The sequence below is a fragment of the Cupressus sempervirens genome, chromosome 8 (assembly GCF_028749045.1).
Source record: "Cupressus sempervirens isolate cs-2001-9-10 chromosome 8, ASM2874904v1, whole genome shotgun sequence".
In the NCBI taxonomy this organism is placed as follows: Eukaryota; Viridiplantae; Streptophyta; class Pinopsida; order Cupressales; family Cupressaceae; genus Cupressus; species Cupressus sempervirens.
Genome location: NC_143125.1, coordinates 665,438,264 through 665,510,352, shown reverse-complemented (window position 1 = coordinate 665,510,352; position 72,089 = coordinate 665,438,264).

Here is a 72,089-nt window from a genome sequence, read left to right as displayed (position 1 = left end):
CCATACTTGTATGCCAAGGAAATATTGTAGAAAACCAAGATTCATCATCTCAAATGTATCCGACAAGTTTAACTTAATATTATTGATTTGATCTATGCTATTCCTTGTAATGATGAGATCATCAACATAAAGCACAATAACCTTGATACCACCACCATCAAACTCCTTCACATACAAATTTGGACCATGAGGACTATTATGGAAGCCTTGGGTTTGGAAATATTCATCAATTTTAGCATACCAAGCCCTTGCTCTTGTTTTAAACCATGTAGCCAAATGTTCTTGTCCTAGAATTTCAAATCGTTGTGGCTGAGTAATATAAACCTCTTCATCAATTTCATCATTCAAAAATGCATATTTAACATCCATTTGGTGAATAGACCATTTGAAATTAGCTGCCAATGCGATAATAGTCTTAACAATACTAATTTTTTCCACTGGAGAAAAAGTTTCTATGTAGTCAATTCACTCTTTTTGTTAATATCCTTTGGTTGCTAGTCCTGCCTTCTATTTTTCAATGCTCCCATCTGATTGAAACTTAATCTTATAAACCCACTTATTGTTAATCACATTTTACCTTTTGGAAACTCTACTAATTCCCATGTTCTATTCTCTATCAAGGAATTGTACTCATTTTTCATAGCTTGTTCTTATTCATGTTTTCCTTTAGCCTCTTCATATGTTTTAGGATTATTGGTCTTCATTATGGTGGTCATTAAAGCCTAGTTATTTTTATGAGTCCTTTGATAAATATCTTGAATAATTTTCGTCTTTGCAGGAGGACTAGATTCTTCAATTATATCATAGGTTTCCTTATAACTTTCACCAATTTCAGAATCATTATTATCTATGGCCACCTATGGAATTGGAGAGGGTATTGGGACATCATCAAACCCCTCATTGCAGTTGACATCCCTACTTGAAAACACATCTTCCACACTTGGATCATACAAACTATATCCTTTCCTTTGGCCATCATACAACACAAAGATACACTTAATAGTTTTCTTGCCAAATTTATATTCTCTAATTTCATTTGGTACATGAACATATGCTTCACATCTAAACACTCTAAAATACTTAACATTTGGTTTTCTCTTGCACTCCAAGCTTCTTTAGGAGTAATGTTTTGGAAAATTCTTGTGGGGGATCTATTCAAAACATGAGATGTAGTATTAATAGCTTCAGCTCATAGAAACAAAGGAAGATTTTTTTGATTGCATCATACATCGTACCATTTAAATACTAAAGTCCTATTCTTCATTTCAGAAATGCCATTATGTTGAGGAGTATATCTAATAGTTATCTCTCTCTTGATTCTAGGTTACTCACAAAATTATTTGAACTTATTGTTTACATATTCTCCTCCATTATTAGTTCTTATTCATTTGATCTTATTCCTACTTCAATTTTCCACAAGAGCTTTAAACATTTCAAATTTTTTAAACATGTCTTCCTTTTGCTTCAAGAAGTAAACCTAGAATTTCCTTGAAAAGTCATCAATAAATGTTAAGATATATCTAGCTCCTCCCTTTGATGTTGGATTCATAGGACCACAAAAATCACCATGGACATGTTCAAGACTCTTTCTTGCTCTCCATGTAGACCTCTCAAAAATATCTCTATGTTGTTTACCAACTATGCATCCTTTGTACACATTTTTGTTTAATTTTATTTAAGGTAACCCATCAACCATATTCATCTTTAAAAGCATAACCAAACTTTGATAAGTTAAATGACCATATATTTGATGCCACAACTTTCTTAAGATGTTCTTGTAGTGATATAAGACTTCTTATCAACACATGCTAGAAATTTGTATATTCCATCATTCTTAGCTCCTCTAGCCACTATTTTGTATCCATCATTAATATTCTTGAATAAACACTTATTTGAATAAAACTCCACCGTATAACCATGTTGAGTTATTTGAGGGTAAAAGCACAAACCTGTGTCACCTTTTATAAAGAAATGTGATATCAGAATGTGGCAATTCAACATCAATGACAAAAAAAATGGTATTTGTGTTTAAAATATGAAGATGATGTAAACTGATGAAATGTGTAGAATTGGATGAATTTTATGCCTATAATTTTTATAATTTTTTTGAGTAAGAATGTATTCATTTTATTTTATTTTGAATTCCCTTTTTTAACTATAAAAAATATAGGGTGTAGTTCCTGTCAAAAAAGTATATGCAAATCATTTTTTTTTTGTTCTGATTTGAAAATATTTTATAGATGACATGTATAGATAGTGCACAAAAAAAGAAATAATTATTTTTGATGTATATTTTCTTTGTTATAAGTACTCAAGTGCGACCTTATCAGAATTTGACAATTTTTTCCTCCCGTTAAAACTTTCCCATCAAATCTACACCTTCTTGAAAAAAAATTACATATTCGTGAAGAGGATTCTCTCCTCTAGTGATTAATATAATTTTTAAATTTTTTTGATATGATTTACTATTTTTTTTCCTTTTTTGAGGGAGCATCTTCTGAAATGTTGAAATATCGACTTATAATACTTTGAGATTATAACATATTATAACCAATCAAAACTCTCAAAAATTTATATAATGATGATATTGAATATAAGATCTATAAAAGGGTATTTTTAGTTTTTGAAAAAAAATGAGTTTTGATAGAGAAATGAGATTTGACCAAAACAGGTTTTTGTATCACAAACGGTGACACATGTATGTGCTTTTACCCTTGACTAACTGACATAAGATTCTTGGTTAACATTGGTACTTGAAAATCACATTAGTTATTTCCAAATTTTTACCATCATATCCTTTCATTGAAATTGTACCTATTCCTTCTATGTCATGTGAACTATCATCACCAAGAAATATTATTGCACCTTTTGTTTCTTCTAAAGAGTTAAAGATGTTTTTTTTGTGAGTTATATGTTGGCTAGCTCTTGAATAAATATACCATACTGTTGGTGTAAATAAGTATTTACTATTTACACTTACTTATGTTTACTTAGGTTAATGCATATTTTTATTATTTATTTATTACTTACCTAGGAGTATGCATACTCTTGTGAGTTGTCATGTTGACAATACAGGAGTTCACACCTCTTTTATGCACATGGTGTCTACAACACAGGAGTTAGCACACTAATTAAGCACATGGTGTCTACAACATCTCTACTTGAGATACACCTTGTCATTCTTATCGTCTCATCTAGAATGATGGATAAGATGTATGCTTAGTTCTCATACTTATGTTATCTCTTGGCTCTATCTAGAGACATTCTAGGTGCTTCCTAAGAGGCCTTTATATACAGGCACTCCTACTGTGTTTAAACATACAATATAGAGCAATGTATGAGGAGATACTCTGATATATTGATCATATTCCTTTTTGTCTACAATTGTGCTTATGTTGAGTTCTATGATCTTGGGTGAATTTTGGCCCTAAGGAAAATCATTACATGGTATCATAGCTATACCAAATTCTTACATGGTATCAGAACTCTTAGATAATCTCTCTTCACAAAGCCATTCGAGACCATCTTCTTTCTTCAGCACGACAACCCAAATCTAGAGTATCGTAGTTATTGGGAGTGTCTAGAGCTAGATCTGACCTTGCCATTGCATTCAAAATGCTGATTTGGTGAAAATCAGCTATAAATTTTCCTACCCTAGGCCAAAGTTGATCATGAGGCAGATTTTTTTTTGCAAACCGACACTTGAAGGACCAATTTGCAAAATTGTTATGATCATTTCAGATATGTACATTTAATTTTTAGATCTACATTTTTTTCATCTACATCTCTGCTATTTTTTCGGATCCACATTATTTTCTAGAATTTTTTAAGCCATTAGGCCATAGGAGAGATTTTTTGTAAGTGAAGATTAAAGCTTGCTGGTGCAAATTAGATATTTGCATCACATTTATAAGGTCAAAAAACCCCCAAATTGACTTTTGTTTCACCAAAATCAGACATCCGAGGTGAAATCTAGAGTCATTTGATTTTTGGAGGTGCAACAACAATTCATTAAAAATAACTACAATGGTGATTTTCAAATAGTGATATCTCCCTCATATGAACTCCTTTTTATGAGCATTTTTTGTTGTTTTAGGGTAGAATTTCATGATCTACATGTCTTTGTTCCTAAATTTTTTTGCAACTTAAAATCTCATTTTTTGCCACATCAAATGCTTTAGTACGGGCTCATCTGGACACAAAATCAGGTTCCATTTTTTTTTAAAGTTTATATTTTTTTGTCTAGTTTCTAGATCTATAATCAGATTATAAGTTTTGTGGACAGAAATACTACTTTTAGAAATAGACCCTAAATTGGCAAGTGGCTATAAATTACCTAAATCATACATTGAGGGGGTTGATTGATCTCTTTTGCATTTTGGGGGGTTCATTGATTGATCTCATGGAGTCTTGTCACACATGTTAGTTTGGTGTTAGACCACAATTGACAACACAAAATAGTCACTAATGGAGTGCTTTGATACTTGATCATCTAAGAGACCATCAAGAATTTCTCCCTTATCTCTATTCATTGCCACCACATTTTAATTGGACATATCTTTTGCCACTTCATCGCTTGTTGTATCAAAGTATGGGTAAGGAATCTTTTGCTCCTCTTCGAATGGCAAGAATGACAAGTTTTCCTCATGATCTTTGGATGGCTCTTTGGGAAGCATATGGAGATCCATGTGTTCCTCCATTTCCAGAGGACATTCTACATCCAATCACTCTAGTTGTGGTACCTTCAACTCCAAATGAGATCACACCTCTAGTTGCTCCTATTGCTCCTACTAATCTTGTTCTAGCTACAAATACTTTAGATTCAGTGTAGTAGGACCCTTTATGTCTTCCTACTTTACCTTCATGCAATGACTTCCTTCCTGCCATTGTAGGCCTATTCATGGAGTCTCACATTGTAGATGTGGGAGACATCCTAGATGATATTCATCATCTCTTTGAGGTGAATAATTCATCCATTGCCATAGTGATAGGTTCATGTACTTCAACATAGCAAGGTACACTATGTCTTCCAATTCCAGCATCAGGTGATGACTTCTTGACTAACATTTAGGTTTGTTCGTGGAGTCACACATAGCAAAATTGGGAGACTTTTTTGATGATCTACCACTTCTCTTTGATGAGGCAGATCCTTCTACAGTTGTTCCAAGGGCTCACTCTAACCCTCATGTCCATTCTCTACATGATTAGTCTTACCAAGCTAATGTGATTGTGGATCCTTATGTAAAAAAGTTGTCGGAGGTCTCTTTATCATTTGAGGAGACAATTTTTTCTTTGGAACATGTTCTAAATACATCCTTGCTAGATTTGCACTTCTTCTTAGTAGTATTGGAAGGAGCAACCATCAATATCAACATAGGGATGCTTGAATAGATTTTAGATACACCATTCATCATAGATATTCTTTCTACATATAGTTGAAGCATCTCATTTGCACCTTTTCCCTTGTTTCTTCCAAATGGGAGGAACACCATTCAACGGTCATGGATCAGCTTCTATATTGGAGCATTTCTCACTGGTCGGCACATGACCTTTAGAAGGGGGACTTGATTACTGGATGTATGTCGTAATGGGGGGTCTTGATTACTCTATCCATCCATGCATCCCTTTTCATCTCTCTTTTTGGGGGAGGGTTTTTCACATGAGGTTTTCATGCTTTCTCCACTTTATGAGAGCTTGCATTTCATTATGTACATGGGTACGTAACATGGCCTAGTAGCTAAGACCCATCATGCATTTCATCCTACTTTTCATAAGCTTCAGGACATTCCCCTAAGTTGCACTTAAGGGGGGGTGTTGGTGTAAATAAGTACTTTATATTTACACTTACTTAAGTTTATGTAGGTTAATGTATATTTTTATTATTTATTTATTAGTCACCTAGGAGTATGCCTACTCTTGTGAATTTTCATGTTTACAACATAGGAGTTTGCACCTCTTTTTATGCACATGGTATCTATCTAATTGAGATACACCTTTTCATTCTGATCCTCTCATCTAGAATGATGGATAAGATGTGTGCTTAGTTGTCATGCTTATCTTATCTCCTAGCTCTTTCTAGAGACATTCTAGGTGCTTCTTGAGAGGCCTTTATATACAGACACTCCTAGTGTGTCTGAACATACAATATAGAGCAATGTATGAGGACATACTCTGATATATTGATCATATCCCTTTTTGGTCTACAATTGTTCTTATGTTGAGTTCTATGATCTTGGGTGAATCTTTCCCTAAGGAAAATTATTACATGGTACCAGAGCTATACCAAATTCTTACACATACATTACTAGAATCACCTTGAGTAGCTAAATAAGCTAGCATTATATGATGACCACCCTCCTCTTCAACAAAGTTTGATTGTCTTATTTGATTAAATCTCCTTTGTGATTTATTAAAACATTGATCACTTTTATGTCTTTCTTTTCCACACTTATAACATTTGATAACATTTTCTCCCTTGAAATTATTATTGTAATTTCACCATTCATTTTGTGGCCTTTGATAACTTTGCCTATTTTGGTCTTCCCTATGTTAACTCCACTTCCTTTGATTTCTATATTGATTCCCTTGACTGATTCCTTGATTTTGATATAATCTTCCTTGATTATAATACTTTTATTTTTATCTAGCTATAAATGTTTGACTTTTGCTAGACTCACTTGTAAACTTTCTAAGTCTTTCTTCTTCATTCAACAAAGCACCATATGCTTCTTCCATTTTTATATTCTCAAATTTGTTAGTTATTTCCAAAGTACAAATGAAATTATTATACTCCTCTAAAAGACTTTCAATTAAAAATTCTATGGTTTCATCATCTTCATACCAAACCTTCATCATTACAAGTTGATTTCTTAAATTCTTCAATTTAGCAATATGATCATTCATGCTATCTCCTACTTTCATTTTCAAATAAGTTAATTTCCTCTTAATATCTATCACTTTTAACTTACTTTTTATTTCATATATTGTTTACAAATTTTCCAAATTTTTTTTTTTTTTTCAAACTTTGGACATGAGACCTAATTCCTTCACTAATTTTCCATAAAAGTGTAACACACACATTATCCCTTCCATCATTTTGACTTTGATCTATAAGTTTTTCTTGTGTGGCTACATCTCATAAAACCTTCATTTATAAAATTAAATCCAAATTATATATCGAATTAGCATAGTTAGTTGTTACAAGTTAGGGTTGTTGTTGCACCAAAAGATCAACCAATTAATGCCTGATACAACCACTAGACTTATAGAACATAGAAGGTGGTTAAGCTATGTCATGAATCTTGAAGGGGAACATTTGTGGTTAGTCCAACATTAGTATTATTCATTTTTTCACTAACCATGAGATTAGAATTCTCATTGGTAGCCATAATTAAATCCAAAATTCACAAGCAAAAAATCACACATGGAACAAGTCTCTAGAAAATACCATGTCTTAATGTTAGCCTTATTATGAACCAAACAAACAAGGACTTCAAAAAACTCATGACATGCAAATTAGATTAAGAGAGCTTTATCAAACTCTTCCCTTCAAAGTAACAAATTTTCACTTTCCACTTTTCTTAACCACTTCACACTATAAGAACAAAAATGAAACCTTTAACAACACTTCTCAATCATATCAAATTTGAAATCTCACTTTCATCATCAACCATATAAGCATTCCATTTTATCTAACACTTTTCAACTTCAAATTTTTCAGCTACATGATTATAAATTAGAAAAGCATTAAGAAACTTGTAGTTTAAGCAACCTTTAACTTGCTTCTCCTTCATATCAAATTCTAAAATAGAAAAATCTTCACAGATTCCACACCAGCATCTACAATCTCTAAGAACTCCAATTATCCTTTAATTGCTGCAATAGTTAAGCTTTTCACAAATAAAACAAAACTCACTTCTATTCTTCAACACCTTTTGCCTCTTTGAACCACACAATGACTAGATTACTCTCTCCAGCATGGACTACGTACTATTAGCAATCTCCCTAGAACTTTTATTTACCCTTAGCTTCAATCTTCAAATTAGCACTCACCCTTCCTTACCAAAGGCTTTGATACCATGAAAAAATAAAAAAGAATATAGATATGGATCATAACATAACATTTTGTTAGAAAATGAGTGTTGAAAGCTCATGTATTGTATGCTAGTCTTAGAATGGTTTTGACATTTGAGTGGCAACACACTTAACTAATTTTTACATTGGAGTCGAGCACACTATGTATGCCGAGTCAGGAAATCCAATAGGTGCCAAGTGATCTTCAGGTGCCAAGTAGCCTTCAAGTGCCAAGTGAAGATTTGGTGTCGAGTAAAGAACAAGTGTTGAGTGACTTCAGGTGTTAAGCATGATACAAGTGCCGAGTGATATTTGAGTGTTGAGTCACAGGTGATGCCGAGAAAAATAGAAACACAACAGGAGCCGAGTAAGCTAGTTTATTATATGTGCTAAGCATCAGGAATCAGTAAGTGCCAAGTAACACAGAATGCACATATGAGTTTGTAACTTCACTAATTCAGATGTAAACTATTTTTATGGCTGACATATGATGAATCTTGAAAGATTAAAATGATAAGATTGAATCTTTTCTATTTCATATGCAATCTACATGCAGCCAATAAGAAAAATGGAGAAGGCATGCAACCAATAAGAAAAGTGCAAGGAATAAGTGGGAAACAAAGATTCAATATGGATTATAGATCCATATCTAACCCTAAGTCTTTGAATATCTTTATAAGGAAGATGAAATCTCATTGAATGAGATAGTGGATAAAAGAGTGTATGAAGAAGATATACTGGAGTTCAGAATGGAAGAGTAAAAAGACTTAGAGGAATAGAGCAGTAGTGAAATATTCAGTTGATCAAGAACAAAGCAAGGGATATAAATGAGTATCATATCTAAGAGGATCAAGATCAGAGTAAGCAGATCAAGTGCCTGTATTCAGCAATTAAAGGATTGTAAGCTATCAGGTTTATTATGTCTAATACTCTCTATCAATTGTATTAGGAAGGAAATCCTATGTTGATAGGTTAGCTTAACAACTATTTTGTAGATCATTTAAATAGGTGATTAAATCCTTTATTAGGGTAACACTTCATGTAAAGTTCTTGTAAATCCTTTAACTAGGTCATTATTGACATAGTGTAAAACCTTTAACAGGGTAGATCATCAGAAGTGGTCAAACATTATTGTTGTAGTAATTTTGTGGGTATCATCCCCACCCCATTTTTACCTTCTTATTCCTGGAGAGTTTTTGGGGTACCAAAATCTCAAGTGTTATGTGGTGGTACATGTTTTTTCTTCATGGTTGTTTGATATGTTTATATGCATGCAATCTATTTTCAGTTAAAAAGTTTTAATGGTCAAAGTACAATACTTCTGATTCAACCCCCCCCCCCCCCCCCCCCCCCCCCCCCTCTCTCAAAAGCATTCTTTCTATTTAAATATTCCAACAATTGGTATTAGAGCTAAGTCCTCTGAAAAAGAAGCCTAACAACTTTGAGAAAAAGATCTAAAGATGGAAGTTTTCAAAATTGGAAAGATCATTGAGAACCAAGTGATAGATGTGCATCTCGCTCTACACAAGGTAGAAGAAGCTAGAGTGGAATTAAGAAAATCATTGAAAAGAAGGAAAGAGATAGCCATAGCTGAAAATGATATAAACTATAGGGAGATTGATACCACACAAGTGTTTGCCAATGGAGACACTAAAGAGTTTGATGCAACAATAGTAGAACTGATGGAGAAAAACAAAGTTCAAGAACAAGAGATAAGATCTCTTAAGATGGAATATGAATCACATGCCATAATGTTATGTGAAATCACTAAACAAAAGAAAAGAGCAATTGAGGATAGATTTATGATGGAAGATGACAAAAGGAATCTTGGAAACAGACTTGAAGAAAAATGTACTGAATTAACAAGGATCTCAAACATGCAGATGGATACACTTGCCCAAATGATGAACCTTCACCATGAACTTAATATGAAAGATATTGAGATCTCTACTTTGAAGATGCAGAATGAACAACTGTAGAATGAATTGAATAGAGAAAAAGAGATAGTAGAGAATCTCAACAAGTCAAGTGAAGCCATCAAGTACTTTGAACAGTTGATGAAATTCCCAAGATTAGCACATGATACATCAGGACTTGGATACAACAACACTAAAGTTGGAGAATCATCAAAGAGTGGTGAGTAAAGAAGTGACAAAGGTAAGGATTCTAAACCCACTTTTCATTACTATAATAAAAAGGGGCATATTGCTAATGTTTGTAGAAGTAGAAGAATCAATCAGCCAAACACACCCAAAAGCAAGGGCTACTATCACAAGTGCAACATGCAAGGACATATGACACAAGATTGCAGGTCCAAAGTCACAAGGACACAAAGATATGATGGACATTTTCATAATTGTAAGAGGTATGGACATAGAGCCTGTGAATGTAGATCAAAGCCTATGTGGACATCAAACCAGCATGTAAGAAGGGACAACTATGAACACCATTACAATTGGGACTATAACACCAGGTATAGCTATCATTATTGTCAGGAATATGGACATATACCCCAGAACTACATAAGAACACATTTCAAAGGGAACTATAAAAGATGGTTGAACCAAACCACATGTTTCAGTTGCCTGAAAACTAGTCATATCAATAGAAACTATCTTACAAGGTCAGAGGCACCCAAGACTGAAGTAAATAAGGGCAAAAAAAAATTGACGTGGAACACATCAGAATAGACATGAAAAAAACATGGCAGAAAAAGAATGAATCAAGTTCATCCAATGGAAGAGTCACTTCACCCACACGGTCAAGTGATCATTTCTCATCCAATTAATCACAAGATGAGCCTACAGGGCTGATACATATAAGGAAATATCATACATCAGCCGTAAACCCTGAAGAAGCAATGCAAAGTATAAATTTGGATGAGACAAGATGCCAATTTTTTAAATGATGATGTCGAGTTGTCTTTGGATGCCAAGTGAAACTCTAGTGGATGTTGAGTTACTAACAATGACCGAGTTGACAACTGATGTTGAGTTAAATAAACTCTAATGGAAGCTAAGTGAAGTGGAAATGTAGTGTAAGCCAAGAAATGTTAAAATCCTTTAGAAGCCAAGTGGGTAGTTGAGCATCTAATGCGATGAAAATAGAGTATATTATCACGATTTCAATTATTCTTCTTCATCGTGATCAAGAAGCAAAGAAGAGAAAGAGAGTAGAGTGACTTCATAGAAGATAATCTAGCATTCCAAGCAGATTCCAATCTCTTAGAATGCATTTTCATCGATCTTGAGGTATTTTCATTTGTGCTGAGCTACACAATTTTATATTTCTGTGTAAAAGAAACCCTAGTTTGTACAAATGGCTTCAAGTTCTAAGAAAACCCAAGACAAAGAGTTGTTTGAAGTCTAGCTAGTATCTAATGAAGTTAAGCAACCTAATTTTTGTCCCATTCCTAAATTTGCATACAAGAACATCCTAGTCAGAGCTCTTTCTCACATATCCCTGAAAGTTGTAATGGTTCAGGACATAAGAAGATGCTATAATTGCAAGATAGGAGCCATAGGAGACATGGAAATAAGGGAAACCTACGTGAAGTTTTGTGTAGATGGAGTTTTGAAAGATGAATACAAAATTTTTGAAAGGAAGGGTTTAACACAAGTTTTGAGCTTTTCCATCATATTTAAGACAGAATGGATCAGACTTGTGTTAAGCAGAATTCATGATGGTAGTTTGTGGCTAGAAGATGTTCCTACCAAGATCACAAAAATAATCATTCATAGGGTAACTATATATCCTACCCTGAATCGGCCCAAGACCTTGAGAAGTGAATCCAAGGAGGTTATTGAGAAACACACAGGTGCCCAATGGAATAAAAGAGGAATGACAATCCACGCCATTCAAGATCCTCTCGTTGAATTTGTTGTTAGAGTTATTGCCCATAAATTCTATCAATCCAGTAGACTCAATAGTGTGCCATGTATTGCAGTAGATGTAGGTTACAAATTAGTGAAAAAGGATCATACTTATGATCTTGCAGAACTGCAATTACAGTAGATTAATGAAAACCTAGCTGCTATAAGAAGGACAAAGGGTGCCCAATGCAAATTTGGAGAAATTTTGGTTTGTGTATTCTTCTATGTTTTGAATGAATTTCCCTCTTTTGGAAAAGTTACATGGAGAAATGATAGAACTATCATAGCCTAAATTAATGAATATATAGAACAAATGGGAGACAATTTTGATACACTAATGATAAGCTATTTTGAGGATTTCAAGAAATCCATGAAGCAAAGGGTAAGAATACCAGTTTCCTTAGTGGAAAAACATACTAATGATATATGCTTCTTAGTTGATATTGATTTCACCTATATCTAAGCAATAATTCCAAGGGTGATATGGTTAAGGCCATTTGGTTATGAGATCAACATAGATGAAGCATCTGCAACAATAAATGCATTATTGGCAGAAGAGATAGACAAGAGTGCCCCACACTTTGGCACTTATGATGTGGTAAGGTCAAAGGTGAATATGGACTTAAAGACTACCTCCAAAAGGAAAAATAAAGATAAATGGGTAAAGAAAATTAAGAAGAAATTTGGTGAAGGAATTGAGGCTAAAGTAGAAGAAGAAGATGATGATGAAGATGAGGATGATGAGGATGAACAAGAGCAAGGCCAAATGGAATTAACTCAAGGCCTAGGTGAAGACAAGGAGGAAGGTGCCAAGGAAAAAGAAGTTGAGGAAGCATCAACCCAAGTCAAGCCAAAGGAAAGAAAGGCAATAGTATAGCCCCCAGCCTAGCCTAAAACAAAGAAGGGTGCCAAGCCAACTCAAGCCAAGCCACAAATACCAGTCACAAGGGCATCTTCACAAAAGGCCAAAGAACAAATCAAAGAAAAGAAGAATCTATTGAACAGACCGGTGAAGGGCCAAGAAAAAGAAGAAAATATGTAGCACAACCAGATTCTGATGAGGAGGAAAGAACAGAGTCAGAAGATATCAACCAATTCAGAGTGGAAGTCATCCTCCAAAATCAGCCTTAGATAAAATCTGTGAAAATATTAAGAATGCAAATTTTACTGATTTAAAAAGTATTGACTTCAACAAGCTCAGTAAAGAAGAGAAAAACAAAATAGAGGAATTAGTATATGCCATGATGGCTAAATTCAAGTCTACACCTCTAGAGCTAGACAATACCATGCCTAGAGAATTATATGAGATAATTGAAAATAAATGGCATCATTGTTTGAAAATTGAAAAGGAGATAAGAGAATCTACCTTAGCTCAGGTGATGCCTGACCTACCAAGAGGTCAAATAATAAAGGCTAATAAGAAATATAGTGGCAATTTTACACCAAAGAATAGAGCCTTTGATATCTTACAAAACAAGATTGAAAATGTTGTCAGTAAGTCAACAAAAATGTGGAAATTAATATATGGCTTGACTACTATCAAAGATGGAGAAGAAGATCCCCTTGAGGGACAAAACATAGAACATGAAGAGCCTAGTGAGAAAGAGGAGGTAGAAGTAAAGGATACAAGAAAAAGAGAAAAAGAGAAGAAGGAAGAAGAAAAGAAAGAAGAAGAAGAGAAGAAGGAAGAAGAAAAGAAAGATGAAGAGGAGAAAGAAATAGAGGAGGAGAAAACACAAAAACAAGATGAAATGGCAACAATTGAGCAAGAGTAGCAACATGACCAGAGTGTGCAAGACACACGATTGCCACCTTCTAGCCCTCCTCATGTACCCATCACACCTACATAATCTACAACTGTACAAGATGTTCCTGACACTTCTGCTCAGAATCCTTGACCAATCCAAAAAACAAGAAAAATTATGTATAGATCCAGTATTGGTCAGTGTAGATGAATTATAAAAATTAGTTGAAAACATAATTAGATATAAGGTGAATCTACACAAATGACCTTCCATTATCTCTATAGCTACTAGTGGTCAACTTCAAATACAAATAGTTGTTTCATCAGGAATAGTTGAGACGACAGTACATAAGCTAAGTGAAGTAGGAGACAAAGAAGTAAAACAAATAGGATAGATTGTTACATCTAATCCTATAGCACAAACACAAGGTGCACTTCATAAAATTACTATAATTTATAAAGGTAGTAGACAGCAAGAGGAGAAAACAAAGGAAACCCCTAAAGAGCAAGAGACAATATAGACATTAATAAATTTTCCTACCTCAGGAACTCCTTCACAATAGCCAAGTAATGATGCAATGCCACTGCAAATATCAGCACTAGGATCAAATACTACAAAAGTTGCAAGGGTACTTCACTATGGGGACCTTGAATTAGATGAGGAGATAGTCATACCAAGTTATGACTCAAAAACAATAAGCATTAATCAAATCAATGAGGTGCAAGAAGCATTGAATAGAAGAAAGAGGCAAGAGATACTCAGGAAAGAGTATAAACAAAAGAAAAAATTGCATGAGATTAAGGACATCTTTATGGATGCCTTCAGTTTGCAGACACTAGATAAGTCAAAGCATATAATGGAGCAATTATTAGATATTGTTGACCAAGTGACAAATGAAGACCAAGAAACAAATGTAAAACTTTTGGAATGGTCTGAAAGGAAATTTCAAGGGAAAGTAAATAAGAAAATATCTAGTGAAATTGCACTTTCCCAGGTTGAATTGGCAAAAATGCTTGACAAAGTGAAAAAGGTACTTGAGAATATATTCTCATTGTACAACAAGCTATGTGACTTTTCATACTTCACACAGGAGACAAGCCAAAGAATAATGAGCCTAGAAAGAAATCTGAAGATTTCAAGAACGCAACTACCCCAAGGTCTAGCTCAAAGTGAGAAGCACTTTAATAAAACACTTCACACTAAAAAAGAAGTAGCTATGCTAATAGCAGAAGAGGCCACCATCAAGCCAAAACTGATACAACTCCAATCCTCCATTATCCCACATTTGGAAGTACTCCATAAAGAACAGGTCTATGTTGAAACTATTCTCAAGAAAGATCATAATCTTTCTACTTTAGATGGACTTGTTCACCTTGCTGCAAAGACTACCATCCAACACAAGTCATTGGAAACCACTTGGCATAATTGAGATGCAGCTCTCAGGATGATTATGGAGGTAAATAGCACATTTTTGGCAAAATATGGCCTTAATCCTTAAAACCCTTTGACATAAGTGTCAAAAAGGAGGAGATATTATAGATGAATGGGGGAGACAAGTTAACAGGGGGAGACAAGATAAATGGGGAGCATGATATACAACACCAGCACAAAATTTTGGTTACCAAGATAGCATAGATAATGGCACAATCAAATCAAGGGGAGTTACAATAATTTTGAGGTATATATATTGTAAATTACAAAATTTTGATCAATTTTTCTTTAAGCTCTATATATACCGAGCATATTAGTGAATGTACTCATAAGGTCAGATAAATAATGCTTAGTTAAGTATTTTTTTCACTCATGTCAAAGGGGGAGTTTTTTAGTCTCAGAATGGTTTTGACATTTGAGTGCCAACACACTTAACCACTTTTTATATTGGAGCTGAGCACACTATGTATGCCGAGTCAGGAAATCCAATAGGTGCCTAGCGATGTCCAGGTGTTGAGCAGCCTTCAGGTGCCGAGTAAAGAACAAGTGTCAAGTGACTTTAGGTGTTGAGCATGATACAAGTGCCGAGTGATATTTGAGTGTCGAGTCACAGATAATGCCAAGCAAAATAGAAATGCAACAGGAGCTGAGTAAGCCAGTTTATTATATGTGTTGAGCATCAAGAATCAATAAGTGTCGAGTAACACAGAATGCACATATGAGTTGTTAACTTCACTAATTCAGATGTAAACTATTTTTATGGCCGACATATGATGAATCTCTAAAGATTAAAATGATAAGATTGAATCTTTTCTATTTCCTATGCAATCTACATGCAGCCAATAAGAAAAATGGAGAAGGCATGCAACCAATAAGAAAAGTGCAAGAAATGAGTGGGAAATAGAGATTCAATATGGATTGTAGATCCATATCTAACCCTATTTCTTCGAATATCTTTATAAGGAAGATGAAATCTCATTGAATGAGATAGCAGATAGAGTGTATGAAGAAGATATACTAGAGTCCAGAATGGAAGAGTAAAATGACTTAGAGGAACAAGGCAATGGTGAAATATTTAGTTGATCAAGAATAAAGAAAGGGATACAAATGAGTATCAGATCTCAGAGGATCAAGATCAAAGTAAGTAGATCAAGTACCTGTATTTAGCAATCAAAGGATTGTAAGCTATTAGATTTATTATGTCTAATACTCTCTAGCAATTGTATTAGAAAGGAAATCCTATGTTGATAGGTTAGCTTAAAAACTATTTTGTAGATCCTTTAAATAGGTGATTAAATCCTTTAATATGGTAACACTTCATGTAAAATGTTTGTAAATCCTTTAACCAGGTCACTATTGACATAGTGTAAAGCCTTTAATAGGGCAGGCCTTTAACAGGGCAGATCATCAGAAGTGGTCAAACATTATTGTTGTAGTAATTTTGTGGGTATCATCCCCACCCCATTTTTACCTTCTTATTCTTGGAGAGTTTTTGGGGTACCAAAATCTCAAGTGTTATGTGGTGGTACATGTTTTTTCTTCATGGTTGTTTGATATGTTTATATGCATGCAATCTATTTTCAGTTAAAAAGTTTTAATGGTCAAAGTACAATAATTCTGATTCACACCCCCCCCCCTCTCAAAGGCATTCTTTCTATTTGAATATTCGAACATTGTATTTATAACTAAATCTATAAATTCTTGTTTCCAACACTTATTTAATTTCTTTTTCTTTTTTGTACTTGTCAAGCTTGTATATTTATTGGTTATAGGAGGTTGTACATTTCATCAACACTATTCCTACCAATGAAAAGTGAATCCATATTGCAGGATTCTATGGGATAGCTAGGCATGGGAAAACAACACTTGGCAAGGCTGCTTGCAACTTCCATTTCAAGAATTTTGGAGGAAAAGTGTGTCATCCGAAATTTTTTGATGGTGTTTCATTTAAAAGATTAAAACTTGCTCTGCAGTATCTCACTGATTGCCCTCAATCACATCTCCAAAGACTAACAAGTGAAGATTAGGTGACAATAACATATATTTTAAGTTTTTTGACATGATTTTCTTCTTTTCAAGTGGGTTGTAATGTAAATGAATAAATTTCTCCATTTTCCAATATATCTTGCAGGCACAGGGCAAGTTTTATGAAAGAGTCAAGGGCCAAAAGGGTATTTCTGGTTCTGGACAATATCATAGAAAAAAAACATAGAGGAGGTGAGATATTATGTTCAGGCAGACTTGGAGGAAAAAAGTTGCATCCTTTTGATGCCATGATGCAGGGTGTAAGAAACTATCCAAAATTGTTTTGTGGGAATGTGATGCCATGAATACATTTCTAGAAACAAATGTGTCAAGTGAATTAAAGGAATTAGAATTACTCATTTTATCAAATGTTGTTTTTCCAACAGAAAATCTTGAGTGTTATCACGCATTGGAAAGTCTTCAACTATGGAATATGTAGAAACTATACCAACTTCCCTATTTTAGAAGTCTATCAAATTTTATTGTGCTCACACTGAGAAAATGTGGAATAAGGAAGCCATCAAATCTTTCATGTTGCGTCATGTTGGAGATAGTTTTCCTTTTCTCATTAAAACATTTAGAAAGGTTTCCCAACTTCTCATTGCTAAGGCAATTAAAGAGTTTAAGTTTATATAAATTCCTTAATTTTGATTGGTTAATCTAAATCATCTCAAGGATAAAATTAATTAATTTATTAAAAAATTAGCAAAAATTAAAATCTAGAAACTTAATGTAGAAACTTCCTCCTTCAATTTTTCCTAAAACTTGTACTTTAGATTTCTTTGTGAGAAGCCATGGCACAGTAAACTTCAGACACCTCTATCAATGAAGACCCTACCTTTTCATTTCCTAGGCCTTGTGCCCTAGCTCATAGCAAGCCCATTGATAATTCATTGGCCCTAATTTCGTCTTTGGCAAAACCCTTGTTTTGGAGAGCCTCAGATTTGATGCCATCCAGTAGCTTCTCTATAAAAAGTTTTGGGTTTGAAGAGGATTCAGAGACAGATGTTGGGATTTTTGTCATTTGTTGCTTGATCCAAGAACGTATATTTCTCATAAAATAGGAAAAAATAGTCAAAGATCATGTGTGCCCCTATCTCAAAGGTACGGTATTTCACAATCTGTTGTGTTGTAATTGTGTAGCATTGAGTACAATTCATTATTGATAGGTCTCACTTCTACATTTGTGTCATTCCCTGATGTCTTCCACAAGCAATGAGAAATCATTTTTATGATTTTTAGTCAAAGTGGTGGGATTTGACGTCTTAACCAGACTATAGCCATGAATGACCTTGACAATTTGGGGTATGGCTGAATTATGAGTACATATAAGAAAAGCTATGAGAGTTGGGGTTTATATTTGGGATTTCCATGATGAAAGCCTATTGCTAAACAATCATTCAAGTTGCCTTTAAATATGGGAAAATGAAGATTGTAAGCTCTTCAAAATTTAAAATCCTTTCACCTTCTTGCACATTGTCTGAACTTCTGTTGGGCTTCTTCTAGGGTTTGAACTTTCCATTGTAATGCAACAATATTATTATCCACCTCCGTGTATCCACCATAACTGTGTTGAAATATCTCATGCGTAATGGTTGCCCCTTGACCCAAACACTCACCTACCACCTTGATGACCTACAACAATCAAAAACATTTAATGTGATAGGTGAGTACAAATTTGAAAAGAGGGGAATTTTTTTTTGGCAAGGAGACAAAAGGAATGAATCTAATTCATTTAGTTAGTTGAAGAGTTGTAGAGCAAAGCATAGAGTAGAAAAGGAAGTTGATCAACAAATCAAATTAGAGTTCAGAAGAGAGAAGGAAGTTTCAATTTTTGTGTTTGCAATTGCAGGTGTTAGATACTTCTATCATTTTGTAAGCTCTTATTATTTTGACCTATGAAGTAGTGATTGCTCCAAAAAATTTTGTATGCAACCATTAGAGCTATAAGTTTAAATTTTTATCAGTTTGAAGTTTTTAGGGTTTTTTGGTTGAAGCTGAATGCTCCTAGATTTTGTAATAGTTTTATCTTATTTTGAATAGAAAGAAAGCAATGAAGTAGGCATACAAATCCTTGGTGTTCCCTTATTCTATTCTTCATTGCATGATATTTTTACAATTGATAAGTTCATATTTGAAAGCTTCATCATTTGGCTCTCTACATTTTAATGATGGAAAAAGTTCAGACTAGAGGTCTATGAAAAAGGTCACTCTGTTTGTACAAGAGGTGTTTTCTTTACTGAGTCCACCAAGTCTCCCTCTCTGCCCTCATTGAGTTTACTCAATTTCCTTTTTTTTACTGAGCTCACTCAACATCTTCTTTTTTCGAGCATCACCTTGTAGTGGTGACCAACCTCACTCGACATCCACACTACTAATCTCACTCAACATACACTATTGCTAAGTTTCCATTTGTGTGTCAAGTTCACTTAGCTTCTTTTTGTGTCAAGTTCACTTGGCACCCACTATCTATCACTCAACATCCATTGGTGCCAAACAAAACTAACACTCAACACCTTCTTGTGCCAAACAAATTTATTTAGGATTGTGATTTATTTTTCACATGGTATCAGAGCTTTGAGGCCCCACATCCATAGTGAGTTAGGACATTTTTTTTTGGAATATTTGACATGGTAGGAGATGTAGGAAAGATATGGCAACAACCACCATCTTTTAATGGACAAAAATATGATACATGGGCAAAGAAGATGAAAACTATAATGGTGGAAAATGATTTGTGGGAGTTTTTGATTAATGGGTTCAATGATGTGATAGACCTAGCTTAGTATGCTACCCTCACCAACAATCAAAAGACTCATTTGAAAGAGTCAAGGAGAAAGGATGCTAAGACATTAAGTTTGATTAAGGCAACAATGATAGAGATAATTTTTCCCAAGATTGCAGCAACAAATTATGCAAAGGAAGCATGAGATATTCTCAAGATGAACTTCAAGGGGACTAATGTGGTTATAGTATTGAATCAATAGATGATCAAAAGAGAGTTTGAGAACCTTCAGATGAAGGAAAATGAACCTATTACAGAGTTTAGCTCACAAATCTCCACTTCGATAAACCAACTCAAACCAAATGGAGAAGACTATGATGAGTAGAAGATTGTGGAAAAGATATTGAGGAGTTTGCCTCAGAAATATGATAATCTTTTCATGACCATAGAGGAAGCAAAGGACCTCACCACATTGACTATGGATGAGTTGTTGGAAACTCTTCAAACCCATGAGCACTGGATCAAAAAATCAATAACAACTTCCCAAGAGCAGTCTTTCAAGGCTCAAGAGAATTAAGGAGGCAGGGGGAGAGGAAGAAATGGCCTTGATAGAGGCTCAAGAAGTAGAGGTCGTGGAAGGAATGGTCAAAGGAATGGTGGTACAAAAAGCTCAGGAAGAGCAAGCAACCAAGAGGGAGCAAGCACCTCTGAAAAAAAATTCTAGAGGAGGTAAGAAGAATTAAAACTCAAATAAGAGTAAAGTTGAATGCCACTACTGTCATAAGTATTGGTATTATGCAAGTGAATGTTGGAAGAAATAGGGTGATCTGTAATGCCCCACCAAGGGATCCAAAAGAATTAATCTAAATTTTTACTAAGTTTGCCAAACATTTAAAAAAAAAAAAAAAGAATAACATACACATCAATCATAAAGTAGCGGAAGCAATAACATACAATCATACATAAGAAAACATAATAGATTACATTCCTTAAGGATCCCAAGACATTGAGCCACATTTAAATTTAATTAATACTAAGTCTAAAAAATACCACATCCACATGAAAGAATAATTAGAAGCCCAAAGTCCATTTAAATAATATACATTTGTTCTGAATGTCACTTGGCAATAAAATTCAGAATGCTCAATCACCCACTACACCTGTCACAGGGTATGGAAGGATAAAAGAATATACATTAATAAAAATAGATTACATCATCCTTTTTGCACCCATGAAACAAATTACAATGCAATAAATGAAACCATCCATCATAAAGATATAACTATCCATCATAAGATACAACCACCCATCATAATTCTCAGAGATAGAAAGAATGAAATACAAACAAGGAAACTCTAGCCACGATATCTACGGATGGATATCAATGGTAAGAGTAAAAAGCACTATAATCTAAAGTTTTACTAAGTTTTCCAAATATATATATTTTTAAAAAAGAATAACATACACATCAATCATAAAGTAGAGGAATTAATAACATACAATCATACATAAGAAAACACAATAGATTACATTCCTTAAGGATCCCAAGATGTTAAATCACATTTAAATTTAATTAATACTAAGTCTAACACATACCACATCCACGTGAAAGAATAATTAAAATTCCAAAGTCCATTTAAATAATATACATTTGTTTTGAATGCCATTTGGCAATAGAATTTAGAATGCTCAATCATCCGCTATACATGTCACAGGGTATGAAAACCAAAAAGAATATACATTTGTAAAGATAGATTACATCACCCATTTTGCATCCATGAAACAAAGTACAATGCAATAAATGAAACCATCCATCATTAAGATATAACTATCCATCATAAGGTACAACCATCCATCATAATACACAGACATAGAAAGAAAGGAAATGCAAACAAGGAAACTCTAGCCATGGTATCTACAGATGAATGTCAATGGTAAGAGTAAAAAGCACTACCACCCAATCATGTGGAACCTAAATGGCCCACTCCCACCGCATTGAAGAGATAGTCTCAAGTCCCAAACATGATATCAGTCCAAATATCAAAATTACTCTCTAAGTCTAGGAAATCCTAAAAGTAATCTAACTCAAAGGTTCCAAAATAGATCGACATCTAGACCTAGAGGCACACAAGACACATAGGAAATCTACTATGTGAGTGACAAGTGTCATCACACGAATCATGCTAGAGTTACTCTGGCAGTCTCTTAGGACCTCGGCCCCCTAGTGATCCTTATGCGGTACTAATATCCTCTCATATTGACAAGGCATACTAAAGATGCATGGTCACAACCAAGTGTTCTCTCTAGTCCCATCCTAGTCTATACTAGCACTCGAGACATGAGCAAAAACATACAAAGACTCTTATTAGGATCATTTTATTCCCATTAAGTGTAGTAATTTCACTTATTAAACAACTTATAATGGGTTGCCCTAGAAACCACTTCCCAACATTACATATAGATAATCTACCCTTGGCTCATAAAAGCACAAATCAAATAATCATATAAAATCACCTCAGTTCTATACAAGTGAGTGGAAAATATCAAAAGATAAATCACAATAACACATCAGTTCTCTATAAGAAACTAGAAAACATCCTCAAAAATACTGATTGAAGACTCCAAAAATGGTTAAGTCAAATATGTCATAACATGACATCACTAAGAACAAATCATACCAAACACCTTAGTCCTATAAAAGTGACTAGAAAGCAATCCAAATATAACTGATTGAGGACTCCAAAAAGGTTGAGACAAATATGTTATACATCCATCTCAGCTTCACACAAGAACAAAGGAAAGCAATAAAAAACAAAAGATCAACACATATCAAACACATTACCATGGTTGAGTATAAAAGATCAAAATCAAATCATCATAATATCACAATCGCAAAACTCCCAAGCCTCTTGTAGATGTCCTAAATTGGTCAACACTCTAGTCTACCCAAACCCAAAGCATAGACAACGTACAAAAAATAGAGTAGTCTCATAGTTTGGTTTGATTTGAAAACACGCAGTTGATTTAAACAGTAAGGTAAATTTTTCATTCAATGTAAGTTTTCGAATACCTACAATTTACCATGTAACCCTTTCAATTTACCCCATTCTTATATTTGAATAAAATGTACAATTACCCCTATTTTGCTTTTAAGTCAAATTTCCAAATATTCCAAAGGTAATTATTTATTTAAATTATTATAATTAACACTTGTTAATTTTCAAATAAAATAATCTATGATTTTATTAAAATAAGTATTATAATAATTAAATAAATTCAAAACTTAATTAAACATCTTTTATTATTAATTAATCTTAATTAAATTATATTTAATTAAATTAATTAATAATTATACAAACTAATCATATTAATCTTTCATTAATTATTAAATTAATTAATACATTTTAAATAAACTATGTTAATATTAATATATATTAATTAAAAACTTATTAATAAAATTCTTAATTAACATATACTAACAATTTTATATTACAGTTTTAAATTTATAAATTTACAATTAATATAAAAAAACTAAACTTAAACAAAATTTAAATTTTAAAATAAAACCCACCTTACCAAAAGTTGCCACAACAACAGTAGAGTACTGTCGTGGTAGTCCTCTGCGACCATGACAACAGGTCTGTTGTGCAGCCCTTAAAAGCTGCCAGCAACCCTTTGGCCACTAGCCATGGGGAAATGGGAGGTGGGGGTGTGTTGGCCTCACCTCCTCCCCATATATATATATAGAATATTTAAAAAAAATAAAAATTGGTATATATAAAAATCATTTTTATAAGAAGCCTCCCTTGTCTATTTTTTTTTATCTACAATTTTTTTAAACAAATTTCCTATCCATATTTTGATAGAGAGAATATAGCCAACCATACGAATTTTCACATTAAATTTTCCATTTTCAATTCCAAAACCCTCCTCGATTTAATATCTAATTTGCAAATTACTGAATAGGGAATTTAAGATATTTAAATCTTTATGTATGCAGAAGATATTGACATGCATATTAGTAATTTTAAATCAAAATACTCATCACAAAGAGTTATCCAGATAGCCATATCACAGTCATGATGAAGATAGGAAAAGTAGAAAATGTAATTGTATTGCATAAAAATGTAATAAGAGAATAAACACTAAGCAACTAACATTTATTCCTACATGATTATGCAAACCTCAAAATATGCAAGAGAACATGGAAATAAACATAATATGAAATCAAAAGAGTATTAAACTATTGAAAATAACACCAATGCAAACCTCATGAAATCATCAAGTGTAGACGATTTCATTGTTGTGCGATGTGGTTGCTCAAAAATTCAACAACATAACAATGAGGTAGATAGTGCTTGTGGAAATGAGGAGAGAGCTCTCTTTTTATAGGAAAAGAGAGGAAATGGATGGCTGAGATTGAATGCAAGATGAAGGGCTATGATCTCTCAAGATCGATCAGGTGTCAATGAGGTGGAGGCTAAGTAGACTCCCTGTGGATTAGGGTTTTGATCATTCAAAGGGGGCAATATGCTCACACATGTGTGAGCAACCTTTGATGGTGACATGATCAATGAGGTGTGAGAAGCATGGCTTCTCACACATGTGTGAGACACATTGATTCTCATGCAAGAGGACAAGTGTGCAAGAGGCATGAAAGACATGAGGGATGAGGAAAGTGTGAACCTCCCTCACACATCTGTGAGGATTCCTAACACATGTGTGAGCACATACTTAGGATTAAAAGGAGATTAGCAAGGATGATTAGGAAAAGTAAGAATGATTAAGGAAGTGGGTAGGTTTAGCATGATGGGTTAGGTGAGGGTTAAAGGTAGGAGCCATGTGCTCAAATAGGATTAAATTTAATATTTAATTCCAAGTGTGATTAGGAAAGGGATTAATTAAGTAAACAAAGTACTTAATTAAAGTGAATGGGTTAGGATTTAAATAAATCTTAGTTTATTTAAATCAAGGAATGGCTAGATTTAAATAAACCTTAGTTTATTTAAATCAAGGTAAGGTAAATGTAATTAAATAAATGCAAATTTATTTAATTAAAGGTAGGGGAATTAAATAAATAATAAATATTTATTTAATTGGTTACGAAATGGGTTTTGGACAATTTTAGGTGTCTACAGTAATATACTGTGCAAATTAAAAACACAAGAATCTACTTGGATTTTGATGCTAAATCACAAACACCCAAAAAGATTTGTGAGAGAAATTTCTTCTCTCAAAACCTTCTCTCTTCAGAAAATTCCCCTTCCAAAATTCACCATCTCTTGAAAATGAACTCTCAAATTGTGATATGGAATTCTTTCCTAAAATCGGGGAACTAATTGTGTGATCACTCGAGAGAACTCTTTGCTCACTTGACTTTAACTCTTTATTAAATTTTCTTTATCTTTTCTTTATCTTTTCAATGCACGTTTATTGAATTATAAAATAACTTTATTTAATTTTTACTTGACTTCTCTTTTTAATTAATTTGTTAAATTTTGATCTCATGCACACATTATGCAATCTTAATTTTTTTAATAAATTAATAACTTTTTTACTTTTTAATTTATTTTTGAAATGTTCATTGATAAAATATTTATTAATTTAAATAATAATAGTATTTAACATTTATTTAAAAATGAACTCTAAATAGATTATTATTAAATTAAATAAATACTATCACATTCTAAAATTAAACTTATAACTCTTATCTTTAAATTTAATTCTTTTTACTTAATTAATTTTCCAATTAATTAGATATAATTAAATATTAAAAATACCATAATAAATTTCCATTAAATTAAATCATTAATTTAATCTTTTAATTAGAATTCATCAATAGAAAAATCATCAAAGACTTATAAAATAAAATACAAAAACCCATCATAGAAAAATACATACAAGATCAAACTAAAGGGTTATAATCACAAATTAATGTCATATGAAATATTGGGAAGGTAATCAACTTAGATACTTGTCCTAATTTTTCTAAGACAAATGGCTTAAAAGTTTAGGATTTGGACTTAACAATTTATCTCCCCTCTCTTACCATTGAGATAATGCAATAAGGTATGCTCATCTTGGCAATTTAGGAAAGTCAATACTTCATACCTGCAATCTGCATAAAATCCATGCATGTACAAACACATATACACTAAGCTAAAAAAGCAATGGCAAGGAGTTGTGCATCGTGTAGATACCAACTAGCATGTAACTATGACTCCCTTCCTTAACCACACCAACAATGTCATACATAAAGAAAACACACACACACACACACACACACATGCAATATGGGATAAGTATCCATAAGAAAATTGATATGATAATCCATATAACTAATCATTGTCAATAACTAAAAATACTGTAATAATCATCATGAATTCATAAAGTATAGAGTACTAGTAATCTCATCATATAATCAATTGAATGTGAAACAATATTTGATAATCTCAAAACAATGCTACTAATCATAAGCATAAAACTGGCCTAAAAGAGTTTAGCAATAATAGCAAAAATGCAAACTAGGGGTAGACACTACATGATTAGTCAAAGTAGAATGCTAATGTGACTGATGTGAACATGGGAAATGTAAACAATCTCACAACCTTCATCATGTGTAACATTGGTGAAGAAAGAAGCCCTGAGGTATGGCACCTAGAGAGTGGTAATAACAACCACATGAGTGGTAATGAAAGTTTATTCTCTTTCATTGATAAAAATTTTAAATTTGAAATTAAGATGGGAAATAATGGAACCATTCCCATAGTGGGCAAAAGATCTATCATGGTTTGCATCAAGGAAGGTGAGAAGAAGGAGATATAGAATGTATAATTTTCCCCCAGTATGAAGCACAACTTGATGAGTATTGGACAACTCATTCAAAATGGATACAAAGTGCTGATGAAAAATGATAAATGCTTTATTCATGAGAAGGACGAGAGTAATAGATTACTTGTAGCAGTCCAAATGACAAAGAACTAGATGTTCCCATTGAGGATAGAGACATGTTTCTCTTCTCAAGTCAGTGTTGTACCTCCCAAGCATGCATGAACAATAGTACATCAGCAATAAGCTCTTAGGAGCATGATTGAAGACCCCTCCAAACTTTGGCATCTTAGGTATGGACATCTTGGGTTTTCTGGTCTAAATTTGTTGTCTAAAAAAAGAATGGTTGATGGTTTGTAAAACATAGTAGATTCATATGACAAGTGTGAGGCTTGTATTTTTTGTAAGCAACATAGGCTTCTCTTTAATTTTGGAAATTCTAGAAGGGCTAGAGCACCATTAGAATTGGTGCATTTTGATTTAGTAGGCCCTATGCAAACTACTTCTATTAGAGGGAGTACTTATTTTATGACATTCATAGATGATTTCAATCATAGGACATGGGTGTATTTTTTGAATAAAAAATATGAGGCTTTTGAAAAATTTGTTGAATTTAAAGCCCTAGACAAAAAAGAATGTGGACGCTATTTAAAGGTCCTTAGATCAGATAGAGGAGGGGAGTATACCTCCAATATGTTTGTAAATTTTTGTAGGTAGAATGGCATCAAGAAAGAGCTTACAACTAGTTATACTCCATAGCAAAATGGAGTGGCTGAGAGGAAGAACAGGACCATTATTGAAATGGTAAGAAGCATGAAGAAAGAAAAAGGACTCCTAACTGAATATTGGGGAGAGGCTATAGCAACAACAATATATTTGATCAGCGCGCGTCCTACAAAATCAGCTTGTGACAAGATTCCTCTTGAGGCTTGGTCAAGGAAAAGATGGACAATTGAGCACTTAAGAGTGTTCGAATGTGTAGCATATGCACATGTGCCTAAAGAAAAAAGCAAAAAGCTAGATGAAAAAGGTGTGAAGTGCATCTTCATAGGGTATAGCTTAGAATCAAAGGCTTATAGGCTATATGATCCAATTGACAAGAAGATCATCAATTCAAGAGATGTGGAGTTTCTTGAAAATCATTCATGGGATGGCTCGGTAGATGAATCCTCAAGCAATTCAAGTAAAGTTCCTACTATTGAGGGGGAAGAAGATGACATTGATGATCAACAAGATGATGGAATAGAAAACATGGATTACAAACAAAGGTAAAAAGGAAAGCAACTCTTAACATGTCGAGTAACAACTCCAAGCACATCAAGACAACCTCGAGCTAGTATGCAAACTAGTAGCAATAGCAATACTGAAAATTCAAACCCCACTCTTGCCTCCCTATTGCAAAGAAAGACTAAAAGTCTAAGGGAGATATACCAAGAAGAAAGGTATGGTGAAGATTATGATGAGAGTGTAAATTTTGCATTATTTTCTCATAGTGATCTAATTTACTTTGAGGAAGCTATGAATGAAGAAAAATGTTGTAATGCCATGGATGGGGAAATAGATGCTATTGAAAGGAATGAGACATGGGAGTTAACTACTTTACCTCCCAAGAAACAAGTAATTGGAGTGAAATGGGTTTACAAGACCATGTGCAATGCTAAAGGAAAAATAGATAGGCATAATGCACATTTAGTGGTCAAGGGTTACAAGAAATAGTATAAAAAAGCTTATGATGAGACATATGCCCCAGTTGAAAGAATGGAAATTATGTGTGTTGTCATAGAAATTGCAGCCCAACACAAATGGAAAGTACATCAAATGGATGTGAAGTTTACATTCCTAAATGGAGTATTGAAGGAAGAAGTATATGTGGAGTAGCCACCTAGTTATGAAGTTGCAGGTGAAGAACACAAAGTGTATAGATTGAAGAGAGCTCTTTATGGGCTCAAGCAAGCTCCAAGGGCATCATACAATAGGATTGACTCATATTTGATGAGAAATAGCTTTAGCAAAAGTGAAGGTGAGCCCACACTTTACATCAATACAATAAATGGTAATGTGTTGATTGTTTTCTTGTATATAGATGACTTAATCTTTACTAGAAATGATAATTTTCTAATTGGTGAGTTCAAAGAGGCCATGAAAAATGAATTTGAAATGATAGACCTAAGTCTCTTGAAGTACTTTCTAGGCATACAAATAAAACAAATTCATGATGGCATATTCATCTCTTAAGAAAAATATGCAAGGCAAATCTTGGAGAGATTCAAAATGTAGAACAGTAAGGCAACCCTAACACCAACAATAGTACATCTAAAGTTGAACAAGGAAGATTGTGGAAAAAGTGTAAATCCAACACTATACAAGAGTATGGTTGGAAGTTTGATGTATTTGACTACAACTTGGCCAGACATAATGCACACAATAAGTTTGATTTCTAGATTTATGGAAATACCAAAGGATTTCCATTGGCAAGAGGGAAAGAGGATCCTAAGGTATGTGAATGGTACCAAGGGATTTGGGATTTTGTATACTACAACAAATGATTTCAGTTTGGCTGGTTACATGGATAGTGATTGGGGTAGAAGTTTAGATGATAGGAAGAGCACTTTCAGATACATATTCCATATGGGAATGGCTGCAATTTCATGGGTATACAAGAAATAAGCTATTTTTGCTTAATCTACAATAGAGGCTAAATACATAGCAAAAAATGCAACCACATGTCAAGCTATTTGGTTAAGGAGGATCTTGATAGATTTGAATGAAATGCAAGATGATAGAGCCACTATTTATTGTACAACATCTCCTTAATTTCATTGTCCAAGAATCCAATCTTCCATGGGAGAAGCAAACATATAGATATAAGATATCACTTCATTAGAGAGTTGGTAGAGAATGGAGATATCAAAATTGAATTTTGTAAGTCTGAGCAGTAGCTAGTAGACATATTTGCTAAACCTTTAGGCATTGGAAATTTTGTACACCTAAGAAAGTGTCTTGGTGTAGTTGATTTGGATCAGGAATGGTCCTTGTTTGTTTGGCTCAAGACAAAGGGGGAGTGTTGAAATATCTCACATGTAATGGTTACCCCTTGATCCAAATGCCCACCTACCACCCTAATAGCCTATAATAGTTAGAAACATTGAATGCGGTAGATGAATTCAAATTCGAAAAGAGGGGGAAAACATTTTTGGCAAGGAGACAAAAGGAATGAATCTGATTCATTCAGTCAGTTAAAGAGTTGTAGAGCAGAGCACATAGTAGAGAAGGAAGTTGATCAGCAGATCAAATTAGAGTTTAGAAGATAGAAGGAAGTTTCAATTTTTGTGTTTGTACTTACACATGTTGGATACTTCTATCATTTGGTAAGTTCTTATTGTTTCAACCTTTGAAGTAGTGATTGCTCCAAGCATTGTTGTATGCAACCATTAGAGCTGTAAGTTTAAAGTTTAAAGTTTTATTAGTTTGAAGTATTTTAGAGTTTTCTGGTTGAAGTTGAATGGTCCCATATTTTGTAATAGTTTTATCTTATTTTGAATAGAAAGTAAGCAAGCAAGTAGGCATACAAATCCTTGGTGTTCTCTTCTTCTATTCTTCATTGCATGATATTTTTGCATTTGATAAGTTCATATTTGAAAGCTTCATCCTTTGGCTCTCTGTATTTTAATGGTGGAAAAAGTTTAGATTGGAGGTCTGTGAAAAAGGTCACTCAATTTGTACAAGACATGTTGTCTTTATAGAGTCCACCAAGTCTCCCTCTTTGCCCTCATTGAGTTCAATTGGTTTCCTTTTTGTTTATTGAGCTCACTTGATAACCTCTTTTGCCAAACATCACCTTGCAATGGTGACCAAGATCACTAAACATCCACACTATTGAGCTCACTCAACATGCACTATTGCTGAGTTGTCATTTCTGTAATGAGTTCACTCAGCTTCTTCTTGTTCCAACTTCACTTGACACTCATTACCTATCACTCAACATCCATTGGTGCCAAGCAAAACTGACACTTGGCACCTTCTTGTGTCAAGAAATTTTTTTTAGGGTTCTGATTTATTTTTCACAAATCATCCATTTCCTTCTCCATCATAGTCACAACTATTAGTTTGAAAACAACTTTACAATAAATCCTTTTGAAGTCTCGCAATCAAATCCGTTAGACACTAGATTCAGACTAGTTATGCATTTCTAGCTCCTTAGATGCTAGAGCAGAACTAGAAAATCAAAATAGTGATAAATCCTTTCATGGTGGCCTAGTTAACTGCTCCATTGAAATACTTAGATCTATTTGGAAATTTCTTCCACTCAAAACTTTGAGTAAATTCATAAAAGTGTTAGTTTCCACGATGCAAATAGTTAGAGGAAACTAAAAATGTCAGAGACCACTCCACCCACTGTATTGAGGGTTTCATTTGTATCAAGAGTTTCTACTTTCATATTCAAATCATCGATGAAAAACTATCGATTGGTTTATTGAATTGGTTTTTGAGCACAAAAATAGGCAAGACATGAAAGCTGCATATTCCATCCAAAGGAATTCAATTGTAGGTTTTACCATTTGATAATAATTTTGGGATAATCTTAGATCTTATCTACAATTCCAAAATTACAAATTTCTTTCAAATCTCTGTTAGCGGCAATTACTAGCTTTGTATTAAGTGTCAAAGCAATATGATTTTTTTGGAAATTGAGATGAATTTATTGTAGCATTTTGGGGAGATAAGGAAGAAAGTCAGATAGGTTTTACAGTTGTAGATATTAGATTTTTATTTATTTATTCATAGTAATTAATAGAAATTAGTGTTTCTATTCTTAATTCAATTGTGGGAATTTTGTTATCAACTTTATTAAACATTTTATTGCCATTTAAAATTAATAATCAACTTTAAATATAATTAATTGTTATCATATCAATTTAAAATAAAATAAAATATAAATAAAAAATAGTCAACAAATTTTTAAAAGTATAAAAATTCTAAATAGTAACTAAATTATATAAATCTATTAGTTAACTTAGAATATTCAAAATTTGAGTCTTCTAAATATATTATCTTTTTGTTTGCTCTTAAATGAATATCTCATAATTTAATTTCAATTTATAAGCCACACAATTTGAAATATAAAATTTTAAATAACTTTATTAAGTAATTTTAAAATAATTTGTTTACTAACTAAATTGTTATATTTAGTCATACCCCTGTTGTGATTAAACATGGCACAAATGTTTATACATAATGTCCCATGCACAAATCTATCTTCTACGTCAAAAAAAAGGTAGGGAATCTAGCTCATTCAGAGCTCTTGTTATTATTATTATTTATTTAGTTATTTATTAAGCATTAATATCATTTCAATTTTTTTTTTTTAAGGATGTACTTATATTAGTGAAATTAAATTCAACAATTTATTTCAATAGAATGATGACTTTCACAATTATGTACATTGTAAATGATTTGTGATTAATTTTTGTTGTGCCTTTTAAATATTAATCTATCTCTAATGATATTGATTTAATAGCCTTAATCCCTATAATACCTGCACAAGCATTTAAACCCTTCTCAACCCTTGTAGTCCCACAATCCATTGCCTTTGAATTTGAGTTTACCATCTTAAGTGGGCTATTTGTTTTAGTTTTGTTAAGACTGTATTATCTACACAAATGCCACATAAGCAAACACAATTTTATTTTGGAAAGACTCGTTGAAAAATCAAAACCATATGAACATAAAGTTGAAATCCAAATAACTTTTCATTTAACATAAATAAGAAAGTAGTTATACCATTTGCCATCTTGTCAAGAGTTACATCAACTGAGTGTAGGAAATATAGATTACAATAAGTAGTCAATTGATTTTTTGAAAAGTTAATATCAAGTACATTGTTGTTGCAAATACATAAGTTTTAAATATTAGATGTCGACCCACAATACAATCATCTTGAATACATAAATAGCTAAAAGTTTTAAAAAATGCAAGAGTTTTGAATTTACCTTTGAATTGAAGTTCATTTGCAAGCTCTTGTTTTCTAAGCCCTCATTTATGAGTCCATTTGCTTTCTTGAAATGAGAGTGTGGCTGAGGTGCTTTTACTGCCAAACCATGGAGTGGTTAGTTCCTCAAGGGGTCTTCTTGACACAAAGTACTCCTTGATGTTATTTGAGAAACCTAGCAACTCAAGACAATTAGATCAAATAGATCTAGTATATCCATGTGACTAATCCACTATGCACATTAACCATGCATTTTGAACATATGCATTCATTAGCTTGACTAAGCATTTGATTTTTTTTGAAAATAATTAGACTAGGAGATAATAAGGAAAAGAAATAGAACACACTTTTTTCCAATTAACTACAATGTGGTGCCCACATTTAGCACCCATTCTAATTGGTTTGAATTTAAAACTTGATCGTAGCATAAGAAAGTTTAACTCAAAAACACATTTACATGTAATGTTTTGTTGTTCAAAATTCATGTTCATGCATAAATGACATATCCATTCCCCTTCAACTAGATAACACATTTACTCGAAGAATAGTCATTTCCCATATATATATATATATATATATATATATATATATATATATATATATATATATATATATATATATATATATATAGTTTTGCTAAACTTCTCTTCAGGTTTGTTACTCAATTTATAAGAGCATAATCCAACTTGATTTTTTTAAAGGTTTTCTCATCGACAGAGCATTCATTCAATGATTTAATCAATTTTCATTCTTAATTATTATTCATTTCCAATTTAAGAAATATTTCTAGTCTACATTTTAGATCATTTTCTAAAGGACAAAAATGAAGAGTATTTAAATATCATTAGTTCCATTCTCATATAGTGGCTAAGAGGGGATTCAAGATTTCACTTATATAACTCAATTTATGTAAGGAAACTAACATCATCATTTGAGGCAATTTTTTGCAGGTAAAAATGAAAAAAAAAATCATGCAAAACAATATGTAAACATACTTGTACAATTAGCTAGATTGTGCTAGAATTCTTTAGAGTAACTGAAAGGAGGGGAGGGTGGGCAGGGTGTGAATCAATTACTCAAGGTCTAATAAAACTTTTCACTTATCCTAGTGATCCCATTAAACATTCATGCATCCAAGCTTATCAATCTAAACTTGCAGGTTACTGATAAATCAACATGCAAAAATAAAACATGAAAGATAAACACATAACATAATGAAAAACCATTAGTAACATGCTACCTTGTTTCTCACTCTTCTGAAGTGATGCCCTATGAAAGGCCTACCCTGTTAAAGACTACAACACACACTATTAAATGTGACTTGGTTAAGGGATTCCAACCACCCTAATAGGAGTGAGCCTGCTTAAAGGACTTTAGAACATTCACTTGGAATGTTACCATATTAAAATATTTTCAAATGGCTATTAAACCAACCTTAGTCCAAAGGATTTTCCATAATTGATACAATTTCTAGAGAGTATTCAATAAGGTCTTTTTACCTAAAAAGACTTACAACTTGACTTGCTGATATTAGATCACAGTTCAATTCACAAATTTTCTAGGCTTTTAGTCTTTGCAGTTTTGACAGCTTGTTCCCTCTTCAAGCTTCTATCTCCTTAAGCTTCTTTCTTTTTGTACCAATGCAATCACTCTAGTGGTCCTTTGATGAAGCAAAGCATCTGTACTATGTTCTCTTAGGTTTTCTCTGAACCTTCTCAATGCCTTCTCCTTGGCACCTCTCTCCAATCTACTTGATCACCTTCTCTCTTAATTTCATCTTATGATCTTGCATTCCTTAAATAGGAATTTTCAATTCTTTTCTTGCTCTAATTTCCCTTATCTAAATAAGGGTTTGAATGGATTAGGTAGGATTCAATTTATTTGTCCCCTATCTTGTTTCCTTTTAAGAACTCCATGTGGAATCCACTTGTATTCACCTAAGAATGGTTAGCCTGGAATTCTGTACCACCAGCTCAACATTTGCATCTTCCATTTGGTTCAAAAAATTCAAGGTAACAAACTTATTAGCTCAGATCTAGAAAATCTTTGACTTTTTAAATAATGTAATAGCTTGACACTATTGACTTTCTGATGCTCGACACATACTGTGTTACTTGACACCCATTACATTTTCACTTGGCATCAACTATGTTTTTTTTATGCTCGACATCTCTTACATTTTTCTTGGCACCAACTAAGTTACTTGACACAAACTAGATTTTCCATTTACTCGACATATAGTAGTGATTTTCTCAACATGAACTAATTTTTCTCAGCACCCACTATAGCCTTTGTTCAGGCTTTGCAAATAGTCTTTGTTATAACTTGTTCTTCTCATGTTCTTAAGTGTAGCCAACCTTTGTATCTTCAAGTATATTACCAATACATTATTTCACCATTTTCTTAATTGATCCTTACACTTCATTGCAAAATCATAACTCAACCTTTTGTCTAGGTACTGTTGTTACATCTTATTGATTAAATCTTGGATCTTATAAGCAATTATCTTACCAAAAAATAATAGGTTTGACATCAATGACAAAAAAATGATTGAAACATACTTCAACAATCTCACTTAATTTATCAATGATCTTTTCAATCAGATTCCAACAATCTCCCTCTTTGGCATTGATGGAAAACCAAACTAATCAACCAAGTTACTTTAATGAAAAACACAACTAGGTTAAAATAGTAAGAAGATGCCAAAAAGAAGAATCTTGTTGATAAAACTTTCTTTTTCAACAACTTTCATATCTCCCTCTTTGCTAATACACTATTTCCTTTGATCTACTCCCTCTTAGTTCTATTATCTTGATTGATCTCTTTGCTTCTCCCTCCTAGCTACTATATCTTCCTCTCTTTTGCTTTCTTTCTTGATCCTCTTGCTATTTCTCCCTCTTTTCTTTTGCTTCTTCAAACTTGATCAGTTTATCCCTTATTAATACTTTTCATCAACTTTGATCAGTTTTTGCTATTTCTCCCTCTTTGACAAAAATGCCAAAGACATAATAGCTTAGCATCTTCATTTATGTAGATGTAGACTTTGTAGTTTCTAGTTTCTCCCTTTGTCACCATGCTTGTGACTAATTTGGAATTTTTAACACTTTAAGTACTTTAGGCAAAACCTAAAGTATGATCTTGTGCATCAACTTATGTCATTCTACAATCAACTTATTTGATGCAGGGTAGTTTTGCTATTACTCAAACAACCTTTGATAGGGGTATCACCCCTATCTTACCTCTAAGATATTCATATGCATCCTTAGGTAATGATTTTGTAAAGATGTAAGCAATTTGTTCCTTTGAATTTACATACTCCATCTTCACCTCTTTTTCTTCCACTAATTCTCTCACATAATGATACTTGATTGCACTATGCTTTTTTGTAGCATGCATCATAGGATTCTTTGATATGTTGATGGCACTGGTATTGTCACAATAAAGTATCACTAGTTCATTTATCTCTTCCTTCATACATTTGAGTAGATGCTTGATCCAAACAATGTTTGTGCAATTTATGATGGTAGCAACATATTCAGCTTTAATTGTGAATTGTGAGGTACAACTTTTCTTTTTACTAGTCCAAGTGACTAATCTTCTACCTAAAAAGAGTGCTCCTACATTGATGCTTTTTCTGTCATCTATATTACCTCCCCCAGTCTACATCAATGTAGTCTTTCAACTCAATTTTTTTAGTCCTCTTATAATATAAGCCAAAGTCATTTGTTTCTTTTAGGTACCTCATATTCTCTTTACTGCCATAAGATGATTTTCGCTTGGATTTGTAGAGAACCTTGCTACTATTCAAATAGATAATGAAATGTCTAGTCTACCATGTACAAAATATTGTAGGTTTCCAATCATTGATCTATATAATGTCTAATTTAATTCAGCTGATTCATCATTTTTTGATAACTTATGTCCTATTATCATTGGTGTACTGATTAGTTTTGAATCTTCTAGGCTAAATGTTTTGAGTATCTCCTTGATGTATTTTGATTGGGTCACAAATATGCTATATTTTAGTTGATATACTTGCAATCCAAAAAAGAATTTGATTCCCCCAAAAATTGACATCTCAAACTCATGTTTCATTTGATCATAAAAATATTTGCATAGAACATCTTTTCCTCCAAATATTATATCATCAACAAAGATTTTAGATATAAGAATATCCTTACCTTTTTCAGTCTTGATATATAGGTTGTTGTTGTCATCTATTCTCTCAAATCCAATTTTTACAAGATATTTTTGAAGTCTCTCATACCATGCTCTAAGAGCTTGTTTCAAATCATAGAGTTCTTTATGTAGTTTGCATACCATATCCTTGTTGTTATCATCAAAAAATCCCTCTAGTTGTTCTATGTAGACTTCCTCTTCAAGTATAACATTTAGAAAAGAAGACTTAACATCCATATAGTTTACTTTAAAACCTTTGTAAGCAACATATGCAAGTAAAGTTCTTACTCCTTCCATCCTTGCAATAGGGGAAAATGATTCCCATAGTCTAGTCCTTCTTCTTGAGCATAACTTTTATAGACTAGTTTGGCCTTGTTTCTTGTGATTTCACCATTTTCATCTAGCTTATTCCTAAATACCCACTTGGTATGAATCACATTCTTGTTAGCTGGTCTTGGAACTAAATAAAGTTGTGTTCTTCTCTATCTATTAAATCTCTTCTTCTGTAGCTTTGCACCAACCATCATCTTCTAGTGCATCTCTTACTATCTTGGGTTCTATCTTGCTTATTAGACATGATACATTTCTTAGTCTATTCCTTATCATTGGTCTGGCTTCTTTGTTAGCAATGATTTGTTCACTAGGGTGGTGTCTTTTCACATACTTGGATAGCCTTGGTTCTATCCTTGTTTCAATGTTTGGTCTCTCAGCTTCAGAGTCACTATGCACATCTCTTTTAGGTAACTCAACATCTCTTTCATGTGTATTGAATTTAGAATAAAAATGTACATTTTCTTCATTCTACAACTCGGCATCTAAATGCAACCTAGCATTCACTGGTTGTAACTCAATAGATACTGAAACTTGTTGCTAGATGACTATTAGATTAGCAGCTTCTTCTTCAGTAGTCATTCCCTCATAGAAATATACAAAAGATCTATATTCTTTTCATCTTTTGATGGATTCATCATCTTGAACTTCTCTATACTCATCAAAGTTTACATTTACACTCTCCATAATTTTGTTAGTGTTAGTATTTAAACACTTGTATGCTTTACTTCTAGAGGAGTATCCAAGGAATATACCTTCATCACTCTTTGCATCAAACTTTCCATTTCTAGAATCTTTAAGAATATAGCATTTGCTACCAAATACTTTGAAATGTTTCACATTGGGTGAGTGATTATACCATAATTCAAAAGGTGTTGAATTTGTACCTTTCTTGATTTGTACTTGGTTCAAGGTGTAGACAACTGTGTTTACTGCTTCTCTCCAGTACTTTAGAGAAAAAAAATTCTCCATCATCAATGTTCTAGCATAGTCCATTACTGATCTATTCCTTCTCTCTGCAATTCCATTCTATGGGGGAGTCCTTGGTGCTAATGTCTATCTCTTGATTCCTTTGTCATTACAGAACATCTCAAATTATTTTAATGTAAACTCTCCTCCTCTGTCTAATCTCAAGCATTTCAATTTCTTTCTTGTTTCTTTTTCAACCCTTGCCAAATACCACTTAAACATTTTAAAGGCATCAAATTTTTGCTTTAGGAACATGGCAGTCATCATCCTAGAGTAATCATCTACAAACAATGTTATGTATCTATCTCCCTTGTAACTTTGTACTTCTATGGGTCCACACAAGTAAGTATGAACAATCTCTAAAACATCTTTTGAAGTATAAGTTTTTCTTTTGAAACTTGACTTGGTCATCTTGCCTGATTGACATTGTTTGCACATTATATTGTTAGGCTTCTTTAGTTTAAGAAAACCTCTTACGTTCTTCATATTGTTGATGCTAATCAAGTTATCAAAGTTGATATGACATCTAGTCTTTTATGCCATAAATACACATCATCAATTTTGACAATAACACAGGTGGAATCATCAATATCTAGGTAAAATAGATTGCTCCTAGTTTTATCTCCTTTTCTTTTCATATTCTCATTTGTGTCAAAGATCTTAGCTATTTTGTTTCCAAATTCAACTTTGCAACGTATGTTGCTTAGTTGTGACACACTTAGCAGATTGTAATTCAATCCTTCAACGTGATATGCATCATCACATGTGATCTTTTCTATGAGCTTACTGGAACCTTTTCCTTTTATTAAACATGAAGCATCATTGCCAAATCTAACATTATTTCCATCATAATGAGTTGATGAAGTGAACTTACCTTTGTCTCTAGTCATGTGGTGTGAGAAACCATTGTCAATGACCCATTTTTCATTCTTGTTCACATAGGTTACAAGTGCAGTTGCTTCATCTTCATCTAACTCATCCTTTATAGAAACATAGACTATCTCACCATCATTTTCATCTGAATCACATCCTTCTGCAATGTAGCACTTTTTACCTTTGTCTTTGTATTCTCTGCTATCTTCACTTCTTTTTCCTTTGTGTTTGTCATTTCCTTTGAAGTTTCTCTTCTCTGGATACCTAGCAGCAATATGTCCTACTTCATTGCAATTGAAAGAAATAATGGGCAACTTACCTTTAAATTTTCCTTTTACTCTATGAAACCTCCTTGCTAGCAATTCTTGCAATTGTTCAACATATTCTTCTTTAGTTTCATTATCACTAGACACATGCCTTATCCTTCTCTTCTTTTCATCAAAATCTTTGAGCAACAACTTAGCCTTGAAAGCAGATTGAAGACTCTCTAGCTTGTAGTTGTTAAAGTTGGATAACTCAAATGCAATGAGTCTTCCTACTAGACCTTCAAGAGATAGTTTGTTTCCTGTTATGCATCTCAATTCTTGGATGGTTGATACTTTAATAACATAGATAGGTAACAAGGTTCTTAAAACTTTGCTAAGAACAATTTCATCATCTAGATGACCAGCAACATTTCTTATTGCACTTACCACATTCTAGAGGCATATTGAGCAATGTTCTCACCTTCCTCCATTCTCATGTCATCAAAATTTCCTCCGAGGCTTTCTAATTTTTCTCTTTGGACATTTTTATCTCTTCCATAAATAGTTGTCAAGGATTCCCACATCTTGAATTCAGTATCACATCCCTTGATGTCATCAATTTCAGCATAGCTGAGGGCAGAGGCAATCTCCAACATTGCCTAATTGTGCTCCTTCTTCTTTTTAATATCTTTAGTACTAGGGACACCAACTAGAGAAACATGTTCTATTTTAATTGAGGTTTGTGCATGATCACCTATTGATCCAAGGTGCAACTTCATTAAACTTTTCCATGCAATGAAGTTGTCTTTGTTAAGCTTGGGAACTTCTCTCTTAGACATCTTGATCTTTGTGCTTCTAGTACCTTCAAACTAAATCAAAATATGGCACTGATACCAGTTGTTATAATTCTTTAGAGTAACTAAGAGGGGGGAGGTGATGAATCCGTTACTCAAGGTCCAATAAAACTTTTCAGTTATCCTAGTGAGCCCATTAAATGTTCATGCATCCAAGCTTATCAATCTAAACTTGTAGGTTACTGATAAATCAACATGCAACAATAAAACATGAAAGATCAACACATAACACAATGATTTATGTGGAAACCCAATTTGGGAAAAACCACCAGTAACATGCTACCTTGTTTCTCACTCTTCTAAAGTGATGCCCTATGAAAGGCCTGCCCTATTAAAGGCTACAACACAAACTATTAAATGTGACCTAGTTAATTTCAACCACCTTTTTAGGAGTGAGCTTGGTTAAAGGACTTTAGAACATTCACTTAGAATGTCACCCTATTAAAGGATTTCCAAATGGCTGTTACACCAAACTTAGTCCAAAGGATTTTTTGTAACTGATACAATTGCTAGAGAGTATTCAATAAGGGATTTTGACCTGAAAAGACTTATGACTTGACTTGCTGATATCAGATCACATCTTAGTTCACAAATCTTCTTGGCTTTTAGTCTTTATAGTTTTGACAACTTTTTCCCTCTTCAAGTTTCTATCTCCTTAAGCTTCTTGCTTGTTGTACCAATGAAATCACTCCAGTGGTCCTTTGATGAAGCAGAGCATTTTTACTTTGTTCTCTTAGGTTTTCTCTTAACCATCTCAATGCCTTCTCATTGGCACCACTCTCCAATCTGCTTGACCACCTTCTCTCTTAATTTGGTTTGATGACCTTGCATTCCATAATTAGGAATTTTCAATTCTTTTCTTTCTCTAATTTTCCTCATCTAAATTAGGGTTTGAATGGATTAGGTAGCATACAATGTATCTATCCCCTATCTTGTTTCCTTCTAGAAACTTAATGTGGAATCCACTTGTATTCACCTAAGAATGGTTATCCTAGAATTCTGTACTGCCAGCTCAACATCCTTATCTTCCATTTGGTTCACAAAATTCAAGGTAACAAACTTATTGGCTTAGATTTGGTGAATCTTTGACTTTTTAAATAATGCAACAGCTTGACACTATTGACTTTCTGATGCTTAGCACATACTGTGTTACTTGGCACCCATTACATATTCACTTGATATCAACTATGTTTTTCTAATGCTCAGCACCTGTTACATTTTTCTTGGCACCAACTAAGTTACTCAACACACACTAGATTTTCCATTTACTCAACACATACTAGCAATCTGATTGTCATGAACTAACTTTGCTCAGCACCCACTATAGACTTTGTTTAGGCTTTGTAAACAATCTTTGTTATAAATTATTCTTCTAAAGTTCTTAAGTGTAGCCAACCTTTGTATCTTCAAGTATATTACCAATACATTATTTCACCATTTTCTTAACTAATCCTTGCACTTCATTACAAAATCATAGTCCAACCTTTCTTCTAGGTACCATTGTTACATCTTATTGATTAAATCCTCTTCATAAATCAACTAAGTGTTAGTGCTTGGATCTTATAAGCAATTATCTTACCAAAAAATAGCAAGTTTGACATCAATGACAAAAAAATGATTGAAACATACTTCTTCAACAATCTCACTTAATTTATCAAAGATCTTTTCAATCAGATTGCAAAAAATTGAAATTATAATTAAAGTGGAATTTACTAACCATTAATAGAAGAACATAAATACTTTTGTCAAATCAGAGAGAATACTTAGGTGGAGTACTCACAATATAACACTCAATTTTAGGCAACACGTGTTGTGAAAATTATCTCGAGATGAAGTGTCACATTTAATTTCTCACAGAGGTTTAATGCTTCAAGTTTAGTTTTTCTAATTAACCCAACTTAGTTATTCAAAACTAGAAGGTTTCTTGTGTTTTAACTAGAACTATCATTTTCATAGTGTTGGCAAACATATTTTTCACTTAGTAAGTATGTAATTTGGCCTTACGAAATGTGTGGAAAATCAATTTCTCCAACTATTGGATAGACCCTTTCTATAAGGCCTTCCTCTATGTTTAGAGGGGTAGGTCCCTCATAAGATGTAATTTCTAATTTTCAAATAAAGATATATTAAAATTTAGAAAGATATGAAGAAAACTATGAAAATGAATACACCAAACAACTTTCAAGCCTTCCTAAATCAACTTCAATTGCTAACTAAAAAGATCAAGAACTATGCTGGAAGGCTAGCATTAGCTTAGTGATGACTTGATGGTTCACTAATATTTAAACCATATAGTAAAAATATTAATTGCAACAAGATTCAACATGCAAACAATTTAGATTTTGTAGAAAAGAGAACACAAAATGCACTTCCTTATATTTCTTTGCACCAAGAACATAAGAAAATCTGTTGATTACAAGAGCAAGAATTGTACACACTTTCCAAAAAATGCTTTGCTATCAAACTTCAACATACTCGTTTCTCCTTATTTCCAAATCCAAAAATTCCTCCCTTATATGCATTGTCCATGAATTTATAAGTCATTCTAGCTTAACTAACTTTTTGGGTTCATAACCACTCAAAAAGTTAGTTCAAGAATTTAGAATGTATATGACAACCAACTCTAACTTTTTTTTACCAAGTCAAAGTAAAAATTTTAGCATTATGGGTTGCATCAAGTGACACATCACTTTCATAAAATGGGAGCTCAAAATATACAATTTTAATGATAAGCATGTGATTGGTCTTGTTGACGTGGCCTTCTATCTTCATCAGACTCTTCTTTGTTTTTAGTCACTTCACTACCTAAATAGTTGAATGTACTATGAGGTAGTCATGCCATCAAAATGAACTTGGTATATTTTCTCTATTTGTGAGAATTTTAGTCTTCAATTGTTAGATTCTTGTAGTTTCAAAGCTCCCATCATTCTCATGGACATGTGAGGAATGAAATTTCTCTATTTAGCATTCCATGATTTACACTTTCACAATGGATCTATATGAGACAACTCCAAAGTTGCCACACACATTCTGTTGAGAGTCTCAAAATCTTATATTTTATCACATTTATGGTGTGGAGATCATTTTCATTTCTAATATCCTCAATGATATTGCACAAAGCATTCCATCATTTTTTTATGTGATACATTTATAAGCTTGCATATGTTGAAATGATGGTCTTTTGTTAACTTGACTATTGTGAAAATGGCTTTGCACAATCTATTTTGCATGTACTTTTGCATCTTTGTTTGTTCAAATGCTTCCATCTTGCTCTTGTTTGAATCACAATGTAGATTCACTCCTTCTATCTATCAAAAATCCACATTCATCATGTTTTAAACAAGTGTCGAATGTGAATTTGATTTTCCTATTTTGGCCCACACATGAAGCTTACTAGTAGATGTGGCTTGGAGTTTATCCATGGTGCATGTGCAACACTAGTACTTTACCCATTTGTTTATGTACTAAATTTTTCAAACATTGTACCAAGAATTTAGCATGTTCTTCCACCCATCATGGAAAACTCTATTCTCATGAGGTATTTTGTCAAACAAGTGTCGCACTATGCCTGTGTTCTCTTTCCAAATCATTCCTTGTGACATGCTTCTGGTTGTAGATATCTATCTCCCTCATAATTGAGTTACCAAGCTTTCATATGTAGTCTCATTTATGCTTTTTGAAATAGTGCTACATGCTCCAATACAACCCATTTGAACCTTTGTGAGTGTTTGTCAACTAAGTCACTATCAAACCAACACTTTCTATTCCCATTATGTTTCTATTAATACAACCTTGTGCATCATTCTATAGAGTTTCTCACATTAAGAGGTGGCCTAGATAAGGGTAGATATATATGTGAGCTTGGGAAGAACTATAAGAATTTGGTATAGCTCTGATACCATGTAAGAATTTTCCTTAGGGAAAAATTCACCCAAGACCAAGAAGCTCAACAACTAGCACAAAATAGACCAATAGAGTATGATCATAACAATAATATGATATTAAATTGATTGTAATTGATATGTACATACATTAGAGGTGCCTGAATATAAAGGCCTCTAACATGCATCTAGAATCTCTCTAGAATGAACTAGGAGATAAGTATGACAACTAAGTACACATCCTCCATTGTGCATGAACATATGTGCATCAATGAGAGGATAAGTATGACAAGATGTCTCACATGTAGAGATGTTGTAGACACCATGTGCTAAATTAGAGTTTCTTACTTTTGTGTTGTCAACATGACAACTCATATGAGTGCACATACTCCTAGGTGTCTAAACTAATAAATAATGCATTTAACCTAAGTAAACTTAAGTAAAGTGTAAATAATAATTATTTACACTAACACCCCCCTTAAGTGCAACTTAGGGGAATGCACTTAAGCTCACAAAAGCTATGATGAAATGCATAATGGGTCCCGACTACTAGGCCATGTTAGGTACCCATGTACAAACACAATGCTAAAATGCAATTAAATGTCTCTGCAATCAAAGAAAGAGGGAAAACCTCATGGGAAAAACCCTCCCCCAAAAAGAGAGATATGTACAATAAATAAAGATGCATGAATGTATGGAGTAATCAAGACCCCCCCATTATGACATATAGTAGAGAATCCCTCAATGAAATCTCCCCTTAGTGAAGGATATCATAATGAAAAGTGCTTGAAGATAAAAGAAAATCCAATGCCTACAACAACATTTCTCCTTTTAGGAAGAAGATACAACAAGTATAGGTGCCAGTATGCTTCCCACTATGGATAAGAAGATGGAAGAGGAATCCAGATTTAGTATGCTGTGGATACTTCCTCTGAAGTCTACTCAGATGTCAACAAGCCCTTGATGCATGTATATGCCACAAACCAGTTTGTGAATGCCTAATAGAAGGTGGCAAACAAGGTAACATGTCCATGTATGATGCTGAATCAAGCTCCAAAGATGATGAAGCATCTTGATAGGAAAATGGAGGAAGAGAAGCAATGTTGCCTCCCCTCAATAATGAATTCACACCCATGATTGAAGCTCCTTGATGAATAAAGAAGCTACACCATGAAAATTGAATGATGGTCCTCCTTGTAGGAAGAAATGGTGCCATAGGTGTAGTAGAGAATGCTCCCCAACTGATAGGAAGGATCCTCAAAAAATAGGATGTTTGAGGAAACTGTAAGACAATTTCCAAAGATTGATATGACTCCTCATAAGTAAAAGAGCCCTTCTCTAATTGCTGTAAAGAAGCCACAATGATGTCAAAATGATCAAGTGGTTGAGGGTTAGAGTATGCCCTCATAATGAGTGAAGAAGTCTCCTCAACAAAGAGAAGATTGATGTCATCAATGATATCTCCCACATCTTCAATGTGAGATTCCACGAACAACCTGACAATGTCTGGAAGGAAGTCATCCTGTGAAGTTGAAGTAAGAAGACATGGTATGTCCCACTACACTAAATCAGGAGCATCTATGGTTGGAACTAGATCAGTAGAATCAACAAGAGTATTAGAATGTGTGATCTCATCTAGACTTGAAGGAAACATAGCTGAAGTGAATAAAGATATAATGTCTTCTAGAAAGGGAAGAATATTTGGATCTCCACATGCTTCCTAAAGACATAGCCAAATGTCATAAGGATTCTAGAACTTGTCAATGACTTTATAGAAATCAGGATTAATATTGAAATAAATGATATCCAAAAGTCTTTTAATAGGTGGTTATTCTTCAGTGGAAAAGATCAATTCATTGGAACATAAATAAGGAAATACTTCCTTGTGCTCTCTTTTTAAATGATCAATGAGTGAAGCACTCTATTTTTGATAGTTCCTCTTTGTCAACCTTGGTCTAAGACCACCTCAACATGGGGAACAAAAATCCACGAGATCAATAAATATATGCACCCCCCCAAAATGCAAAAAAAATCAATCCCCACCCCCCTCGATGTATGATTTGGCACTTTATAGGTAGTGTGTTTACAATAGGCCAATTTAGGGCCTATTTCTAAAAGTAGTATTTCTGTCCATAGAAGCCTATAATCTGATTGTAGATCTAGAAAGTAGGGGGAAAAAAATCACTTTAAAAAAAAATGGAACCTAATTATGTGTTTAGATGAGCTTGTACTAAGAATTTGAAGTGGCTAAAATTTGGATTTGCAATTTGCAGAAAAAATTAGGAACAAAGATCTCAAACATCTTGCACCAATGTGTAAGTCATGAAATTCTACCCCAAAACAAAAATAATTTCTTGAAAAGAGGAGTCCGTATGAGGGAGATATCGTTGTTTGAAAATCACCTCTATAATTATTTTTTCTGAATCACTGCCATCGTGCCTCCAAAAATCAAATGACTATATATTTCATCTCAGATGTCTAATTTTGGTGAAATAAAAGTCAATTTAGGGGTTTTTTTGACCTTCTAAATATGATGCCACTATCTAATTTGCACTAGCAAGCTTCAGTATTCACTTGCAAAAAAACTCTCCTACTGGCCCAATGGCCAATTTTTTTCTAGAAGATAGTGTAGATCTAAAAAAAATAATAGAGATGCAAATGATAAAATATGAAAATCTGAAATTTAAATTTAGAGATCTAAAATGATCATACCAATTCTGCGAATCAAGCCTTTGGGTGCCGATTTGCAAAAAAAATTGCCTCAATTTTGACTATGGCCTAGGCTAGGCAAATTTATAGTCAAAGTTCACCAAATCGACTCTCCAGACACAATGGTGAGATCCACTTTGGCTCTAGAAACTCCCAATAGCTACGAATACTTGGATCTAAATCGAGGTGTCCTTAGAGAGGTGAAGCAAGATTGGTCTCCAATGGCTATGAAATGACACTCCTATGGCTTTGATACCATGTAAGAATTTTCCTTAGGGAAAAATTAAACCAATACTAAGAAGCTCAACAACTAGCACAAAATAGGCTAATAGAGTATGATGAGAATAAAAATATGATATTCAATTGATTGTAATTGATATGTACATACACTAGAGGTGCCTAAATATAAAGGCCTCTAAGATGCATCTAGAATGTCTCTAGAATGAACTAGGAGATAAGCTCGACAACTAAGCACACATCCTCCATTGTGCATGAATATACTTGCATCAATGAGAGGCTAAGTATGACAAGGTGTCTCATGTGTAGAGATTTTGTAGACACCATGTGCTAAATTAGAGTTTCTTACTCCTGTGTTGTCAACATGACAACTCATATGAGTGCACATACTCTTAGGTACCTAACCTAATAAATAATGCGTTAAACCTAAGTAAACTTAAGTAAAGTGTAAATAATAATTATTTACACTAACAAGAACTATGTGTTTCTCCTTCAAACACTATGTCTCAAGTTTACTTAGACTAAGGCATTGATTCTAAATTCATCCCAGGCCTCATTTCTACGTGAGCTATAGGGAAAAATCAATTGAGGCTTTCTATCAAATGGTTCATGTGCTTGTCTTCTATTTTTCACTACAAAAATTACTTTCAACTTTATTATTTCACAAAAATCCCCATACTCCCAAGCTGCTAGGATAACATCCTTTTGAGACAATTGATCATATAGTTTCCATGTCTTGTTTATGCTTTGACATCATTAGTATGCCACATGGAGCATCTGACAGTGAATATTAAACTTGTATCTTAGTGCATTCCACATGATGACACCACTTTCATGATCTAGTCCAAAAGTTTGAGTTGCTTTTTCTCTAGTTTCACATCTCATATTTTTAGTTTCCATCGATTATATTGATGCATTCAGTCAAATGTATAACATGTTTCCTCTACCCACTATGGAAAATTTTACTCTGCATGAGGAATTACATCAAATAAGTTCTATGATTAATATAGTAGTCACTCAAACTATATCTATATTAACTTGTATCTAGCATCTTATCAAACATTTCAAATACATTCCTTCTCTCTTTGAGCTGGGCGTCAATAACAAATTGACAAATAATTTGCAAATCCATGAGTGACCATTTATGGGGCTCAACATTATTCTTCCCTGAATTTTATGTTCCACCATCTTGATACTATTAGTGGGGTCATACCTACTCAATAGTGATTAACAAAAGATGCTCTCCATATTATGCACACTTCACTTGTGGAGATCACAATATGAAAGGAAAATAATAGACCACCACTGCTGCTCAAATCAAAACAATAAGCTTCTAAAATTGAGACTTGAGCCATGAGACTTCAATCAAATTCTCAGCAACATCAAGTTCAAACACTTTGTTGCCTCCAGTGTATTTGTTCAAATAGGTCATGAGTTTCATACTTTGGCTTGTGGTTTCCTTAGAAAAGCATACAACTTCACCAAGCTTTTCACATATTTATATCCATAAGTTGGAAGGAACTATAGCTATTTTTCATACTATGATCCTTGGCCTTAAATTATTTAGCAAACATGGAAAATAATCACACATCCTTGACATCTCTTTGCAAGTGTGAGTAATCAATGCCTTCCTTACACAAATGAGCCACATTGGTTGGTGAGGACTGATCCCATAGGTTTGATTTTAATTTAATCTAATTAGAGGTATTTCATCAAAAAAATATTTTTTATTATCTCAATCCTTCTATTTTTTTTCTAGATTCCTTTCAAGACATTCTAACAAATTGATTTTGCAACCTCTGTGAAAAACCAGTTTTAGATTATATCTTTCAAATTTGTTTCTAGTTGATAATTATTTGAAAGTTGGAGTTTAGGTTAGGATTAGTGTGAAAAGTTAGAGTTTGTGGAGAGAGAAAATTTGGAGTTCATAGAGGGAGGAAAGTTGGAGTTCGTAGAGAGAGAAAACTTTACTATGGGGATAGAGAAGAGTTTTAGTACATGGAGAGAGAAAAGTTCATAGAGAGATGGTTTTAGTATGGGAAGAGAGAAGAGTTTTACCATTTTAAATTTAATTTCATTCCCAAACTAAAATTTCTTTTAACTTCTTGGGTAAATTTTTAAGGTAACAACTGACTCTATTTGGGGACAAGGGCTATGCAGGATGCTGAACGAACCCATACTTGAACAAGAGTGGTGCTTTCACACAATGACTATAGAGTTACTAAAAAAGGAGATAAATACATGAAAGACGACTAAGCACACCAAAATTAGGAATGCAAGCCAACCAAAAAGGAGGAAAAGGCTTAACAAAAACTCCTAACTAACATATGTACAAGGTAGGGAACCCCTACCTATAATAGCTCTAGCTCCAAATGATTAATGCAAACCCGTTGACTTGCTAGGAAAAGTATATGCCATGGTGACTTAACAGGGGACAACTCCCCATTACTCATGAAATAAAATGTAGGTCTACTCCTTGGATTAAGAATTTTTGAATCCCTCACATGCTCCATCCCTTTGTAAAAAGAATGTATCCAAATAACCATGCCTCATAAAAAAATCTCTAACTACAAGATCAAATTTTCTTCCTCTCGCATGTCATCAATGATTTCATATTAAAAGGATTGAAAAATTAGATTTTGAAGCTTTTGAATGTAATTCTGGTCTTTTTCTCCATCTGAAAATCCTTCTACTTGGATTTCTTGTTATCAATCATCATAAATGCTTTGGCTATTTTTTGATTTATGTAGGCCTTCTTTTTCAATTGTCATGGTCCTTATTGAAAATCCTGAGCAATGCTTTGGGTTTGAAGGTAAAACTTCCTTGTATATGACTTGCATTAGTCAAGAATTATGATCATGTAAACCTAAGATGAGATATCCCTTTTCACAATTTGATTGTGGGTGTGGAAGGATGAGGTTCTCATCTAGTTCATTTTAAGATTTCTCTACTTCTTGAAACTTTGATCTTTGTACAAATTGAAGTGAGGCTTCCATGGCACTATCTCTTCCACATGAATGATGAAAAATAACATGATCCTTTTCAATTTGTATAGGAGTAAACCTCTTTGGATGTATGTACCTCCGTATATAATGAATCATAATCATGATCAACAATCGAATAGGGATTACAAAAGGTGTCACCCAATGAAGCATTAGGACTTTGAACAAGAGAGAATCGTGAATAGATTTGGGGATTACCATGAACCTCCTCTAGTTTATCAACACTCACACTTTCCTAATGACATTCCTTAATATGGTCTTCAATATCTTTACTTATAGAAAAATAATGTATCCTTTCCATAACTGCCTCATCGTTGATATTATCATTATTCATATCTAGAGATTTATTTTCAATACTAGGATATATAATTTTAGATGACTGTAATGGAAAGATCCCTTCTAACTCCTTATGATAAACTACTTCCCTAATTATCTCCTTGAATTCAACAATATCATCATTAGTTTCATTATTTAGTAACATACTCAAGGAAGATACACATGAGTTTGTACCTTGACTTATATCAAAAAAATTCTGCTCTTTGATGACCAGTAATAGAGGATGGGGAAATCTTCTTTACATAGGAAGTCATCATCTGAAGCATCAAGACACAAACTTTGAATAATGACCACATATGATTCATCTTCTAACACTCTCTCTTCATCATTCTTTTCAAACTATGGGTGCAAGAATGTGTATAAAGACTTCGATGCCTCTTCACCAAGATCCTTGTTTATTGATTCATGAATGACTTCTATTTCCTTCTCAAGATTTTTGCAATGTTTATTACAAGGATCAATATAATGTTCTTTTCCCATTTCACTCACTTTTTCTTGATTAGTTTCTTGGCATGCAACTTTTGATGAATCTATCTCAACATTTTTCTCATAGGATATTTCATCAACAAGAAAGTGATTCTCACCTTTATGTTCTTTTTTAATATCTTGCAATTTTTGAGGCAATGAAGGGTTTAATTTAGTAGGATCAAGTCTTTGATTACCATAAAAGCTTTTTAAAAACTGAACTTGATTAGTATCATTGGAAATATGATTCTTTTGAGAAACTATCACAGGTTTTGAACTACTTTCTTGATCAACAACTTCCAACTTTCATTCACATGAATCATACTTTTGAGTGAAGTCTTCTTCATGCTCGTATGTAGAGCTTCTTTTTGACAATGATCTTGGCTATCAAGAGAAAAAAATGATTATCTTTATCATCTTCTTCATCTATCTTTTGCAAAATTCAAAGTAAAGATGGGTGAATATTTTCTAGATCAAGCCACAAGAAACCATAAAAAACTTCAAGAAATTAACCTTTACGGGCTCATCATGAGGCTACTTCTTTGAATATGAAAAATATTCATCATCACTATCAGTATTGATATCACTTTAAACTTTTCCTTTGTATCAAACCATGATTCAAAATTCACACTTTCTAATAGAGTCGCCAATATTCGATCTTTGAAATAGAGTTTCCAACCTTCATTCTAAGGAAGGTACCTTTATTAGCCATCTTACTAATTATGGTTTTCTTGATCTTGAATGTGACCAAGATTTTCTTGTTCCTTCTTGGAATAAAAACTATTCTCTAAATGACCACAACATTTTGGCCAATAGGAGCTATTCACAAGATTTCCCTAAGTTCCTCTTCTTCTTTTAGAACTTGATTCACTTAATGATATTCTTGAGGTCTTCGCTTACACCTCCAGGCTAAAGTGTTCAACTATGAAATAATGTCTTTTTGGGTGTCTTGAAAGCCAAGATTTGGTTGGAGAACTAGAAACAATTTTTCATGCGGTAATACCGTCTTTCTTCATCATAGGCAATTGATCAATATTTCTATTCATTTCCCTAGCAGAGTTGCAAGAAATTTGTTGGTAAATTGATTTGTCACTTAGTCTTGAGATAATGGGTGTTTCACACATTGCATAATATTTTTATATCGTATTATTTTATTTTATTATGTAAGTCTTGAGATAATGGGTGTTTCATACGTTGCATATTATTTTTATATTGTATTATTTTATTTTATTATGTAATGTTCTACCTAGATGGATGTGCAACATGGAAAGATTCCCATGGGATAAACTTGATGAGTTGTATTGTAACATTGTGATAATATTTGATGTAATTATTTAATATTGGGGAAAAGAATTAAAATTCCAATGTTAAATGTGGGGTTGATTGTAGCACATGGTTTTAGCACATGATTTGTGTAATACCACTTGGTGGTTTTGTGGGACTTGTTACTATATAAGCAGCCACAAGGGTAGTTGTTGTATGAGTCATGAGAAAGACATAAGGCAAAAAAAAAGAGTCAAGTGGGACAAGGCTTGACATGTTAGTCAAGGTAGCATTTGTGAAGGTTGGAAGCATGGCATGGGATGTGTGGATTCATGCTTGTTCACATGGATTTCTCGGTGGTGGCTATGGCTTTGAAGGCTTCCATGGTTGTATTGCAATGGTATTTTTTGCAGAATAATACATGGTGATGGATTTTTTTGGAGGTTGAGTTTTTCCCTCAATGAGGGTTTTCCAGGGTATATCTTATATCACAATTTTGTGGGTATGTTGTCTATTCTCTTGCATGTGGATTTCAATTGCATGTTTATTTCAGATCTATTATGGGCTATGTGGAAACGGTTATATATTTTTTGGTTGCAAGTTTCCTTACACTTATAAACTATGTGATTTGGCCCAATGGAATGTGTGGCAAACCAATTTTTCAAATAAAGATTTATTCAGGTTTAGAAAGATATGAAGAAATCCATGAAAACAAATGCACCAAACAACTTTCAAGCCTTCCTAAATAAACTTCAATATCTAACAAGAATAAGCAATAACTATGCTTGAAGGCTAGCATTAGCTCAGTAGTGATTCAATGGTTCACTAACATTTATACCATACCATAAAAATGTTAATTACAATAAGAATCAACACCCAAACAATTCAATTTTTTTAGAAAAGAGAACAGAAAATGCACTTCCTTTTATTTCTTTGCACCAAGAGCATAAGAAAATATGTTGCTTTCAAAAGGAAGAATTGTACATACTTTCTAAAAATTACTTTACTATCAAACTTCAACATAAGTATCCCCTTATTTCCAAATCCAAAAAGTCCTCCCTTACATGCATTGTTCACGAATTTATAAGTCATTCTAGCTTAACTAACTTTTTGGGTTTGTAACCACTCAAAAAGTTAGGTCAAGAATTCAAAATGCATATGACAAAAAATTCACTTTTTTTTTACAAAGTCAAAGTGAAAATTTTAACATTATGAGTTGAAACAAGTGACACATCACTTTTATAAAATTGGAACTCAAAATATGCAATTTTAATGATAAGAATGTGATTGGTCTTATTGACATAGCCTTCTAGCTTCATTTGCCTCTTCTTTATTTGTCATCACTTCACTACCTGAATAGTTGAATGTACTATGAGGTAGTCATACCATCAAAATGAACATGGTGTCTTTTCTCTATCTGTGTGAATTGTGTTCTTCGATTGTTAGATTCATCTAGTTTCAAAGCTCCCATCATTCTCATGGACATGCAATGAATTACAATGAGGAATTTAATTTCTCTATTTAACATTCGATGATTTTCATTTTCATAGTGGATCTATACAAGATAGCTCCAAAGTTGCCACACACATTCTGTTGAGAGTCTCAAAATCTTGTACTTTATCACATTTATGGTGTGGAGATTGTTTTCATCACAAATATCCTCAATGATATTGCGCCAAGCATTCCATAATTTCTTTATGTGATGGGTTTATAAGCTTGCATATGTTGAAATGATGGTCCTCGGTTAACTTGAAGATTCTGAGAATGACTTTGCACAATCTATTATGCATGTACTTTTGTAGCTTTGTTCAAATGCTTCCCTTTTTCTTTCATTTGACTCATGATGTAGATTCACTCCTATTTGTCAAAAATCCACATTCATCATGTTTTGAAAAGTGTCAAATGTGAATTGATTTTCCTATTTTGGCCCAAACAAATGAAGCTTATCTAGTAGATGTGGCAGCTTGGAGTTTATCCACAGTGCTTGTACAACACTTGTACTTTACCCATTTGTTTAGATACTACATTTTTCAAACATTTAGCATGTTCTCTCACCCATCATGACAAACTCTATTCTCATAAGGTATTTTGTCAAACAAGTGTCACAGTATGCATGTGCACTCTTTCCAAATCATTCCTTAAGACACACTTTCGATTAGAGATATCTATCTCCCTCATAATTGTGGTACCAAGATTTTAGATACATAGTCTCATGTATGCTTTCTGATAGAGTGTTACATGCTTCATTACAACTCAATTGAACCTTTGTGAGTGTTTGTCAATTAAGTCACTCTCAAATCAACACTTCATATTCCCCTTTTTTTTTACTAATACAACCTTGCACATCCCTCTATAGCTTTTCTCACATTAAGTGGCTACCTAAATAAGGGGAAAGTTATATGTGAGCTTGGGAAATGCTACGAGTTTCTCCTTCAAAACACTATGTCTTGATTTTTCTTAGACTAAGGCATTGATTCTAAATTCCTCCTAGGCCTCATTTGTGCATGGGCTAGAGGGTGAAACCAATTGAGGCTTTCCTCAAATGGTTCATGTTCTTTTCTATTATTTTTCACTTTACTTCAAACTTAATTATTTCACAAAAATTCCCATACTCCTCCTTTTGAGACAATTGATGAAATAGTTTCCATGTCTTGTTTATGCTTTCACATCACTAGTATGCCACATGGAGCATCTGATCGTGAGTAGTAAGCTTGTATCTCATTGCATTCCACATGATCACACCACTTTCCTGATCTAGTCCAAAAGTTTAAGTTCATTTTTCTTTGGTTTCACATATTTCTATTTTCCATCGATTACATTGATGCATTCAGTTAAATGTATAACATGTTTCCTCTACCCATCATGATGAATTTTACTCTACATGAGGAATTACATCAAACAAGTTCTATGATAAATATAGTGGTCACTCAAACTATATCCATACCAACTTGTTGCTAGCATCTTAGCAAACATTTCAAATGTATTCCTTCTCTCTTTGAACTATGGATCAATATCAATCTGACTAATAATTTGTTGATCCATTAGTGACCATTTGTGGGGCTCAACATTATTCTTCTCTAAATTTTATGTTCTACCATCTTCATACTATTGGTGGGATCAAAGCCACTCAATGGTGATTGAACTCAAGATGCTCTCCATATTATGCACACACTTTAGCCATGGAGATCATAAAATGAGAGGAAAATAATAGACCATCATTGTTGGTCAAATCAAACTAATAAGCTCCTAAAATTGAGAGTTGAGCCCTGAGATTTCAATCAAATTCTTAGCAAGACCATGTTCAAACACTTTTTTGCCTCCAGTGTATTTGGTCAAACAAGTCATGAGTTTCATACTTTGGCCCCATGATTTCCTTAGACAAACATACAACTTCACCAAGCTTTTCACATCTTTATATCTATGAGTTGGAAGGAACTATAGCCATTGTTCATACTATGGTTCCCAACCTTAGATGCTTTAGCAGACATGGAAAATAATCACACATCCTTGACATCTCTTTGCAGGTGGGAGTAATCGATGCTTGCCTTATGCAAATTAGCCACATTTGGTTGGTGAGGACTGATCCCATAGGTTTGATTTTAATTTACTTTCATTAGAGGTATTTCATCAAATAAATGTTTGTGATTGTCTCAATCCTTCTATTTTGTTTCTGGCTCCATTTCAAAATATTTTAACAAACTAATTTCACAACCTTTGTGAAAAACTAGTTTTAGATTATATCTTTCAAATTTGTTTCCAATTGATAGTTATTTGAAAGTTAGAGTTCAGGTTAGTATTACGGTGAAAAGTTGGAGTTCATGGAGAGAGAAAAGTTGGAGTTCATAGAGAGAAAATTTTAGTGCAGGGATAGAGAAGAGTTTTAGTACATGCAGAGAGAAAAGTTCATAGAGAGAAGGTTTTAGTTTGGGGAGAGAATATTTTTACCATTTTAAATTTACTCTCATTCCCAAACTAAACTTTCTTTTAATTTCTTGGGTAAATTTTCAAGGTAACACGTTGTTAGTTTAGTTTTTTATTTTTCCTATTTTGCTAGATTTTTTCTACACTTTTAATAATCTCGCTTAGGTTAATAAAGCATGTCTTATTAGGTGAATGGTTGTGAGGTGTCACCTTCCTACATGTGAGCATCCATTAGCTATCTTAGGAAGATACTTTGCTATCTTTAGTCCAATAGATGGTTGCTCCTCATTGGTTGGTGTTGCCACCTCCTCCCTCTTCCTAGCCTATATAAGCATGCTACTTGGCTTGTATTTGCATCTCTTGTTTTTGCATCCTCTTAATGCTATTCTGCTTCTAGCATTTGCATTACTCTCTTGGAGACAAACTGTATGCTGCTATTTTGATTTTGTATCATTTGCATTCATAGTTTAGATATTTATTCTTTGAACTAGTTTTATGGGTTATCAATCTTTTCAGATTCTAACATGGTATCAGAGCTTTTCTATGTGCAAGAGTAGATTTTAGTTTCCTTATTTGAGAGATTCGAGGGGGTGCTAATAAACTTTATTGTAGTTTTTTGAAAAATGAAGTATGCTCTTCTCTTGCATCTTTGCATGATCCTGAGAATCAGAAAAGTTTTGACAAAAACGGTTTTTCTCTGGGGTTTCAATCTCAAATCTGACAACCAACTTGCATATTTGGAGTTTTCAATCAGTATTGCAGGTTCCAGCATGCCATTGATGGACTTAGGAAGTTGATCCAGCATTTGCATGTCATATTTTGGTTGTTGGGGTCATTTCTTGATTTTTGGAGCCATTTTTTACTGTTAAAAGTGTCTGATTTACATTACAGCAACATCATTTATACATCAGCAAGAAATATGCTTTATGGGTTTTGTTGGCAGCCCCAAAAAACCATCTGGGTATCTTTTAGTTTTTTTATACAAGTTGTATATTTTTTAGAATCAAGCATGAAAAGCTACAACCATACCCCTCTACATTGGCAGTCGTAGATTTGAACGTAGTTTTTAAATGTCTCATTCTTGCTCATACGGACTCCGATTCTAATCATTCTTGTTATGAACTTGGCTATTTCTTTGTGCTTTATCCACTAGTGGAGTTGCTTTTTGATTTTCATGCATAAATTTTTTAGAAATTGCAGATTCTTGGCCGTAATTGTGCATAGATCTCATTTTGGAAACTTCGAAGGATCATAACTTTCTCATACGACCTCATATCGAGGAGATTCTTTTTTTGAAAGTGCATGATTTATTGAGTAGATCACAGTGGTGCTATTTGTTTCCTTGATTATTGTGCCTAAGTTTCACTTTCAACATAGGCTCTTCATGAGGGTTTGTAATGCATTGAAATCAAGACCACTAAGTATTTCCTTCTAGTGGTAGTTGTAAATGCACTAAAATAAAGTGCCAAATCATATTTCTTTGGGGGGAGTTCTTTGATTGAGTAATGTTAGTAAATAGATTGTCCTTCAGAAAAATACATGCAAATCTGACCCCGGATGCCCAAATGAAAAAACAAATCGACACCAACAGTTGGATAGGTTATTATTAGATTAATAACCTTCCTCTAAATTTTACCAAGTACAACTCCCCATGCAATATTTACAATGAATTAAATGTGGATTCTTTTACCACAAAGCATGAAAGGATATCAAACATCTACCTGTAAATACAATGTAGATGCGGGAACCTAAAAGACTACAAGAAAGTATTAACATATGACACAAAGTTCATTTGCATGCAACGCTACAAATGGAATGAAATCTGAGAAAGTAAAGAAACAGAGCCTTTAGAACACTTTGAACTCAAATATATTCAAGAATTCATGACATAAATGCATTTAGAGAAAATTGAAAGTCATACAAAGATAACACTCAGTGGAAAGAAAATTGCCCGGACTCAAAGTTCTGGTATGCAATTATCTTCCGAGTCTCCCTCCTCTAAAAATGTTGAAACAAAAAAGTTCTCATTACATCATACATCTAAATCACTAACTGAAAGGAAACCTGAATTCCCTCTCCCTGCATACATTCAAAATCAAAATATCCCCTATTTTCCAGCTCACAGTTTGGAAAATTAAACAAAACTCTTCTCTTTCTCTCTCAGCAAATGAAACTTTCGATCCAACTCCTCTGTTCTACAACCCAAAATCTACAAACCCAGCAAAAAGTGGAACCCTTTGTGGTTTGAAAATACCTTCATAAATAGCCGGTTGATGTGTATTTTCAGTTTGCATAACTGATTCTTGGAATTTGACTATCCATCTTCCTCTTCTTATGTTCTGTCATTAATATTTTAATAACCTTATAAAACTTTGATGCAAACTTTTTATAAGGATAATTTGACATATTAAATGAGACTTAGACAAGTGGCACATGATTACATTATCCCAATATAAAATATTCTTGACGCTGGTCCGATTCAAAATAACTCTGTCAGCAAAATGGGTCTCGGTGCAGGAGGCATAACTATTTATCCCACCGTTGGATCTTGCTGAATTTTGGATATGTTATTCACATCCTAGTTCTCCACATTCTCACCAAGGCGATTTTGAACATAATGCCTGAGTCAAAAGTTACAGATCTATGTTTGAGGGTCTATATGACTGTCAGAAAATCTGACTTGCTGAATTGAAATTCCCTACTGATCATTGGACACTATTTTGAACATGCCTCCTTGTTAATAGCATTATTTTGCTGCAATAAATCTTGTTACTCCCAAACAAGATGGTAGCATAAAGTCTCTGGGGTGATGATGGGTTCTAACAGAGGCTTCATAACAGTCCAAACAATTTCCGTGCTGAATCTTGTCTACAAATGCTATAACTGTATCGCTAATATTTAAATTGGGAGGTGCAAGTATCTGATACATGTTTTCCATCTGCACCATGTGCATACGTATGGCTATAGGCAGATCCGCGGGGTTCATGGTGGTTATTGTCGATCAAAAGGCCACCTTCATCACACTCAACAGTCATAACATTCTATGAGCATCATAGAAAACACGAGGCTTTGACAATAACTGAAATCTAAAGCCTCTTCTTCACATTTAAGAAGTGCCTTTGAACGATGAACTTTATCTGCAAATACCAAAGGCCATCTTGAAGTAACCCGTGGCTTCATCTATTTCTCAGCATCATCAATGTCGACTTCCATTATATTACCATCATCCAACATAAAAGGTCTACTTAAACTTCAAGCTTTCTATCCTGAATTTAAAGTGTTTGAGACTATATACTAAAGCATTGGACTGTGTTCCAAATTCAGCAATGCGAGCCTCTGAATCTTCTTATGTGACCCTGTAGATGCTGGATCTTCAAACATCAACATTGAACTCATGTTGAAAACTTGAATTTGCACTTCAACTTCTTTTTTTTAACCAATGAACTTGGAAGATGAACCTTTTCACACTTTCTTGGAATCATTAAACTGATAGAATTTGGAACTGAAGTATGGATTGAGATAGGATTCTGAACCCTTTTGAACTAACAAATCTGCATCTCGAACCACTTTGAACTATCAAACCACTTTGAATTGCTTTGAATTGAGTTCAAAGTACTTCAGAGAGGTTCAAAACCTGAAACTGAAAGTTTTAAAACCATGTCCACATTGATTGAACATGAATCATTCAATCAAGATCGAGCTCAAAAATTAATCATGTATCCTGAACTTTCTCGAATTAATGGATTTGCATTTCAAACTTTGATTGAGCCTTTGAATCATCGAACTCATTGAATCTTTGAAACTATTGAGCTAGTGGAATCTGATTAAGCCGACGAAGTCTAAGCTTGAAACATGAATTGAGATTGAATCCGGGTACTAAACTGAACATGGGCTTTGAACTTTTATGAACTGAAAATTCTACATTTCAAACCCAGAATTTGAACTTCACTTGTATTGAACCTGCAGGACAGGTTACCTGAACCATTGAACTACTTTGAACTGAAGTTCGAAGTGGTTCAAACTCTGCACTTGAATTTTTAAAACTGTGATCATATCAGGTGCTAACAGGGGCTCTGACTGCGAGACTGATTTTGATGCAAAAGCAAAGAACTCCAACAATCTCTGGGAGAAGAATAGTGCCTTATCCGAGGGCAAATAGAGTCAACAAGAAGAGAAGATCAAGAGCTGCTTGTAGAGAAGGTGGGGGGGAGTAGGGAAAAACCAACAAACAAAACCAAGACCTAAACTACCAGCAAGCACGAGGCTTGTACATTATTCCAACTACCACTATGCACAACAAAAACCTATTTACAATATTTACAAAGGCAGGAATAGGACCTACCATGAAATTTGAATAAAGAAAAGAATCATGTGAGACCATTTACTGGCTGAGAAAAATAGGAGCCTTTTCGAATCAACATGACATACCCTAATGGAATAGCTCCAAACCATTGCTCGTTGATGACTCTTTTAGTACCGAACTTCAAACTGAAAGTGCACATGCATATGCTGATCCAACATTCCTTTCTAAATAGCCATAACTCATTATAGCATTCTTCTTTACCTGAGAATTGATCTTCGATATCCACAAGGTTAGATTCTATTTCAAACTGAAAAAAAATTGAATGCTGAAACTTTACCAAGAGATGGTGCACAATATCTGAAAATCTTGTCATCAAGATTTAATTCATGCACATTACCTTTAGTGTTATGGTCAACTTGCAGGCATAGAAATACCTCATGCAACATAGGATCAATCTTTGAGAATGTAATTTCTTCATCTCTTTTAGGCAACAAGTTTTCATCAGGCATGCAATACATTCCATCTTTTTCCTTTCCCAAAGTGCCAACAAATTTTCCAGCACTACTTCCACAATTCAAATCAGAAAAACCATAAATAGATGAAAGAAAAGAAGACTCACTTATCAGTGTTTCACTTGCAACTAGCTTTAAATGAGTACTTGAGTCTTTATGGAAGAGATGATCTAATTGAAGTGATGACAAAAATTGATCCATAATTTCCTCTTCATTATTGAGAAGGGTATGCTTCAACACATCAACCGAGTCCCCACTAGGCTGGAAATCAATGTCATACCTCTTTTTCTCGACAAAAAATTCAATAGGAGTGTCTTCATCCAAAAGCATCTTTATCTTATCACAAACATCACTCCCATCTTCAGATTGACAAGGCTCTTTAATGGGCTGACCATTGTTTTCACAATAGGACATATCACTTTCAACTTCACTTTGTGGAAGGAAACCATCATTGTTGTGTATACCAAACATCCCATTCACTTCTTCATTTATCAAATCATCATGGTGCTCAATCTCATTTCTACATTCTAAATTTTTCACAGCGAGATCGTCTTCTTTGATAACTAATCTTTCTTGTTGTTGTGGTACTGCATAGGCATGGTTATGTTTCCATTCCATCTCAACATTAACATTGTATAAAAAATATTTAGAGGTAGACAAATCATTATCATCAGCATATGTCATCTTATTATCAGCACAAGATCTAGGTGGAGAATATGATATCGCTTCATTATCACAAATGACAGATTCTTTAACTTGATGATTACAATTTTTAGAATGCAAAGAATCATCAATATTTATTCTTTCAATGTGACTAAACTCCTGAATACCAATTTGAAAATCTTTATCATCTGGACCATTTGAAACTAGATAACATTCCATACCTATGGATTTGAGAGATCTAGCTTCTGGGCTGAAGAAAGAATGTAGTAAAACCTTATTACCTAAATTTAGGAGCTCTTTAGCATTGCTTTGCTCCTCCTCATTATTTTCAATATGCGCATAGAAGAATCTTGACATCTTTAAAGCACCATCTTCAGCCAACAAGGGTTCTTTAAAGTCTCCATCATTAAAAACCATCAAATTTTGAAAATGAGCAACCTTGAGAGTAGGTTTGGTTTCTTCTAAAACACGCTTATTTTTTGTAGCTTCTTCATCAATGTACTATTGATGTCCACAAAGGTACTCTTTCATTGGGAGAGTCTTTATAGATTTCATACCACTAAGAATTAAGGCATCATCTAACCTGATTGCTTCTTTTTGCACATTTACCAAATTTTGCATTCCAAGGCATTGTAACCAAAACTTGACTTCAACATCCATAGCAGCAATAAAGAAGCATACCTGATTTCTCTCATTTGGTTGGTTGGTTAGAGAAATTTTACCAACAGTCTGATTAAATCTATCAATGAACTCTCTTACAGATTCATCATCTTTCATCTGAATTTGAAGAAGGTTCACCAATAATTGATGGGAATTAATTGTGGGCTGAAATCTTTCCAGAAATCTCTGCTTAAGATCATCCCAAGTTGTAATACATCCATCTTACAAATGCTGAAACCATTTTGTTGCTTTTCCCATGAGGCTTTGAACAAATAACCTAATGAACACATCTTCATCCTGCACACCAAGAATCCCGCATGCAACAATAACCGCTTTGATATGATCTATCAGATCTTGTGCTTTGTCTCCATCAAACTTGGGAAGATATTCCCATGACTTTTTGGGTAGGGCTGAATAACGAGCCAGGGAAAATGGTCCAATCTGAGCCCCCCATGGTTGTATTGCAACTGCCGCCATAACACACATTGGAATTCCAACAACAAAGATTCAACAGGTTCAAAATATAGAGTCGCCAATCTCCTGCACACGGAGATAATCACAAAATTGAGGAAGTCATTGTTAGGCACTTAAATCTTCACTTCTTCCCCAGCAGAGTCGCCAAAAATTTGTTAGTGAACAGATTGTCCTTCAGGAAAATACATGCAAATCTGATCCCGGATGCCCAAATGAAAGAACAAATCAACACCAACAGTTGGATAGGTTATTATTAGATTAATAACCTTCCTCTAAATTTTATTAGGTACAGCTCCCCGTGAAAGATTTACAATGAATTAAATGTGGGTGCTTTTACCAGAAAGCATGAAAGGATATCAAACATCTACCTGTAAATACAATGTAGATGCGGGAACCTAAAAGACTACAAGAAAGTATTAACATATGACACAAAGTTCATTTGCATGCAACGTTACAAATGGAATGAAATCTGAGAAAGTAAAAGAACAGAGCTTTTAGAACACTTTGAAATCAAATATATTCAGGAATTTATGACATAAATGCATTTAGAGAAAACTAAAAGTCATACAAAGATAACACTCAGTGGAAAGAAAATTGCCCGGACTCAAAGTTCTGGTATGCAATTATCTTTCGAGTCTCCCTCCTCTAAAAATGTTGAAACAACAAAGTTCTCATTACATCATACATCTAAATCACTAACTGAAAGGAAACCTGAATTCCCTCTCCCTGCATACGTTCAAAATCAAAATATCCCCTATTTTCTAGCTCATAGTTTGGAAAATTAAACAAAACTCTGCTCTTTCTCTCTCAGCAAATGAAACTTTCGATCCAACTCCTCTGTTCTGCAGCCCAAAGTCTACAAACCCAGTAGAAAGTGGAACCCTTTTTGGTTTGAAAATACCTTCATAAATAGCCGGTCGATGTGTATTTTCAGTTTGCATAACTGATTCTTGGAATTTGACTATCCATCTTCCGCTTCTTATGTTATGTCATTAATATTTTAATAACCTTATAAAACATTGATGCAAAATTTTTATAAGGATAATTTGACATATTAAATGAGACTTAGACAAGTGGCACATGATTACATTATCCCAATATAAAATATTCTTGACGTTGGTCCGATTCAAAATAACTCTGTCAGAAAAATGGGTCTCGGTACAGGAGGCATAACTATTTATCCCACCGTTGGATCTTGCTAAATGTTGGATATGTTATCCAAATCCTAGTTCTCCCCATTCTCACCAAGGAGATTTTGAAAATAATGCCTGAGTCAAAAGTTACAAATCTCTGTTTGAGGGTCTATATGACTGTCAGAAAATCCGACTTGCTGAATTGAAATTCCCTACTGATCATTGGAAACTATTTTGAACATGCCTCCCTGTTAATAGCATTATTTTTCTGCAATAAATCTTGTTACTCCCAAACAAGATGGTAGCATAAAGTCTTTGGGGTGACGATGGGTTCTAACAAAGGCTTCATAACAGTCCAAACAATTTTCGTGCTGAATCCTGTCTACAAATGCTATAATTGTATTGCTAATATTTAAATTGGGAGGTGCAAGTATCTGATACATGTTTTCCATCTGCACCATGTGCATACGTATGGCTATAGGAAGATCCGCGGGGTTCATGGTGGTTATTGTCAATCAAAAGGCCACCTTCATCACACTCAACAGTCATAACATTTTATGAGCATCATAGAAAACATGAGGCTTTGACAATAACTGAAATCTAAAGCCTCTTCTTCACATTTAAGAAGTGCCTTTGAACGATGAACTTTATCTGCAAATACCAAAGGCCATCTTGAAGTAACCCGTGGCTTCATCTATTTCTCAACATCATCAATGTCGACTTCCATTATATTACCATCATCCAACATAAAAGGTCTACTTAAACTTCAAGCTTTCTATCTTGAATTTAAAGTGTTTGAGACTATATACTAAAGCATTGGACTGTGTTCCAAATTCAGCAATGCGAGCCTCTGAATCTGCTTATGTGACCTTGTAGATGTTGGATCTTCAAACATCAACATTGAACTCATGTTGAAAACTTGAATTTGCACTTCAACTTTTTTTTTTTAACCAATGAACTTGGAAGATGAACCTTTCCGCACTTTCTTGGAATCATTAAACTGATAGAATCTGGAACTGAAGTATGGATTGAGACAGGATTCTGAACCCTTTTGAACTAACAAATCTGCATCTTGAACCACTTTGAATTGCTTTGAACTGAGTTCAAAGTACTTTAGAGAGGTTCAAAACCTGAAATTGAAAGTTTTAAAACCATGTCCACATTGATTGAACATGAACCATTCAATCAAGACCGAGCTCAAAAACTAATCATGTATCCTGAACTTTCTTGAATTAATGGATTTGCATTTCAAACTTTGATTGAGCCTTTGAATCATCGAACTCATTGAATATTTGAAACTATTGAGCTGGTGGAATCTGATTAAGTCAACGAAGTCTAAGCTTGAAACATGAATTGAGATTGAATCTGGGTACTAAATTGAACATGGGCTCTAAACTTTTATGAACTGAAAATTCTACATTTCAAACCCAGAATCTGAACTTTGCTTGTATTGAACCTGCAGGACAGGTTACTTGAACCATTAAACTACTTTGAACTACTTTGAACTAAAGTTCGAAGTGGTTCAAGCTCCACACTTGAAGTTTTAAAACTGTGATCATATCAAGTGCTAACAAGTAAAAATGGGAGGGCATTGTCATGGGTTGGTTCTCTTCCTTTTAGCATTTCTTCTCTACATTTCTTCATCATGGATCGAACAAACATGCCCATCCTAACTCCGTACAATTACTTTGAGTGGAAATCACGCATGACAATTCACTTAAGGAAAGATGGATTAAATAGGATAAATATGGGACTTGAAACTGAACCTGCTAAAGATGAAGATAAGCCTAAGTGGTTTAACAAATGTGATGAGGCATATGGAACATTGTGTTTGTCTGTTTCTCCTAACTTGCTATTTCACATTGAGTCTTTGGATACACCAAATGAAGTATGGACAAAGCTAGAAACACTATTTGGCACATAAGATTCAATGAGGGGTCATATGTTGGAAAATGAATTAATTAGTTTAAGTCTAGAAAATTTCAACACAATCCAAGATTTTTTCACCAAATTAAAATCGCTAAGGCTGCAGTTAAAACGATGTGGAATTGAAAAGAAAGATGAACAACTGATTCTTAGTATTCTCTCTAAGCTAAGTTCAAAATATTCTATGTTTGTCTCTACCTTCTATGCTACTAAGGGTGCACTTGGTACTCAATTCACCATGCCATCTTTAGATGATTTTGTTGTTAATCTCACTTGAGAATAGGACAAGCTAATCCAGATGGGCACTCTTACGTCCTCTAAGTCACATGCCTTGGCTGCCAACCAAGGCACAAAAGAACAACAAGGACAAAGTAGTAGCAACAATAGTAAGAACAAGAAACAAAAGAATAGCAAGGAGAAGAAGGATTAGATACCAGTTTCTTCAAAAGAAACTATTGATACACCATCTTCCAAGGGCGATAAGCCTAAGAAAGAAAAGGTCCAATGTGCCTATTGTACAAGACCTGGTCATGATGAACATAAATGTTTGCAGAAACAACTTGATCACTTGACACACATTCTTGAGAAGAATAATATCAGTGTTCCTAAGTCCACCAAACAAAGTTCAAATGAAGGATCTAACAAGGCAAAAGAAAACAACAAGGGGAAAGGAAAGGGCAAGGCCCTTTTTGTAGTTGCTTCCTCGCCATCCACTTGGGTTCTTGATTCGGGTGCTTCACACCACATGGGTTCATCTAAAGAAGAACTTGCATCCTTGGAGCCGTGTACTATGCCTTCTATTTTGATGGGTGATAACACTCTTGTTGAGTTGCGTGGGAGAGGGTCTGTTGATGTGGGGGATGGCACATTCCATGATGTTCCTTGTGTACCCTCATTGTCAACTAATCTCCTATCATTATACGAGATCACTCACATAGGTTTAGGCAAGTGGGTTGAGTTCACTCCTGATTCAGTGGAGATATGTGAGTTGCACAATGATTCTACAGTTGCAGTTAAGAGAGTAGATCATCAGTCATGACTCTATATGTTTTCTTACTTTGTTCTTGATCCTCCTTTGACTATTTTGCTCACTCACTCTAATGATGTGAGCAGATTATGGCATGAGTGGTTTGGCCATCTTAACTTCCACTACTTGCATCAACTTAACCAATAGAGAATGGTCACAAGGTTGCCCTCTACTTTGACATTGGAGTCACTTGGAATACATGATAGATCTTTTGATGGGTTAGATTCACTTGAGTAGTCTTCTACCTCCACTTTTGATGCAGAGAGTGATTCAGAGGACTCACCTCCTTCCTCTCCTAGTCATCATTCACAGGTTGATGATTCTCCTCTAGATTCTTCATCTTTTGGTCCACTTTGGGCTAGACAGACCTTGCAGCTTGTAGGTGATTGGGTTGGTGATCCATCAGACACCAAGCAAACTTGTTCACAATTCCAGGATGCTCTACATATCTTCATTGCTATTGCCTCAAATCCACAGTCCTTTCATGAGGCTTCTGGTATTTCTAAGTAGGATACAACTATGTAGGAAGATTATATTTCCTTGATGAGGAACCACACTTGGGATCTTGTCCCTTTTCTTAAGGGAAGAAAACTTGTTCGATGTAAGTGGATCTATCGAATAAAATTTGCAAGCTTTGTTGGAGGTGCGGGATGCTTCATCTTTTGGGGGGGGCCTCTTCCTCTCACTTGGAATCCTAATTTTCTTTGGGGAGTCTCTTTTCTCTCTCTTTTGGGGGAATTTTATGTACATGGGTACCTCATTAGGCTTGACTTTCCGGGACCCATTTCTACATCCACCTAAGCTTCGCTTATGGGAGGGTGTTAGTGTAATTTTTTATTTTTTCTATTTTGCTAGATTTTTCCTACACTTTTAATAATCTCGCTTAGGTTAATAAAGCATGTCTTATTAGGTGAATGGTTGTGAGGTGTCACCTTCCTACATGTGAGCATCCGTTAGCTATCTTGGGAAGATACTTTGCTATCTTTAGTCCAATAGATGGTTGCTCCTCATTGGTTGGTGTTACCACCTCCTCCCTCTTCCTAGCCTATATAAGTATGCTACCTGGCTTGTATTTGCATCTCTTATTTTTGTATCATCTTAATGCTATTTTGCTTCTAGCATTTGCATTACTCTCTTGGATACTAACTCTATGATGCTATTTTGATTTTGTATCATTTGCATTCATAGTTTAGATATTTAGTACATGGAGAGAGAAAAGTTCATAGAGAGAAGGTTTTAGTTCAGGGAGAGAATATTTTTAGCATTATAAATTTACTCTCATTCTCAAACTAAACTTTCTTTTAATTTCTTGGGTAAATTTTCAAGGTAACATGTAGCATACAAAAATGGGAGATTGTTTGTCAAACATTAACAATTGATATGATTTAAGTGGTTGAGAAATATAATCTTCATGATAAATCGTTCAAATATGTTGTTCATTATATTCAAAAAGGTTGTAGGTGCACTTGTTAAGCCAAATTAGACAACACAAAATTAATAATTTGCATACTAAGTTATGAGGCCAGTTTTTTCTATGTCCTCATCCATAATTTGAAAATGGCAATATACAGATTGAAGATCAATCTTTGAGAAAATATTAGCTCCCTTCATTGGTCAAATAACTCCTCTATATATGGGAGTAAGTACCTATTTTTGATGGTTACCTTGTTTAACATCTTGTAGTCAATACATAACTGTAATCTATCATCCTTCTTTGTAACAAAAATAATGTTGCTCCCCATGTGACACACTGGATCACATAAAACCCTTGTTTAACAACTCCTAATGTTGTACATTGTATTCATAGGTGTCTATAGTAGCCATCCTATATGGTTCCTTTGATTAAGGCTTTGCACTTGACATTATGTCTATAGAGAAATCAAAATCCCTTTTAGGAGGTAGTTCAAGTAACTCTTTAGGAAAAAACATCTGAAAACTCTTGCCATATAGGATAGTCCTCCAAGGAATAAATAGGATCTTAAAGATTCTTCACATGTACAAGTCATAGTTTACATCCTTTCCTCTTAGCCCTCTAAAGCTGCATAGCTGATATTTGCCTTAATTCCATACATCGTTTTACTTCATTCACCACTATAGGATTACTCGTATCATTCAAGCATTCAACCAACTTCTCCTCACAATTCATAATTTCATTATGCTCAGTGAGCTAGTTGATGCCTAAGATAATGCCATAAGACTCAAGAGGGCTACATATAAATTGACTTGCGTTTGAAAACTATAAAGTTCCAACTCACTGCATCAAAGCCAATGCTCTACTCTTCACTCTGCCTAATGAAAAAACTAATGAAAAAGAGGAAAGAGGGAAAAATTGGCAAGAATAAATCCCCCCTCAAAATCTTCATAATAAATTAGTTTGTGACATAAAAAATTATTGTGTACATATATGTCAAATCATAAGCACGAAGGTCTTGAATGAAGAACCTTCTTTGAAATCAAGATGTTGATAAGGATTAGTCTGCATGAGTGCCCCCAACAATACTACTTGAACAATGAACACATGTAAAATAAAGGCAAAACATCTGTCAAGAAAATAAAAAATACAATAAAGAATAATGCAAATAGCTCCCTTAAAAAAAGTATAGATGAAAAATCAAGGCAAATTATCTATCATTCAAGGATGCAACTGACACATGATTATGTATGAGTGACCCCAATGACAGTGCTCAATCATCAAGAATAAATTGCTGATTATAAATACATGTGTTAATTGTTGATAAATTTGATCAACTTTGGAAGAAAAGGAAGAATTCACACCAAGAGGCATGATAGGTCCACAAACGCAATGCATCGCTAGATAAAAAAGAAAGGCAAGATCCATGTAAAGAGAGCATGATCTTGACCTATCTCTAATGTAGAATCAAGTCCAACCTCTAATGCTTTGACATCTTGATGAAAGCCTCTACTTGTGGGCCTAAGAAAAATCAATGAAATTCGTTTGAAATAGCAAAATTATGCGAGGAAGAAAAATGCTGAAAACTCCATTCTTGAAATCTTTAATCTTCAATTCCTACAAACAAAAAAAAAATCTTCCTAGCCACCTTGACTATGATACCATGTAAAATTTCTACCATAGATCTAGCTAAAAAGATAGAAAACACAATTGCAAGAAAAAATATAAAATAAAATAGAGTCCATACAAAGAACAGAGCAATCTCATATCTTATTCCATCTCTAAAATTGATTACAATCTGCATATCACTACATAAATTATACATTAGAAGATCACTATTTACAATAGAAATTAGGGTGAAAATAATCCATATCGGTTAGCGTTAAACATGCAAAGAAGATTATTGATTGCATGATCACCATTGACCATTTAAACTAGAGTAATGATTGGAAAATCATGCATAGATGGAATGCTAAGTTAGAATAAAAAATAAGAAACACTAAGGGTCCATTTGGCTCATGGAAGATGACAGGAATTGGATTTTTCAAAATCTAGATTTGAAATTTTTTGTGTTTGTTCCAAAATTGGCAAAATGGAAATAGAATGCTAGACTTCTAATTTTGTCTCAAAACTAAGTTTTCAAACTTCCTACTAGCAAGTAGGAATTGAAAATCAAAACTTGGTTATGTTTTATGAGGAGTGCAAAAACAATATATTGGACTACATTTTGGAGTCTACTTGCAACTCCAAGTTTACACATTTGAATGTGTCTTCTCACTCATCTTCTAAGTGAAACAAATGGTTCAAGTAAAATCCCCAAAATAGGAATGAAGCTTTGCAAAACCTTGATGTGGCTAAATTGAGAATTATAGAAATCTTGATTTCTATGATTACCTGAACCAAATGAACCCTAACAAATTTATCTTTTAATTCAATTATCATGCACATCTGAGGTATTCCTCTTCAGATTTGAAATTTCTCATTCACTCAACTCAATTTTAACTAGGAACATACACTCCAACAACATTAATTACATTTACCAAAAAATTCTTGCAATATTTAATTTTCTATATTCAATGAATCAAATATCACAACATTTTAGAGCTGTTTGCACATAACATCCAATCATCATTTTACTTACTATTTTCCAAACAAAGTTGCATAAAATTAATGTAAAAAAAATCTTTTGAACTTAATACAACACCAACATGAGAAGATAAACACAAGAAAAAGGTAGGAACTGAATGGTACAAAGACCTCTAAGAGCTTGGCTTATTCACAAGATTAGCTTGAGGGTGATTGTGTTTTAAAAGAGCCTACATATCTTGGCATTTCGATTACTAGAAAACTCATAATTATTCAATCATATAATACGAGAGAATGATAGTTTTCTATGCAACAATTTTGGGAGTATCTAGATAAGGTTAAATAATGATTTCTAAGGACAATGAGAACAACTGATTATTCTTTGATACTAGAAATCGAAGGGAAAAACACATGGTTTGTCAATCTAAGTGTTTAATGTACAAACAATCATGGATTTTTATGGAAGTAGAAACTCTCTGTGTCATATATTTATTGGTTGTTTGACAAAGAGCTCTCGTGATAAGCATACAATTGGAGTTATTGTTCCAATGGTAGAATATAATAATAGTTTCACATATGAAAAAACTTTTTGAGTTGCTGGCAATACAAGTTCAATTTAGGTGTGAGTCAAAGAGTTTTAGTTTGAATCAAATTCTTATTGTAGACGCGTAAAACTGAGTTAGGTGTCTATAATTTTCTATTATATGTCAAGTTTATGTGTGTGTTGTCAATCATGAAGTAGTTTGTTGTCAATCTAATTACTAGTCATTTATGAATGTTGTTGAGTCAAGCTATTGTATAAATTTGCATCTATTATTCAATAAAATTAAGCTAGAAGCTCTTTCTTTCTCTATTTTGTTTATGTTGTTCTATTTTTTTCAATATGGTATCAGAGCTATCTTCCTATGAAGTTATGTTTGTTAGAGAAGAAGTTTTTAAGAAGATGAGGCCAGGAGAAGAACCACTAGATGATTATGATTTAATCAAAGAATTTTCTTGATTTTGAAGAGATCAATGCTTTGAAAAATAGGAAAAAATGTGGTAGAGTCTAAATGGATGCTTGAATAGTTTGAGGTGCTATAGGATCAGAGATGCTATACCTTTATGAGGGTATGAGACATTTTATGTGGAGATGATGTGTCCAATAGTTTGGGGAGATTTGAAAGTTTGGAAGCTTGGAATCGTACTTTTACAAGGGTTATGAGAAATTCCATGTGGAGATGGTGTGTCCAGTGGTGTTTCAAAGTTGGATGATAGCTACATAACTATGAGAAAGTCTTACTCCTCTAAGATATGTTTTAAAGTATAATTTCTACATAATGTTTCTTTTAGTTGTCACATTAAGTGGGGCTATTGGAGTTAATGTTTCAACAAGTGTCAATAATAATTGTTGCACATATGACAAACCTTGCTAAGTTGTTGGCAACACAAGTTTGGTTTAG